Source organism: Ursus arctos, unplaced genomic scaffold (genome assembly GCF_023065955.2).
Source record: "Ursus arctos isolate Adak ecotype North America unplaced genomic scaffold, UrsArc2.0 scaffold_21, whole genome shotgun sequence".
NCBI classification, from domain to species: Eukaryota; Metazoa; Chordata; class Mammalia; order Carnivora; family Ursidae; genus Ursus; species Ursus arctos.
Window position 1 is genome coordinate 3,146,244 of NW_026622886.1, and position 67,769 is coordinate 3,214,012.

Consider the following 67,769-nt stretch of genomic DNA (forward strand, 5'->3'; position numbering starts at 1 on the left):
GAGCAGCCGTGCCCGCCGCCCGGGCCCCGCGCCAAGGCGCACACGCTCCGGCTCCCCCCACCCGGCCCGGGCGGGAGTTTGCACCTCTCCCTGCCCGGGTACTCGGGCCGCCGCTGCAAAGCCAACTTTGGAAAAAGTTTTTTGGGGGAGACTTTGGCCCTGAGGTGCCCAGCTCTGCACTTTCCGACTTCGGGGGCCTTTCCAGAAAATGTTGCAAAAAAGCTAAGCCTGCGGGCAGAGGAAAACGCCTATAGTCGGCGAGTGAAGACGAGCCATCGACCGCCGTGTTCTTTTTCCTCTTGGAGGTTGGAGTCCCCTGGGCGCCCCCACACGGCTAGACGCCTCGGCTGGTTCGCGACGCAGACCCCTGGCCGTGGATGCTCACTCGGGCTCGGGATCCGCCCAGGTAGCGGCCTCGGACCCTGGTTCAGCGCCCAGGCCCTCCCCAGCCCCTCAACGACGGAGCCGGGGCCGGGGGCGGCGGCGCCCGGGGGCCATGCGGGTGAACCGCGGCGGCGGCTGCAGCTGCCTGAGCGCCTGATCGCCGCAGACCCGAGCCGAGCCCACCTCTCTCCCCAGCCCCCGCCCCCCACCCTGGCCGCGGGGGCGGCGCGCTCGGTCCACGCGTCCGGGGCCCCGCGGGGCCGGGCCCGGAGTCGGCATGAATCGCTGCTGGGCGCTCTTCCTGTCTCTCTGCTGCTACCTGCGTCTGGTCAGCGCCGAGGTGAGTTGCGACGGCTGCCAGGGCTGCTTCGCTTCATTCATTACCCCCACCCTCACCCCTTAGTCGCCCCCTCCCCTCCCTGCAGTGAACTTTGGACCCTTGCAGCCCACGGGCCTAGCGCCGGGCGCTAGGTGACCTCCGAGGGCTGGGACGCGAGGTCCGGGACGTGCCAGGCTCTAAGGGGACGTGCCAGGCTCTAAAGCAGGGGTAGCTTTCTTTCCCAGGCGCGACCCCAGATCTCCGGCCCTTTCAGTGTCGGGGGAGGGTGTGTGTGGCCCTGTCCCCCACCCCTCGGGAACCCGAAGGGAGAGAGGGTGGGGTGGTGCTGAGGGTGCAGAAGGCAGCGCGTTCTCCCAAGCCCACTTTGGTTCCAGCTTAGGTTCTGTCCAGGACCCGGCTTGCACGGGAGGTGCGAGCTCGCGCACCGGTGGCAGTCACGCCAGCCTTCCTCGGGGATCTGCCTCCCCTCCCTGGCTCTGGCTCCCGGTCGGGACGGGCGCCCTCGGGCCAGCGCAGGGCATGCCCGGCCCTAGAGCTCAGTCCAGCAGCAGCTTGTGTCTTGGGGGCGGGGGGCGCCGAGAGAAAGAGAGAGAGAGAGAGAATGAGAGAGAGAGACGGAGGTTTTGGGCACTCGGGAATTGGGGAGGAGTAGAGGCTTTTAAGGAATCCAGCCCTCGGGGCGGTGTGTGCCCCAGGCCCCGCCATACCTGCGCCCGCGCCCTGCGAGAGGAAGCGCCTCTCTTCCCCGGTTGCAGGGTGCGGAGCGCGCCAGTAAAAGCGTAGCTGCAAGGCAGGTGGGGTGTAAAAACGTCTGCGGGAGCTATCAGGTCGGATCAGTACCCCCCCACCCCTCCCAGCCTCACGTAGCAGTGAGTTGGCAAGTCCACCCGGAATCCAGGTGGGAAAGGGGGCGGGGCAGGGAGGAAGCGCGAGGTGGAGGGGAGGAGAGGGCAGCGGGGAGCGCGGCGCGCCTGGGTCCCGTCCCGCCTCCGCTCGGTGGCGGCCGAGAGCCCGCACCTCGCCGGCTCCCGAGGAGGGCCGGCCCCTCCTGGCGTCCAACGAGGCGCAGGAAGGAGGCGGCGGCGGCGGCGGCGAAGGGGTTAAGGTGAAGGGCTCCGAGGCCGCGGCCAGACGTTGGGCCGCCGCCAGCGCAGGTTGTTTTGACCACATAGGAGCCGTCGCCGTCTCCTTTTGTTCTCGGGGCTCCTCGAGGGCCGCCGGCCGCCCGCCCTGGGGCCCCGCCCTTCCGCGGCCAACCCCCCGCGGTCCGCACCCGGGAGGGAGGCCGCAGGGCTCGGCCCGGCAGCCTGCAGGCCCCTCCCGACGCCCCCTCCTCTCTTCTCTGCAGCTCCCCGGGCCGCGGCCAGCTGTTGGGGAGGGGGGTGCCGGCCGGCCCCAGCTGCCGCCTCGCCTTGCCGCGGGGCCTGGGGCTGGGGCCGGTGCCAGGGCGCCCTGGGAACGGCGGCGCCCCCGCCGCTGCTCTCCGCAGCCCACCCCGCCCGGCCCCCGGACTCGCTCACTCACCCCACGCATGCACACTCTTGGCCAGAGGCGATGCTGCGCTCCAGCGGGCGGGCGGGCGCGCAGAGCGACGGGCACGCACTACCGCGGCCGGGTCGCGCGCCCGCCGCCGCCACGCCCGTGCACACGCGGGGCACACGCGCGCGCACCGCACACACACGTACGCCTGGCCCCAGAACACGCGGCCTGAACACACGTGCGCGCACACCCACGCACGCACACAGGCACGCACGGTCCCTATACACCCAGCACCAGGTGCCCACCCCCGCGCAACAGGTGGGCCCACCGTGGGCCCACCGCGGGCCCTGGAACCTCGTCATCTCTGTAGTGACAGCATTTCCTTGCAGGGCCCTAGGAGGAAGGGGAAACAGGGACCCTCCCATCGCGTCCTGGCTCCACAGCACCCACTGATTTTTGCCTGCTCAGGTCAGCTTGCCGCCCCTCAAGCATCACCCCTCGGTGATTGCATTTTTTCAACTACCCCAGGAGACGGAAAATAGTGTTGATGAGACTGGGGGGGGGGGCGCTGTGATGTCCAGATCATTTTCCCTTCCAGTGAGCCCTTCTTTGATCCTCCAAGACTGCAGGCCCCTCGCTGCTGAGGGGGCTCCCACCTGGCTGTTCTGTCTTCTTCACTGATCCCAGCGTGCTCTGGAGAGGAGGGGTGATAGCGGGATGAGGCTTTTCCCCTCCCTGGGGCCTGCCCCCCTCATTTCCAGCTTCCTCCAGCACCTCCTCCTTCCCCGCCACTCCATGGATATGCGCGTTTGGGGGAACGCTATGGCACAGAAGCCGGTGCCGTCGCCCCCCTGTAAGCCCAGCGTCCAGGAACACAAGGCCCTCGGGAAGTCACAATTGTGTGGTGCTTTGCAGTTTCCCACTTTCGCGCTGAGCCGGTGTCAGCCTCAGCCGGCCCTGGGGGAGGAGACATAAAGGGGAAACCCTTCAACATGGGGGCCAGGCGGGGAAGGGAGACTCCAGGAGAGCTCACTGCTGGAGGTAACCTTGGGGCTGGCCTGTTCCCTGGCCCAAGCCTCAGGTAGAGGCCTCAGCAGCTGGGACGGAAGGGGGGGGGGTGGGAGCTCTGATGCGGGGCCTGGCAGAGGGTCCGCTGAGGCCTGGGAGGTCCTATCTCCATCAGCTGAGCTGGCTTCCGCAGAGGGTAACTCCCACTGTCATGTGATGTCTCCCGCCTCAGCACCCTTCTGCCCCCAGCGATCGAGGGAAGGGGACTGGCAGCCCTTTACCCCCCAGCTTCTTTCTGGTTTGCTATTGGCCTTGGGTGGTGGGGGACCGACTTGCTGGATTCTCCCAGCTCTAGAAGTGTCTGCAAGTTTAGGACCGAACAGAACTTCGAGGCTCTGGGGCAAGACCTAGAACAGTGTGCTTATCTGTGTGGGGTGGGGGGAGGGGGAGGTTAATTCAGCGAGAGTGGTAAAGAGGTGTTTGCCATGCGCTTCCTGGGTCCCTCTCAGTCTCCCCCTCCCCCCATGCCTCTTCCAGGACAGCTATTCCATTTTCTGGTTTATTTGTTGTCTGTTTTCCCTCACTAGTCTAAACTCCTCTAGAGAGTTTGTCTTGGTCACCACGGTCTCCCATTCTTGGAACAGTGCCTGGTCCAAGGTGGATAATCTCTAAATATTTGGGGAAAGGACAATGGATGTGGGGGGACATGGGGGATAGTGGTGAGGACCAGACAGCTGTCTAGCGCTTGCTAAGTGCTTTATAAACATGGCCTCACCCCCAGGGCGGTGCAGCCCGGCTACTCTGCCCTGGGGCAGGCATTCTCCTTTGAGCCCTTCCCCCCATCTTGAGAGACAAGCTTGTCTTTCTGTTCCACGTCTTGGGAGTTGGCCTGCCAAGACTGGACAGGACAGAGGAAGAAACAGAAGGAAAATCAGACTGCAAAGATTCCATGTATCTTGAGCTGGGCCTCAGTTTCCCCCACCCCCCAAAATGTGAAGGTTGGATCAGCTCAGAGTTCCCTGAGGGCAGCAGAATTCCGGGGCCTCTGGAAAATGCGGATTCCTGCTCGGCCCGCCCCAGTGCTGGGAGTTGGGCCGGCCTGGGGTCGAGGGTAGGACTCCCCGGCGGGAGGGGGGCAGGCAGTGACTGTGATGGGCCGCCCCGGTCCCTCTTCCGGTCCCTCTTCCAGCCCTAACAGCGTTTCTGCTCCAGGGAGAGGTGGACAATCCCGTGTGGGGCTGGGCCAACACCATTCAGGAGGGGCGGGAGGGTCCCAGGAGCAACAGGGAAGGGAAATGCTAGGTGGGAAAGTCTGGTTCTAAGTGGCTTCTGTGGTCTGCCCAGAGAAGGCTTCTTCAAAGGGCTTGGCTTTGGCATCGAATCTAAATCAGGCCTGAGACTGTCAGGCAGGCGGGCGCTTGGAGGCCTTGCCGGCTCCTCTCTCCGCCAGCCACAGACAACGCCCCTGGTTGCTTGGGCTGAGCCTGTCGTCTCCCTCCGCGGAACTGCGGGCTGGGGAGGGCTGCGGAGTGCGTATCTGTGTGTGCAGCTGGGGCCCTTGGGGGAGGGTGGGGTCCAAGCCCCTTTGATCTGCCAGCCTGGTTGGGAGCAGGTAATTCACCTGGCCTCACGCTAGCTCGCTAGCTCGTGCCCTTCCTACCTTCTGCAGCTGGTGTTGGGGGTGGGGCGGGCTGGGGAGGAGGCTGTTTGCCTTGGCTCCCGGGGCTGGCTGTGCCCCAGCTGCCTTCTCACCACGCCCTTGCCCTGTCAGGAACCCCAGGCCTGAGCTCTAGGGCAGCTTCATCTGGATGCCATGCCGCTTTTCCCTGCCCACCGTAGGAGGGTTCTAGAACCTGTGCCCAGGAAGCCTGGGCTCTGGGCTGCTCACCCTCCCACGCCAAGAGGAGCCTCTGACCCCCAGCAGGTGCCCATGCCAGTCTCCCCCAGGGCACTGCATCCTGGAGCGGACCACAGGCTGCATTTCCCCATCCCTCACCCACCCCCAGCCCGGAAGGGACCTGCTGGCCCACGCGGCCCCAGGCAGTGCCAGTGGGGGCTAGGGTGCCGTTTCCTGGGGCCCGGCACAGGGGCCAGTGCAAAGCCACACACTCGCCCAGGGCAGGTCTCCTTGGCAGCTGAAGCCCCTGCTTTTCTGTGTCCTTGAGTTTCTCAGCCTCTGCCCTGTTGACATCTTGGGCCAGGTAATTCTGTATTGTGGAAGGCTGTCCTGTGTGGGGCGGGCACCGGCCACCACCCACTAGATGCCAGGAGCACTGCTCTAGCTGTGACCCCCTCAGCCATGGCCAGTGTCCCCTGAGGACCGTCTGGCCCCTGCTCTGTGACACCTGATGCCAGAAGGCTCCATGGTGAGCTGGAAGAGGGAGGCGCACGGCCCTGCTCTTGTGGTGTAGACCTGTAGTCCTTCACTTATTTCTCTAAGCCTTGGGCTTCCTCATCTGGAAGACGGGGATTCAAATACAGAGCCAGCTGCTTTGGACTGGTAGTTAGTACATCACCAGCTCAGTACCTGGCTCAGAGCCGGCACTCGATAAAAGTTAGCTGGGGTATTATTATCAAATCCAGGGGGCTCTTGGTGAGTTCTGGGCATCCAGTGGCCAAGTGACTAGAAACATGTGCAGGAATGGCCTCTCTGCTTAGAATGAAGTGGATGCTTTAGGAGGGAATTTGCTAAGGGAGTGGAGGGGGGAAATAACCCAGGTGGTCCTCCTGGTGGAGGAGGTAGGAGGATCATACAGGAGAGAACCCCAGGGAGAAGGGGAGAGACCTTCGTGCATTTTATGAGTACTTCTTGAGCACCTACTGTGTACTTCCTCCCACCACTCCAGTCTGTCCTGGGCTCTTGACCACTCAGCCCGGGAGGGTGTGGGTCCATTTTCATAAAATATCGTCTCTGTGCATCGCAGGCTGGGTTTGGGGCATCCACTAGTCCTGTTTGGGGTCTGCCTACTCCGCCCCGGCTGACAGATGCAGCCAGCTCTCCAACGGTCAAGGAGGTCTTGGCATGAGTGCTACATGCCTTTTGGTACTGGGGCTTTGGGCCCTCTCCTGGGGGGTTAATTGAATGATTACTGCACAGATAGCCTGGGAGCCCTAACTGGGCACCCTCCCCCTTGGCTTTCCTCTGCTGCCTCTCGTGCCACCATGGGCAGAATTAGAACGGAATCAAATGTCTGCGACCCCCTGATGCACACAGATGAGGGCCAGGACCAGAGAGGGGCAGTGACGCGCCTGAGGTCATGGGGTGGTTGGTAGCAGAACAGGGGTAGAATTTAGCTCCCTAGACTACCAGTTCTGGGCTTGGCAAAGCCCTCAGGGGAAGTAGCCTGCCTTGGCCTTAACTGGGTACCAGCCGCCTGCCTTCTGGTCTGTGGGTAGGGCTCTGTGTCCACATTTGGAGACACCAAAGGCAGGGGCTCTCTCTTGGAGTAGGAGGAGTGGAGCGTGGCAGAGGTAGGGGAGGAAAGTGAGGGGCGGCTGAGCTGATGCCCCTCTCCCGTCTCACGCATGCAGCCCCAGGCTCCCCAGCTTTGTAGCCATGGACCCTGAAGGAAAGACCCCAGCTGCCAGCCAGGCTTACTGCTCGGGCCCCAAGCTTCCCTGTCTTGAACCTCCCGGCAGCCCTAGACACCAAGCAGGATTATAAGCGCCACGTTCAAATGAAAAAACTGAGCTCAGGGTTTCAAGGAATTTGTTTTAAAAGCGGGCATACTCACACTCTACCCTGGCTCGAAGGCCAACCTGGGTGGCCAGAGCTGGATGGATGTGATGGAACCCCGGGGGGAGGTGTTCCCAGAAGCCACGATGACCATTGAAGAAACGGAGCTTTGGGGGAGTCAGACACTGATCCATCCCCAAGCTCCTAACAGAGTTTTGGGGAGAGCCCCCTGGGGCCGGCCACGGGGCAGATGACCTCCTTCCCCCGTCAGGCAGGGACTCAGCCTGTGCAAAGCCAATGAGAACTCGGGTCCTTGGAGTGTTCCGTGAACTGACTAGAGGGGGAGCTCCTGCTTCCTAATCCAGAGAAACTGAGGCACAGAGTTGTTTAAGTGAGTCAGGTCTGCCGGCGCCCACTCCAGGGCTCCTTCCACACGACCGCATCTTCCTGCGTCTGTGTGCGCACGTGTGTGTGTGTTTGCGCGGCTGTGAGTTCGGACGTGGGGCAGGGTCTCCCGCATTTCCTTTGCCCCAAGGCACTGGGTGTCCAGATTGGGCACGCCTCCTCAAGACCTCTGGCATCAGCCCCTCAGGTCTCCCTAGACCACGAGGGACGTGGCCATGACCTTCCTATCGGGCTGCTCTCCTGTCATTGTGAGGCCTGCGGTTTCCCTGGAGGAAGCCCGGCTCCGAGTGGGGCCTGTTAAAGCACTTATTAAGTTTCAAGTGTTTTTGGTAACAGGCCAGAGGGGCTCTAAAAATAGGGTTTGGTTGGGCATGGGGCATGGGTAAGCTTTCAGGTTTCGTGTCTGTATCTAAGGATTCCCTCTCTCCTCTTTTGAGCAAGAGACTAAATAGATCTGTTAGTGCCAGGGGTCCCCTGAGCCCACCCAGCTCTGCAAGCATTTAGGAACCAGCTCATGTACCCAGAAAGCTGGGGGCACGGGCTCTGCCATCAGAGCGCCTGGGCTTTGCGTGCGGGTGCCGCTGACCATTCTGTCTTCTCATCCGTGAAATGGGGGCAATTAGATCTCCTCTGACAAACGCTGGCTGTCATTGGCTGTCAGGTGGGGATGAAAAGCAGAAAGACGGTTGGAGTCTCCTGGACCCTGTGATGCGATGTGGGAGACGGGCGGACATCCTATCTAACGCAGAGCAAGCTGGCGCTCTCGTGTGGGGTGGGGATGGGCATCTGATCTGGGTCTTAGAGGCTTGAGTAGGTTCTGGTCCCCAGAACTTTGTGCTTCTGATTGTCAGGCCTGGAATTTGCCCCCACTGTGCCCCCGGCTCGGCTGTCCATTTGCCCATAGCCGAGAGGCCCTGTGGGAGTTTTCCATGGGAGGGTGCATGTGTGTGCGGCAGGGAAGAGGGCCATGGCTGGAAAGCCCTCCACTCCAGCTCACTTGACCCCACGGTGTCTACCTGGCAGGGGGACCCCATTCCCGAGGAGCTCTACGAGATGCTGAGTGACCACTCGATCCGCTCCTTTGATGACCTCCAGCGTCTGCTGCACGGAGCCTCCGTAGGTAAATTGAACCCTCATTCAGTGCTCTGGGCCGCCACTGAGTCCTCGGGGGGCTGGGAGGGGCAGGGCAAGGGGCATCCTCCCTTCCTTGACTTCCAGAGAACGAGAGGCCTGTGGCAGCCCCAGGAGGGCTCGGCCACACCTGTCCAGGGCAGGGCTGGGTGGGTGGACGGGTTGGTACCTGGGATGTGGGGCGTGGCAGAAGCAGCCACATGTGGCTCTGGCTTGGTGCACGGGGTGGGGTGCCAGGAGGAGGGGGGCAGGGAGAAGGTGCCCGGGGCATATGCTGAATGTGTATCCAGGTGTGGACTCAGCCAGGGAGGGTGGTGCCGAAGGAGCCATCTCCCTGCCCCTCTGGCCGAGGGCCCAGTCTGTGAGGTCTCCCGGGGACACCTGGCCCAGACCAGCGGGCAGCCCTGCCCCAGCCAGAGAGTGCACTCAGCGAATGGGCACGTGCTTGGTGGCACACACGTGGCAGGGCTGGCGGGCTGGGTCGGGAATGTATTTATAAACGCTGTCTTCAGAGCAAATTCCATTCTATTCTAACCTCTGGCCTGTTCCCTGGAGCCCTGGTCAGCACCCCCCCTGCACCCCCAGCTCCCCTTCCCTCTAGGGTTTTGTCTCTTTGTCACTTTGTAATCCTTGCCCAGACTCCTATCTACGGGGGACAGCATTTCCTGTCTTTGTTTCCTCTCCCCGTTGGGCCCCTGGCTCCCTCTCAAAAGCATTCCCGGGCCCTTTCAAACCCGCCTATGCCGGGGGCTGGTGAGGCAGGCAGGAGGGGGCCCCAGCTGGGCCCACCTATTGTTCACTAGGCCCCCCACCCGACGTCTCCCACATCCCCCACCCCATGCCCGACTGGCCAGCCCTGGCCAACACAATGGGGCAACTTCCAAATTTAGCCTTTCTGCAGTTTCTTTCCAAGGCCCTTGGCCCCCACCCTCGGACAGCCCCTACACACCCCGGCTGGGGGTCGGGATTGGAGACAGAGGTTTTCAATAGCCGGCCTGTTTCGAGGCAACCATGTGGCTATTTTTTCCTAATCAACTTAACCTTTCCACAAAGCACATCTTTTCCCCCATCTCCTCTCCACCAGGGACATTCCAGAGATGGCAGGGAGAAAGGAAGGGAGCGAGAGGGACAGACAGACGCGCTGACGCGGGAGCAGTAGGCTGGATGGAAACGCACCAGTTGTAGGACCGTCTCCTCCAGACAGGACCCCCTGGGAGCCCACAGAACAGCAGGAGCTTTGTCATTGGCAGGGTCAGCGGGAAGGGGAGACAGCCAGAGCAGCGAGGGGCTGCATGGAGGGGGCGGGAGCTTGTCTCCAACACCCCTGGTCTGTTTGCTCGCTCTTCAGACATCAGAGAGCTGGAAGGGTCTGCCCAGGATTCAGTATCAAGCTCAAAGTCCTCCTGTCCGGCCCTCACCTCCCACAGAGGTGTCGGCTGCCTCTTAGAGAGAGGGATGGCTCCAAGGAGCACTAATGATGCCAAGATGAGGGCCTCCCAGGCTGGAGAAGGGAGCTGTAGTTTATGACCCGAGAGAGCAAAGGAGAGTTTAGGGCAGACACCAGGTCGAAGGTTAGAGGGGAGAGGCAAACACAATGAGACTCTGGGAGCTGGAGCAAGACCCAGGCCTGGAAGGGCTCAGGGTACGGGCGCCCCTATCCCAGCTGGCCGGCTCCCCACCCCTCCCTGCCTTCAGCCCCCACCCCCACTCATCTCCCTCCTCCCTCTCCAGCTCAGCTGGGCCATTGTCCGGGGCTCCAGAGGGGCTGTGTCCAGGGCATGCTGGTCCCCCCGGGGATTCTGGGAATTTCTCCATTCAGCACTTCCTATGGGAACGCTGGGCGGAGGGGCACTGGAAACTGGCCTTCCGAGCTCTGGGTCCTTGCCCTGCCCTGGAGGCCGAGGAGGGTTCGCTTACAGTAGCAAAGGGAAGGGTTATTTTTAACTCCTTTGACATGGGTTCTGTCCAAAAATGTGGCTGAAGGACCCAGAGGGGGGCTGAAGGCCCCCCCAGGGATGCAGTCCGGGCCCCACCACCCCCTGAGCCCCATGGCCACCCTGGGGTTGCCTGGAGGGCCCCTTGTCAGAGCGAGGACCCTCAGGTTTACAGGGACCTGGAAAGGGAGTCTGTTCTTTGGAGTGGGGTGCCAGTGAGGGGTGAGAGGCCACCTTCCTGCCTGCTCCAGATCCCCCATTGGAGCCCCCAGCCCACGATCGGACCAGCCAGAGGCTATCAGGGTGCATCTGACTGTGCCTTCTCTTGCAGACGAAGACGGGGCCGAGCTGGACCTGAATTTGACCCGATCCCATTCTGGAGGCGAGCTGGAGAGCTTATCCCGAGGGAGAAGGAGCCTAGGTGAGGCTGCAGATGAGAATGGTGACCCCTCCATGGTGGGAGCCAGACAAGGAGAACTGGGGTGTGTAGCCAGTCCACAGCTTTGGGCCACCCCATTCGTCCCACTCTGAGGACTGAGTTGAGCTCTAGGAGAGTAGAACGGTGCTTCGATACACTATATTGAGTTGAGTCATCACGCCCAATCCCCCAACACACAGTTTCCTAAATATAGTGCTTTTAAACTCATTTTTCATTACTCTAACCCTAGAGATAGCTCTTACTGACCCCATGTTACACAGTTGGAAACAGGGGCCCAGAGAGTGTAAAGCCATGACCGAAGTCACACAGCTAGCAAGGGATAGGGCTGGGATCCCAGCAGCTCTTCTCACTTGAACCCAGTGCCGTCCTGTGGGCCGTGTGTCTCTTCTGTGGCTTAGGGCTGCAGCCTGGGACAGCAGGCAAAGCTTGGCACCTGCCTAGGTCCCACGGAAGCCTTCCCAGGGGAGGCCAGTATCTGCTCTAAGCCCTTCCTCCTCTCTGCCCACCTGTAGACCCCAAAACACTGGAGACAGTGGCTAGGGGGACCTTCAGATAGGAGGTGGTGGCCTGAGTTCCACTCCTCACTTTGAATTTGGGCAGCTAGTCGAGCCTCAGTGTCTCTCCATGAGAACGACGGCAGAGCCCCAGCATGGATGGAAGACTTGCTGTGGGCCACTCACGCTAGTCAGATCGGCAAGGGCAGCGTATAGGCTCTGTGATCCCCGTGCCATAGATGAGGAAGCGGGCTTTGAAAGAAGCAAGGATGTAAGGATAGAAAATAGTGAAAAGCGGCAACATGAAAGTGGTCATAGAATAACAAGCGAGTAGGAGCCAGGGGTCAGGCCTGAGATCACAGAAGGAACTTGAGGGTGGGCGGAAGGAAACTGACATTTATGACAGACCAGCGCTCTCAGTGACCTTGCTGGATCCTTGCAGCGGTTCTTGGGTGCAGATCTCATGGGGAAACTGAGGCTGAGGGCACCTCAGCAACCTGTCCAAGGGCCACAGCTGAGAACATCCAGGACGCGCAAACGGGTGGCGGGGGGGAATGGAAGGAAGTGGGACTCGGCGGGCCACTGGGGAGGGCACCCAGGGCCAGAGCTGCCCCGCTGGGCTGGGCCGCCGGGCGGGGGCTCTGGGCCGGCCCACCCTCCTGACGGGGGTCCCCTCTCCCTTCAGGTTCCCCGACGGTCGCCGAGCCGGCCGTGATCGCCGAGTGCAAGACGCGCACTGAGGTGTTCGAGATCTCGCGGCGCCTCATAGACCACACCAACGCTAACTTCCTGGTGTGGCCGCCGTGCGTGGAGGTGCAGCGCTGCTCCGGCTGCTGCAACAACCGCAACGTGCAGTGCCGCCCCACCCAGGTGCAGCTGCGGCCCGTCCAGGTGCGCGGGCGCGCTGCCGCCGCCCCCCCCCAGCTGGGGGGGGGGTCTGGGGGCCGCGGGGGGGTGGGCTCCGGACCGGGCAGAGGCACTCCTGGCAGGCTCCTGGGCTCTGTCCAGTTAGGGCCGCCGGCAGGAGGCTCTCTGGGCAGGTGTGCTGAGTCCTCAAGGCCACCCCAGCCGCTGTACCCAAAAGCCGCAGGCAGACCCCCAGGCAGGGCTTGGTGTGGAATGTTAAGGGAAGGCTGCTGCCTCCTCCTTTACAGGGATTAAAATCCCCAAATGTCCCTTGAAGAGACCCGTCTACGGGCACTTATTGGACGCTCAGAAAGTTCTGGGCTGCTCAGTTTTCCTCCGAACCTGTTTAGATTCCTTGCTGTGTCTTTAACAAAGACAGGCACAGAGTCCCTCCAGGCAACAGATACAGCAGTGCTGGGGGCAGCCCCTAGCAAATGGTCAGAATGCTGAATCTTGCCTCCTTTCTGGAGAGATCGGCTATGCACGCTGACTCCAGGCAAATTCTAGAATAGAGGCTACTCTGGGAAGCTCCGGGTCTCATGCTGGGCAGGGCAGAGCCAGAGAAGCCTCAGCTGTCTTCTGATTCACGTGGGAAGGTTTTTGTGCCCCTTGGGTCAGCCTCGCCTACACACCAACTCAGGCGGGGCGGAGCTGCCGGGCAGGGGGCACACCTAGGGCTCAGTGCTGGCTCTTGCCAAATGCTCCACCTGCTTTGCCCCACTCCCCTCCCTGAGGTCAGCTGTGGCGTTTCCCCGTGCCTGCCATCCATCCCAGGCCTGGGCCCCATGCCCGAGATCACAAGTGTCACTCTCTACCACACCACCCACTGTCATGGTATCTCCTGTCCCCAGTCTTCCAGCCCTATGGATGGACACCTGACAGCTGACCTCCCCCTTCCCGCCTCCCTCCTGGATAAAGCCTCCCCCCACTTCCTTCCAGACAACCATCTCCCGCCTCTGCCATAGTCCCTGACCTTGGCTGGCGCTCCGGGAATGAGGACACCACAGGCCCTACGTTCAACCCGGAAATGCCTTTCTCCCTCTCTGGGAGCTCCAAGGGGGCTGGGGCCAAGCTGGAGGCCAGGTCGGGAGCGCTTGTTTTGATGGAAAAGCTACGAGAAGGGCAGAGGGCAAGGTCCTGCTATTGTTTGGGCCAGGGCCTCTCCACTCCCGGCTTTCGAGGAAAGATCCCTGCGGGGGACACTGGGGTAGGAAGAGTAGGCAGGCGGGCTCCCTCAGCCCCTGCCTGTGTGGTCTTACAGAGGCACTTGGATGGTTCTGTCCTCCAGGTGAGAAAAATCGAGATTGTACGGAAGAAGCCAACCTTTAAGAAGGCCACGGTGACCCTGGAGGACCACCTGGCGTGCAAGTGTGAGACAGTGGTGGCTGCTCGACCTGTGACCCGAAGCCTGGGGAGTACCCAGGAGCAACGAGGTAACCGCTGGTGCAGGGTCTGCCTCTGAATGACTCGGCTGGGCAGCCCCCTTCTCTTGTGGCAGCTGCCAGTGGGGGGAAATTGGATCAGGCACGCCCCTCGTTAAATTCATCTGAAGCTTTCCATCTCACTGAGAACAATCCAGATTCCTCCCCTGCCTGTGAGGCTTTACACGAAGATGTTAACCCCTGATTGGCCTTCCAGGCTTGTGGCCCACCATCCCGCCTCACCTATGCCACCCCCACCAGCCTGACCTCCTTGAGTGGCCAAATATGTTTCTGCCACAGGGCCTTTGCACATGCCACTTTCCATCTGAAATTCACTTCTCTCAACTCTTCACAAGCCTACTCATCTTCATTTGGGTCTCAACTCAGAAGTCACCTCCTCCTAGAGGTCTGCCCTGACTACCTTGTCCAGAGCAGCTCCCATCCCCGTCTTGCTACCATAGCCCCCTACCTTGTTGAATGAGTACATGAAATAGCGGGACAAGAGAAGACTCCATGGACATCATCTTCAGATATTTGACAACCTGTCCTGGGGATGAAAAATCAAACTAATTCCCTGTGGCCTTCAGGAGGGATTAGGGCCAGTGGGGAAAAGCCATTAGAGAGAGATTTTAACTCCATATACCCAAAGCTGTTGATCAGTCAGGGGGGCAAGATGGAATTATATGCCTCGTACGGTAGTGAGTTTCCTGTCATTGACGATGTGTAGGTAGACACTGGGCAACCGTGCGACAGTGATGTGACAGAGTTCAAGCATCAGAAGGACAATTGGAACTGGACTTCTGTTCCACTCTTTAGCGTTCGTGAATTCACAATTTCAGGGGCATAGTTTGATTTGAGTTGAAAGGGACCAACAAAATGATCTGATCCAATTGCCTGGTCCACATTCTACAGAAGAGGTGCCTGAGGCTCAGCGAGGCTGGGATCTTGCCCAAGGTCACACAGCCAGGCCCAGGCAGGGGTACAGTTAGAGTCTAGGTATCCTGAAGTTTTATTCTGGGCCCTTCCCTCACCCTGACAGCAGTCACTGGCTCTTACCTGCCTTGTCAAAGACTTTAGCATTGTTAGAGCTAGAATGGTCTGGAGAGATGACCTTATAAGTCAGTTGTTCAGTGTTCTTGATGGGGCTGCCGGAACTCCGAGAGGTTAAGGGACTTTTAATGAAGGTTGCATAGCGACAGAGTCTAGCCCAGAACCCAGGTCTTGTACTGTCTAGTTCTGCGTTCTTTAGGCTGTCCTGCTGCCTTTTCTCCCTCAAATGTTTGCAGTAAGGATCAAGAATTATTATTATTATTATTATTTTAAGATTTTATTTCTAAGTAATCTCTACACCCAACATGGGGTTTGAACTCACAACCCTGAGATCAAGAGTCGCATGTTCTACCACCTGGGGTGCCAGCCAGGCACCCCAAGGATCCAGACTTATTAAATTAATATGATTAGATGAGCATTAAAAAAAAATCACCTCTTGACTTTCAGTAACTTTCTATCGGTAGAGGACAGACCATCTTAGAAGCCTTCCGAAGGCAGGCCTGTCTCTTAGCCTCTGTCCCGGTCCGAGAGCTGAGCTGAGGCACGGATTCCCTGGGAAGGTTGATCATTTGACAGCTTCAAACTGACCTGTTGTAAATTATTAGTCCAGTTAACACAGAACAACATGGAATATCAAATAACACGGAATAATAATAGGAATTAACATGGATTGACTTAGTCAGGAAAAATCTTACTCTTTATGTTTAGGTTGGGGTTCTTTCATGTGCCCTTGCTTCACGTGATTTTCCAACCCTGGTTTTGGAAGGCTTGTTCAACTGATTCGTATGTACATTACATAAAGTCATGCCGTGTAAGTTGCCGCAGTGCGGCCCTGGCCTGGCTAAGGCTTGGTGGTGTGGCCCGTGTGATGCCAGTGTCAGACCTCGGGGCTCAAGACTTCTCTGTCACACGTGAGCTGTAGGACGACCTTGAGCCCGCTCAGGCTTTGCCCAGCCCAGGGTCCTGCTGATGACCCCATCTCTGGAGCCCAAATTCCGGGCCCTTCCATGGCCCTTCTAGGTGTCCTCCCCCAATGGGGATCTGAGACACCCCCCCCCCCCCCGCATCCTTCCACTGCCCGATCGCAGAGATGGGCTAACCGCCTTATGGGAGCTTGTGTCTGTGAGGTGGGAGGTCGGCGCTGGCCCCGACGAGCTGGGGGTGCTGGGGAAGGCTCCTAGGAAGAGATGGGCCTTGAGCTTGGCCGAGAAAGCCTTCACTGCCACGGTGTTGACCTGGGGGCTCGGGAGGAAGAGACATAAGTGCTAACCTTGCCTGAGGCTCACGAGCACTGTGATTTACAGGCCAGTGGTTGAAAGTATGGACTCCTGAGGCCTCTCCCAGGTTCAAATCCCAGTGTCTCTGCCTCAGTGTCCTTATCTGTTAAATGGAGATGCTTGTACCTGCTGTGAGGATAAATGAGCTCGGGAAGGGCTAGCCAAGGGTTTCTGGCTATTTCCATGGGTTATCACCTAACCCGAGGGCCGGGGCTGCTGCCAGGTCAGTTTTAAAGATACAGAAATTGACGCACAGAGCGTTTATATGACTTGCCCCAAAGCACGCCACTAATACCTGGGAGAGCCCAGATTCGAACCCCGGCAGTCTGGCCCACAGCCTGAGCTCTGGCCACCCCCCTGAGCCGCTTCTTGGAGTGGCAAGGGCCAGGCGATGGCAGGCGCAGGGATGGGGAGGTCAGCTCCATGGCGGGAGCGGGTGGTTCTGGCCCGATGCTCAGCGGCTCCCCCATCCCAGGACTGGAAGGGGCTGAGAGGCTGGTGGGAGGAAACCTCAACAGGAGGTCAGGGGAGGGAATAAGAAAAGAGTGAGGAAGAGCCGCTCGTGGTTGCTGATCACTTCTTAGTCTGATCTTAGTGGCTTAAGACAACAACCATGTTACCGTCTCTCCCTGATCCATGGGCTGACTGGGCTCCACCCGCTGTCTCCTGCCGTTGTAATGTGTCATCTGGAGGCGTGGGGCAGCTGGGCCCGTGTCCCTCTCTCTAGTCCAGGGCGTCTCCTCCCCACGAGCCTTCCCCAGCCGAGGAGCCAGACTTCTTAGGCAGTGGTAGAGGGCTCCCCAAATCAAAATGGGGGGAGCTGCCAAGGCTTTTTTTTAAAATAAGATTTATTTATTTAGTTGAGAGAGAGAGAGAGACTGCGAACGTCAGCAGGGGGAGGGGCAGAGGGAGAAGGAGAGAGCATCTCCAGCAGACTCCCCTCTGAGCACAGAGCCTCACTCGGCGCTCGATCCCAGGACCCCAAGATCATGACCTGAGCCAAAATCAAGAGTCAGATGCTCAACCGACTGACCCCCCAGGCGCTCTGGGAGCTGCCAGGCCCTCTTAAGGGTTGTGCCTGGAACTGGCACAGCACCACTCTACCATCTTCTACTGGTTAACAGATCCGAGTCCATGCGAGGCTCAAGGGGCCTGGAAATCAGGAGGGTCCGTGGGGAAAGGAAAAGAACTTGAAGCCAATTCCCCTCTGTGTTCTGTGTTTGGCAGTATACTGCCATTGACTCATTTTGCCAGTCCTGTGAGGTGAGCAGTCTTCTTACCCCCGTATCACAGGTGGGGAAACTGAGGCCCAGAGTGGTTCAATAGTTGTCCCCAAGGCATATGCAGCTGATAAGCTGTGGGGCTGGGATTTGAACCCAAGGAGGGCCGGCCTCAAACTCCTACCCCTTGTTTCAGCCCGGAAGATCTGGAGAGGTCTGTGGCAGGTGTTGGTTGAGAGCGATAGACCCTCTCCAGAGGCTATCCACCTGCTGACAAGACGTTTCTTTCTCTCAAGCAGCCAAGACACCCCAAACTCGGGTGACCATTCGGACGGTGCGAGTCCGCCGGCCCCCCAAGGGGAAGCACCGGAAGTTCAAGCACACGCATGACAAGAAGGCGCTGAAGGAGACCCTCGGAGCCTAGGGGCATCTGCGAGAGTGTGGGCAGGTGAGGCCTGGTGGGGAACCTGAGGCCTAGACCCCTGGCCTGTGGCTTGGGCTGTGGAAGGGGAGAGGTACTTCCCCATACAAAATCCTGGCTCTTGAGCCTGGATTCCCCTCTGCCCAGTTTCAACTGAATTTTCCCATAGGGTAGGTGGGGGAGGGGGCTTTGGGGACCCCAGCCCAGCTGTGTCTCAGCATGCCCTACGAGAATGGGAAGTCTAACCCTCAACTCCCCCAGTCCTGAGCGATGTGGGAAATCAGCTCCCCATCCCCCGGCAAGGGAGGCACGTGAGCTGTCTCTGACTCCCTGTGTCCCTCTGCTTGGCCCACAGGGTTATTTAATATGGTATTTGCTGTATCGCCCCCATGGGGTCCTTGGAGTGATAATATTGTTCCCCTCGTCCGTCTGTCTCGATGCCTGATTCGGACGGCCAATGGTGCTTCCCCCCTTCCGCGCGTCCGTCCACCCACCAGCGGGTCCCCTCATTGGCCTCCAGCGCCTTGCCCGGAAGCTCGAGAAGGAAACGGAGGACCTGAACTCCATTGCTGTCTTCCTCCGCCGACCCCGAGAATCTGGGATAGAAGCACAAGAGACACCGGTGGGCCCGCTGTTCCCCGGCTTCTGCCCGGGTCACACCTGAGTGCTGTGGACTGGCGAAGCCCTGTACGAGGCCCCGAGGCCCTCTAGGCATGGGTGGCCTGCCTGGTCCCAGGACCCCTGGCCAGCTTTGAAGGGAACACCCCCAGGCAGACCAGGGTACCTCGTACTCCTGTGGCTGAGACCACGCGGGGGAGCACAGACTGGAGAAAAGCCCTCCCACGGCGCCCAGGCCCAGTCCCTTCTCCCTGGTCACCTCTGCTTACAGTGGCTTCCTTTCGTTTTATACATATGAGATCTTTGAAGGTGCGGACTCCTCTGGGTGGGCGTGGCCCAAGCACCAGGCAGCCAAGTGCCCCCTCAGATGGGTTAGAGATGAGGTTTGCTCTGGAGTCGACATGGATGGTGACCTGGGCATTCACTGCCTCCTTCCACTCTCCCCCACCTTCACTTCCTCTGTTTTATCTCGCTACCTCCACCCTGTATCTTCCTCTTGTCCTGGCCCTCAGTCTGCTCCACCAAGGGGCTCTTGGACCCCATACTTCTGCTCCATTAGGCAGAAGACCAGGGGTCAGGGCAGCAGGGGGCCTGCCTGTCATATTCCAGCCCAGCCAAGACTGCCATGTAGGTTTGCGCAGGGTGTGCACTGCACAAAGGCACTGCCTGCAGGGATCATTGTTCACACCATAAAACGTGGCCAATTTGTGTATTTATTAGGACAGTTTTCTGGCAGACGGAGAGAAAAATGTCTAGAGAAAGGGATCCTTTTCCTAACTGACACAAAGGCTCCATGTGGACTGGCTGTGCCCCAACCTGGCTGATGGCTCAGAGTGGTTGGACAGGAGAGCCCATGTTGGGTGGGGAGGCAACACTGTTGTCCATCTGGCCTCCGTTTTCCTGAGTCCTCAGCTCAAGCAGTTCCCCTTCCAGGCAGGTGTGAAAAACCCAAGAGAAAGTCTCCAAGGGAGGGGGTAGCTCTTGCTCTCCCCCTGCACACTCCCCCCATATTAGATTCTTTTGAATTCCACTTCTGGTGGCCCCTCCCAGGAAACCAGCTCATGGGCTGGGAGTGGGGGAGAAAAGGGAAAAGACCCCCAGGGCTCCCCGGGGTGGGGTCTGAGCTCCCACCTCCCTCCCCACCTTCGACTGCACTTTCCTCCCCACCGCCTCCCCTCCAAAATCTGCTTCCTTCAGTTTGTAAAGTTGGTGATTATATTTTTGGGGGCTTTCCTTTTATTTTTTAATTGTAAATTTATTTATATTCCGTATTTAAAGTTGTAAAAAAAAAAAATAACCACAAAACAAAACCAAGTGAATCCACCGGAGTTCTATCTGTTGGCATCGTGCGTGACGATTACCCTTCCCGAATTGGCAGGATTTACTGACAGCTTGTTACGTGTTCCTCTGGCTTTGGGAAGTGCAGACACACGCTCGTGCACACGCTCACACGTGGGTGTGTACACTCGTGGGCCTGCTGTTCTGTGAGGCCCCTGTCTGGGGGTGGGTAAGACCCATGCAGCCTGTCCTATAGTCCTGGTCCTGCAGCGGCTCCTGACCCCCCCCCCCCCCCGACCACAGGTCTCAGCCGTGTGCCTGTCACTGGCAGTGACAAGAGATGGTTTTCTCCAGCATGAGGATCTCCATCAGGGCACCAGGACCTCGGCATCGTAGGGTGGGGCTGGCGGTGGGGAGGGGGTACCCCATGTGGGGAAGGCTGGGGGAGGTCCTGGAGGGGCTGTGGAATTTAGAAGGAACACAGCTGAAAGATGGATCTGGGGTCAGCCCTTACCCAGCTGTGTGGCTTTGGGGGAGCCCTAGCCCCCCCTCTGGTCAGGGCTTCCTCTGAAACACAGGAAGATGACCGAGAGACTTGTGGTCTCTAAGGTCCAGCTGTGGGATTCTGTGCTTTCTCTTGCCTGCAGAGACTTGGGTCCCATCCCATAAAAAAGATTCTGAATGTGTTTTGGGTCCCACCTGTAGGCAGACTGGGGCTGATGGGGAAACTAAAACTGAAACCATTTTGCCTCTGGAAGTAGTGATCTTCCTGTCACTGGAAGTATGTAAATGGAAGCTGGGTGACAACTTGGCTGAACTTAGACTGAATAACAGCATGATTGAGTGATCAGTTAATTAATTGACTCATTCATTCATTCACTCACTCATTCGCTCACCTTCTTGAGCCCCGACCTTATGTCTGTCTCTAGCAAGGGCTTTTATAGCAATCTGGTTTAAATTCTTCTGGGACTGCTTGTCCTACACTTGGGGAATTGGAGTCTGTCTGTGGTTGTGGCGGGAAGCACAGGTCAGAGGGGTTTAGCTGGAAATGTAGCCTGCCTGCCCAACTCTGTAGGACCCTCCCTTTCCCCCAAGCCCTGAATGTTCTGGGTTCCCAGGGCACCAGAGAAAGCTCTGGCTGGGAGGATGGGAGACACCTCCAGTAGGAGGTGGGAGTTAGGGGGGCGCTGGAGGGCCCGGCGCAAGTGGCATCTTGGAAGCGGCCAACCGCTATGCTGTTCCATGGAAGGCAGCAGGGACTTCCCTGGGGGAGACAGGCAGAGCTGCCTATATCTCCCTCCCCAGACACCATCTCAAACAGCAGCAGTGCTATGGGCTTTCCAGGGGCCTGGTGGGCCCTCTCTGGGTCTTAGAACTGCTAACCTAAAGTGGCATTCTTCTAGAAACCATTCTGCTGGGGAGAAGGCATTCCCTTCTTTATCCTTTCCTCTATCCTGTTGGCTGTGATACAGACGTGATGTCTGGTACTCAAGCAGCCATCTTGAGCCATGAGGTTAAAGCTAAATACTGAGATTGGTGGAGCAAGATGGAAGAGGCCGGGTCCCTGCCACCTGACTACCTAGCTTAGGAGTTTTTATTCTTTTTTTTTTCAAGTAAGTTTTAGTTCAAGTTTGTGCCTTGAACTCATGACCTTGAGATCAAGAGTCACATGCTGTACCAACTGAGCCAGCCAGACACCCCAAGAGTTTTTACATAAGAAAGGAAGAAATTTTTCTGTTTGAGCTACTCCTATCTTGGGTTTTCTAACCTAATCCTGATAAATAGCCCCCTTCTTTCTGGGAAAGAGAGGATGTGGCCACGAGGCTGGTCTGGGCTTTGGCATCACCTTACAAACGCCTCTCCTCTCTTTGAGCCCAGCTCAGACCTCATTTCTCCTGAGGAGCTTCTGTGTCCCAGCCAGCAGCTCTTGTCCCTCCACTAGAGCAGAGCTGGGGCCCTCTTTAGAGGCCTAGCACTGACCGCCTCCAGAAAACAACAAAAGAGTGAACATTGACAGCGTAAAAGTAAAATATCCGAACATACAGGGTTGTTGAAGGAGCGGAGGGAGAAAGGAACGGTGACGTGATGGCAGAGGGGTTTAGGGCATTGAGATCACACAGCTCCCGCCCGCCTGGATCCCCAGCAGCAGCCCCTCTGCTGGCACCGTATCTGGTGTGTTTCCACCATCTGCAGCATCAGGTCGGGAAGCCCAGAACCCCAGCACCTGTGCACTGCTTGGGTTCTAGTCTGATTCGTCCGCGTAAGTCCCTGTGATCCTGGCAAAGTCGCTGCTCCTTCCAGATCTGGGCCTCGCTCCCTTCCTTCGGGCCTCCATGGAAGAGTCAGCCTCTCCAGCAGAATTGCCCCTGGCCTCCGGAGCCCCCCTTTCTTGCCCTGCTTTGTTTATCTTCATCTGGCTCACTTACACGTGCATCCTCCTTGTCCGCACCCTCCCCCACCCCATACTGGAATGGCCACGTGGAGGTACGTCGCGCACGACTCTTTACCCAGAGCCCAGGATACCGCCTGGGACGACATGCTCAATGAACGCCTGTTGAACAGATGAACAAAAAGATCTGTTACTGGGGCGATCGAGTGTGTCTGCCCCAGGTCACTGCCTGCCCGGCTGATCTGCGTCGCACACTAGGTTGTGGCTGGAAAATTGCAGACTCTGACGGTGGCCCTAACTGCAGATATTTCAGTGTCCCAGCTAGGGCCATGCTTAGCACTGCATCTTCCTTGACTGGAAGTTCCTTGAGGGCTAGAGGTCATGCCAAATCCATCTTCTAAGTCTATCTAGTCATTATCTCTCTGTGTCTATATCTCTTTATCCATCCATCCATCCATCCATCCATTCATCCATCCATCATCCACTCACCCACCTGTCCATTCGTTCATCTGTCCATCCACTCATCCATTCATTCATTCATTCATCTACCCATTCATCCACTCACCCACCCATCGATTCATCTACCTACCCACCATCCATGCATTGCCCACCTATCCATTCACTCACCCATCTATTCATGTCCAGCCACCCTTCCATTCATTCATCCACCTCTCCATCTATCCACTTACCCACCTGTCCATCCATTCATCTGTCCTTCCACTCATCCATTCATTCATCCATCTACCCATCCATCAACTCATCCATCCATCCATCCATCCATCCATCCATCCATCCATCCATCTATCCATCCATCCATCCATCCATCTATCCATCCACCACTCTTTGAGCCATACCCCTCCTTCTCTCTCTATCACTTTCACCATGTCCCAAGCTCTGTATTTGCCACCTCATTTTATTAACTTCCGAGAAGCTTGATGCCACAGTGGAGAGAACACAACTAGGTCCCCATCCCAGCATTGCTACCTCCTGCTGCATGACCTTGCAGACCTATTGCCTAGGTTAGAGACGTGGAGGCTGAGCACTGCTCCCGGCACGTACTTTACCCTCAGTCGTTGGTAGGGATTGTTAGTTTGGAGCTCTCAGTGCCCAGCACAGGGCCGACGATACTGCAGTGGAATGAAGATGGAAACAAATGGAAGAATGAACACAAAATCACAGAGGGATTACAATTCAGCTGTAGGCAATGGGAGTTTATACTCCAGCCACTGTCCTGTTAATTCCGCTCAATTAACCCCACAATCCTGTCAGGCAGATGTTATTGTCCTCCTGTTACAGATGAGGAAACAAGGACTCAGCGAGGCTCAGACCCCCTCCCCCTGCTTCTCGGAGCCGTGTTCTCCTGTAAATGGCCATAGCGCCCTCGGGGCAGTGTGAGGGAGATTAGTGGACAGACTCAGTCTGGGGGTGGAGGCGGGATCGCATGTCTCCATCTGAGGTGGGAGAGGTGTTGGGGGGAAGGGCTCAGGCCAGGCTTCTTTTTTTTTTTTTTAAGATTTTATTTATTTATTTGACAGAGAGAGAAACAGCCAGCGAGAGAGGTAACACAAGCAGGGGGAGTGGGAGAGGAAGAAGCAGGCTCCCAGCAGAGGAGCCTGATGTGGGGCTCAATCCCAGAACGCCAGGATCACGCCCTGAGCCGAAGGCAGACGCTTAACAACTGAGCCACCCAGGCATCCCTCAAGCCAGGCTTCTATTTACCAGATCCGGGTCTCTCTGGTTATAAAAGCCACATGTCCTTGTGGGTCGCTGATCCATTCTCGCCCTGGGGAACTTGTGATCCATTAGCTCCATGAGTCCCTGCTGGTCAGACCACTGGGATGGCCACTTGGTCCGGCTACTGTTATAGTGATGTTCTCACCCCTCCCCTGGCAGTCACCGTTGCCACGGAGCCTGTGCCTCCCAGGGTCTTGATTTTTACCCTAGAAATCAGGAGTCAGGCCACTGGCGGGATCCCAACCGGGACACTGAGGCCTTCTGAAAGCTCTTAGGGGGCATCCGCAAGGCGGTTCACGCCATCTTGGTGAAGGGGTTGTGGTTACGTGTGTGGGGGTCACCCATCGTTAATTCACAGCTCTGTCTCTCCATTGTACCTGGGCATTTCTGTCACCTCCATCTCAGTGGGCATGGGCCACCGCTGAGTCAGGCTTTAGCAGCATACCTGCCAACCCCACCACCAGCCCTGGAAACAATCAGAGCCACCCCAGCTGAGACCCACACCCTGAATCCAGAATGGCCGGCGGGTATAAATTCAGCTCAATGGATCCATTCGCAAACTGTCTCCAGATTTTTGATCCTATGAAACAGCAAAGTTTTGCCCAGACTTTGGTCTGGGGTTGATATTTAGTCCTGTCCAGTCTGGGGACCCGACTGTGGTCTGAAAACATGGGGGCATTGGGGTCGTGGGGGAGGGTCATTAAAGGGGCCCCGTTAAGGCAGGACCAGCCTTATGGGACAGCGAGGAGAGGCTGCTTCAGCCTGCAAGGGGCTTGGGGGGATCAGGGGTTCCGGGGGTTCAGCATCGCCCCAAACCTTCCCACACGGCTCTATGCAAACGCCAAGTTCACTCTTTCCCAGCCAAGGGCCTGACTTCCACAGAGCAGAGCCGGTGAGCCGCTGAGGGAGCTCACCATTCCGCAGGCTCAAACGTTAGCTTTCATTTCTTGCGATCTCAGCCTGGCGGCTGCAAGAACCCAAAAAACTCTTAGCACGGAAGTCCTCAGTTCGTGATCCGGGTCTCAAGCCAAGCGCCTAGGGTTTGGGAGCTTGTCCTCTGGTTCTTCAATGATCCAGCCCTGTGAGATCCAGCAGCCTCTACCCAACGTCTCACCCTTGCCTCTTCCCAGGTGATGCAGCCTCAGTCTGAGTCTTGCTTTCGACAAGCTTTTCATTCCAGGTGATTCTTGGTGGTGACCCTGAACTCCTCTTTCCCTCTGCATGCTGGAGGATTTCAGAGCTGGTCTCTTCTTCCGTGCTGAATTTTTACGGTCTTTGGTCCCAAGCAGTCCAGCTACCCAATCCCATCTACTCTGAATTTCCTTCAACACCCATTGCCTGCAACCGCTCCGGGCACCAATTTCTATATGAGGCGCGGGTCTTCATTGTGGGCCACAGAAACCAGCTCCGGTTAAGGTAAGTAGAAAAGGATGTTCAAAGAACAGATACTCAAGGGATATTCAAAGGCTGTTGGGTGACTCCTAAGTCATAAGTGAGCTGAGGACCTGGGCTTGTGGTCTGCAAACAGGTCCAATCCTCTCAGGCAGCCCGTGAGGTCACCACTCAGAACACCCCTGCGAGGTGTGCCCAGCACTGGGCACTGCTGTCCTAGGGGCTCAGCGGGGAGGTGCTCTGCTCCTTCCCAGCCTGAGTTTTGTTTTCAATTCTTGGGTTGCTGAGCTCTGAAAGCCCCATCTGCAAGGGAGTTGGAGAACACGGGTGGCTGATACTTCTGGTGTAGACAGGAGGGTGATCGATGGGTCCAAGAGGTGGGTGGTGAGCGGGGCCTGACAGCGGTCCCTTTGGACAATTTCCTGCTTTCGGGGGTCTGAGTCTTTCACGACCTGGCATGTGGTAGGTGAAGAACACAGACCAGCTCTGTGCTCCCTAGCTTTGTCTCCTCATTTGCAAAATTAACATCAAACAGTCCTGACCTTTATAAGGTTGCATGAGGCCCAAGTGAGATGATGTATGACACTGATTAGCATGGTATCTGGGGGAGCACAGCTTGCCTGTTGCCTTACCTGCCCAGTGGCCGGCCTCCCTTTTCCCGAGAAACAAAACCCTGATCTGCTTATGGGGCCAGCAGAAATGCTGTGATCTCAGCATCAGAGGATGGACCGTGGGTGGCCTAACCCATTCATGAACATCTGATTCCCTTGGACCCGTGGTTGGTCTCAGTGTGGCCATGTGACCCTACCTGACTAATGGGGTGCAAGAGGAGATCTGTGGGGTCTGGAAGGAGGGTGACAGTGGAGGCCCTTTCTCAATAAAAAGCTAGATACTTACAGGGACATAGCCCTTCCCTATTCTCCCTTCTTCCTGCTTTGAATGCAGACAGGATGCTCGGAAGATCAGCTGCCTTTTTGCAGTAATGACGTGAGAAGGGTGCTAAAGAAACCCCAGCCCTGACGTTGTCAAGCCACCTGATAATGCCGGGGTTACCATCCTAATTTCCTGGGGATGGAAAAAAATGAACCCCCTGTCTTTCTTCCCTAAGCCAATATCCGTTGGATTTTTGTTTCTTGTACTTGCAACTGAACGCATTCTCACAGAATACGCTGTCACACAGCCCAATAGACATTCCCTTTTATCTGACCTCCTATTCTTTTCCGCCCGCGGGCAAGACGTGCGACTCTCTGATGTCCCATCATGTATAAGATGGAAGGAGAGACAGCTGTCTCCCCAGGCTCTTGGGAAGATTAAAGGAGACACAGCCTGTGAAATTGCTCTGTGGGCCATGAGGGCTTCGGCTGGGAAGGAGGGCTGTTGTGGGCCTCTCTCCTGGAGACCAGGGCTCCCCGGGTGAGGACCAAGTTAACTGCGGCCAGAGAGAAGAAAGCGAGAAGACATACCTGGGAGCAGAGCCCCGGCGCCACCCCCCGTTTCTGGGGAAGGAGGTCTGGGGAAGGGTTCGTGTTCAAGCTCCGGAGCCCTGCAGCCTCTGCCTCTCCCTCAGGCGTGGGGTCGCCTCGCTGTGCCTCGGTTTCCTCTTTTGCGAAAGGGGGGTACTGATAATAGGGTATCAAGTAAACAAGTGCACGTGCAAGCCTAGCAAACGGTAGGGCTGCTCCACCAGCGTTGTGGTGCAAACTGCACCCCCGGAAGCATGGAAGAGCGAGCGTGTATTTCTCCCTTACAGGTCTGAGCACAGGCTGGAGGAGGGCGAGCTCAGGAGCTCGGGGAGCAGGAGTTCTGCATGGCTGGAGGAGAAGAGGTGGGAGGCGCGGTGATGCCCACTGACAGGCACGCCAGGGCCTCCGTCCACACGAAAGGCCAAAGGTAACTGAAGGGAGCCGTCTCTGCTGGGCGTCACCTCCTTGGGTCCCCCCAGCCGCCTGCACGCCCCCAATCGCGGTACTAATCTGCCCCCTGTGTTGTCATTGCCTATTTACCCTGGGCCCCCGAGACAGGGACTGAGGGTGTCCTGTTCCTCGCACAGGTCGGGAGAGACTGGCACGGCCCAGGATGATTCTGGAGGACAGCTTGAAGGGAGGGAGGTGTGAACCTGACCTTGAGCGAGGCTAGCCTGTGGCAGGTGGATCGGCCAGGGGCTGGAGGTGGGGTGGGCAGGACCATGTCCTAGGACAGGGGTCAGGAGCTGGCAGGGGAGATGAGGCGAGAGGGTCATAGGGTCAGAGGGTGGCACCCCTGAGCTAGGCAAGGGAGAAGGGCCTGGGATGCCCTGGGTCCCAGGAAGGTGGTGAGATCACAGCTGCTCTCTCGGCAAGTGGGCAGTTATTGGGGGAGCCTGGCTCTGGGGATGAGGGTGGTGACTGCAGGTCAGTGGGTGGCGCTGTGTCGGAGTGGGGCTGCCCAGCCATTCACAAACGTTCACCGAGTACCCACTATGTACCAAGCCCCGTGCTGGGTGTCGGGGTGCATCTGTGAACGGGAGAAAAATCCTGTCCAGGCAGAGCTCATATCCTAGGAGGGAGAGAGGACAATGGAAGAAATAGGTGTGACACAGGGAAGGTCCAAAGGTGACCTGTGCTGTGTGCCAGTCACTGCAGACCTACTGTGTGCCAGATATGGGAGAGCCGAGATCTCTGCCCTCTCGCTGCTCAGCCCAGGAGGGGCCAAAGCTGTGTGTGCATTCGCCCCCTTCTCTGTGGTTCGTGCTTAGTGGTCTGTGTCTGTGCGTGTGTGCACAGCTGTCTGTGGGAGTGGCTGAGTGTATCCGTGTTTTGCTGGCAACTCTGTTTTCCTGAGCGTGTGTGTGTGTGTGTGTGTGTGTGTAAGGAGGGAGGCGAGGTAGTGAGGGCTGTGATTCAGACCTTCCTCTGCTGTGGCAGAAGCTGAGGTCTGGTGGGGCGGGAGGTGGGGGGGGCTTCTCCCTCACACCTGTCCCCTTGGCTCTGGAGTGGGGGTGGGGAGCCCTGAGGGTGCCCATGACTTTGTGGGAAGAAGGTCAGGGCGCAGCCGGAATGTGTTTGTGTTTCCTGGGTGATTGACGATGGGAGCAGGCTGTCTTCCCGAGACAGATGTAGGAATGTTTCTGCTAATCAAAGCGGAAAGCAGGGGCGTGGGGGCCGCCTGAGGCCTCCCCCAGCCCTGCTCCACGGCCACCTGTTGGGGGCCTGGGAAGCTGCTGGGCAATGCTAGGGAGAAGCTCCCAGACCCAGGCGATCCCACTGCCCACCTCTGCCTCCCCGGGAGTCTCCGGTCAGGCATGGCTCACCTGCTCCCCAAATATGCCCGGCTGGGTGGGAGAATGGGGTCCAGGGTTCAGCCCAGAGCATGATCCTGGGGGGAGGAGAGGGGTTTGAGTGGGTGAGTGGGACTTCAGGCAACTGTCCCAGCAGCTGGGGGGCAGGAAGAGGAAGTGTCCATTTTTCCAAGGTTCCTCCTCCTGACCCCTGTCTCCAGCTAGCCCTGCCAAGGGCAGTCCCAGGGCACCCCCCTTTTCTTTCCTAAGCCACGGTTTAACAGCCCCAGAAGAGTCAGCAATGGCAGGAAATTACCCAAATAGGAAAACTGAGGTGGGCCCCAGTCTCAAGGGGGTGAGTGACATGGCTGTCCCAACCCCAGGGGCCCCACCCCCAGGCCCCACATTCCCTCAGCCCACCGCTCACCTGCTCTAGTCCCATAGGAGGCCCACATCCTGGGAGGGGTGGGGCAGTGGGGAGCGGCAGATAACAGGACACCCAAACCAGTGTGGACTGGCCAGGCCTAGGCTTCATCCACTCATCTTAGGAGATCCAGTGACTCCTTGCCCTGTGTACAAACACCCCCCTGGGTGGATATAGGCCCTCATGTGAGGTCAGGGTTGGGGTGGGGGTATCCAGGGGTTTACTGGAGGTGGTTGGCTGCCAGTCGGAATGGCTCCCACCCCAAGAACTCCCTGCGAAGCTGGGGGCGGTGCCTGTCCCGATGTTATCCCCCTCCACCCCCCACCACCCCCCACCTTGTCCCGCAGTGACTTCCTCAACACAGTCCTGTGGGGCTCCTGAGCCAGGAAGGACTTGCTGACTTGGTGATTTGCCCTGTTTCCCAGGCGAGCACAGGCGGGACGCCCAGACCCCCCAACCCTGGCCTGGCAGTTTCTCAGTCCAGCAGGGTCCAAAGTCACTTTCCACAGGTTTGGCTCTGAGACACGTCTTTTCCCCTCCCAATTTCCCAGTCTCCCCCTTGAAGATCAGGGGAGAAGGGGCGTGCCTGTGAGTCACCCTGTGACTCAGGAGGCTTAGCCAGGGCCTAGCGTGTGCGTGCGCGCGTGTGTGTGTTCCTGTGTTAGGCGCAGAGGCTGAGCTGAGGTGGGGAGAAATGCCTTGGCTTTCTGGCCCTTAAAAGTTTCTGGCCTTTCGAAGAGCTTGGGGCGCCTGGGTGGCTCAGTCGGTGAAGCATCTCCCTTCGGCTCAGGTCATGATCCCCGGGGCCTGGGATCGAGCCCCACATGGGGCGCTCTGCTCACCAGGAGTCTGCTTCTCCCTCTCCCTCTGTGCTCTCTCTCTCTCCAATAAATAAATAAATAAAATCTTGAAAAATAAAATAAAAGAAAGTTTGAGCTCATTGCAGCCGGACCCCAATTGATGGGACCACTTGGTCACAGCCTGGTGGGGTCAGTTCCTTGGAGCAGATGGGTAGGGCCTGGGTTCTGGGTCTGTGCTGACCACACGGGGGCTGACCCTGTGAACACAGGAGCCCAGTGGCTACCTAGATGCTCACCTGGAAAGTGCTAGACTCCTCCCCGACACGAGACCCCGGCAGTGAAAGGTGCTGGAATTCATTAGCAGACATATCACTGATGGATTAATTGACTCAACAAGTATGTTGGCCTGGGTAGCGGGATTTAGGATTCTTGGCTCTGAGACGCCGCTTCCTGAAGCTTAATGTACAGAGGAATCCCTAGGGATCTCGTTAGAACGCAGAGTCTGACTCGGCCAGGGCATCGCCGCCGAGGTAACCGGAGCCCGAGGCTCACGGCAGGCAAATGTTTCACAGGCTGACAAGGGAAATGCGGATCCCAGAAAATATAAACTGGACAGCTGGACAGAATCCCTGGCAGACCTCCAGGGTGGACAAAGACACCGATGGTGTGTAAAGACGAAGGAGGCTTACTTCAACTGCAGGAGCCAACGCGGCTTCTCTGTGCTCTGACAAGCTCCAGGCGAGGCCAGTGCTGCGGGTCCAGGAGCCATGCTTGGAGAGGCAGGAATGGAAGAGTGTTTAGAAGGGAAAGCTCGGGGTCAGCTCAGCAAAGCTCCTGGTCCCGCGTCCTGTGTCTGTTTCCCGAAGACCTACCGTGTCCACGCGAGGAACTTGAGCTGCGGAGAGACACGGACGTGGGGGAGCTGAAGTCCAGTGAGGGAGATCATACAGTCGGCGTGGAAAGGGACCCTGAGGGTCATCACCCTGTTCCCATTTCACAGATGGGGAAACTGAAGCCACAAAGGAAGAGGGAACTGACTCAAAGTCTTATGAGTAACCGGTGGGGTCAGGACTCGAACCCTAGCCCTCTTGCTCGCGGGGCAGGATTCTTTTCCTCCCCATTCCAGAAAGGAGCCTACGGGAGGAACAGGGGCCTGTGGCAGGGGAGGCTGTGGGACCCATCAGGAGGGGGCTGGTGTTCCTGAACCTCATGCAGGTACAGGGAGGCCTGGAAACTTCCATTTTGTTGAGGCTTTTGGTTATATGAAAAGCATGAAGAAATACCTAAGTAGGGGTTAGCAAATTTGTGCTATTTTAGTTATCTTACATCGATCAAATTAACATAACACAACAAGCCATTCAGTGACTGCATGCAGATCTATTTGGAAATAACCTCAAAAGTCAATATAGGTCTTACACAAATAGGAGACCCAGGCCCACAGGCCCAGAGCTGCCAGGGCCCCTGTGTGCCTCCAGGAGTCTCAGATGGCCGCAGAGGAAGAGCGGAGGGTGGGTGGAGCGACCAGAGGAGCAGGTGTGACTGAGAGCCCCAGGGGGCGAGGAGGTCTGTGTCTGTTTCTGCACGGCTGCTTTCTCAGAGTCTGTAGCCGTGCCTGGCATACGGCAGGCTCTCACCGTGCACTGCTGGCTGAATGTGACTGAGCCACGGCATGGCTGCGGGGATGGAGAGAGGCGCTGGGGCAGGGGACTCTGGCCATCATTTCCCCAGGTGCAGTGGGGGCTTTCCTTTTCCCCCACCCTGACCAAGTGAAGCTGGGCAGAGAGCCGGATACCTGAGTTCTGATCCTGGCTTCCTGCGTGATAGGGCAACCAGGTCCCGTCTCTAAGCGACAGCACCCTGGACTGTAGGACAGGGGTACGCCAGGTCACCTTCGGGGTCTCAAGGCAGCACCAGACAGTCCTTTGAGGTCCTTTCTAGCTCTAGGAAAAGATTGGGAAAGGAGAATTCTGGAAGTAGTTGGGGGGGGTTGGGCGGGGGCACAGAGACAGAAGAGACAGAGAGAGACTGCTAAAAAAAAACAACTCGCAGACGTGGGCGTTTTCTAGCAACGATCAATAACAGAAGCATGTGTGGTCCCGCGTGGACCAACGCCCACTGCGCATCGGGGGCGGCTACGAACCCACTCACTTACCCCACCAGCGGCCACAACCCCAGCCTGGCCCCACGTCTCCAGCTTAGCGCGAGGATGTCTGAGAGGGACACTCACAGAGTGCTTTTTCCACATGTAGGGACCCTGGCTTTTCCTCGGAGTCCCCAGCCAGTGGGCCTGGACAAACGCAGACACCTGGCCAGCCACCAGGACTATTCCTCGAAGCCGCGTTGGCTCCGGCGACGTAGGTATTCCTCCTTTGTCTTCGCGCACCATCTCCGTCCTTGTCCACCCTGGGGGTCGGCCAGGGTTAATGTCTAGCTGAGCAGTCTATATTTTCTGGGATCCACCATTCCCTTCTTGTCACCTAATGTAGAACAACGGTCGCCTGCTGTGAGCATCTGGCTCTGGTCAGAACTCTCTGGGTTCCCTCGGAGGTGAGGGCTGTGGGGCTGCCACCCTGGTTCCCCCGCCACAGCTGGACTTTTGATGGCAGCTCGGTCCCCCGAAACTGGGCATCAGCCTCAGCTCTCATGCAGTGGGGGCTCGGCGAGAGGAAGAGGGAGGTGATTCTGGCTAATGCCTTTTGAAAATTCAACTTAAAAAAATGTTTTTAAAGATTTTATTTATTTATTTGACAGAGAGAGAGCTCAAGAAGGGGGAGCGGCAGGCAGAGGGAGAAGCAAGCTCCCTGGGCTCGATCCCAGGACCCTGAGATCATGACCTGAGCCAAACGCAGGCGCTTCACCGACTAAGCCACCCAGGCGCCCCTGAAAATTTAACTTTTTTATTTTGAGATAACCTCAGAGTCACATGCAACTTGAAGAAATAATGCAGAGAGTCCCTTGTAACCCTTGCCTGTATTCCCCCAATGGGAACACCTTGCAAAGCTGTACATACAACATCACAACCAGGACGTCCGCACGGATGCAGTTAAGATACCAAATGCTTTCACGAACACAAGGACCCTCCTGTTGCCCTTTTAATGGCCATGCCCACTTCCCTTCGATCCCTGCCCCCTCTCGAACCCCCAGCGAGCACTAATCCGTTTCCCATTTTTGCAATTTTGTCATTGCAAGAACATTATATACATGGAATCCTACAGTATGTAACCTTTTGGGATTGGCTTTTGTGGCTCCGCATAACCTCTGGAGAGCCATCCAGGCTGCTGTGTGGATCACTGGTTCATTCCTTTTTGTTACTGAGTCGTTTCCCATGATACGGATAGATGGAGTTTGCTCAGGCATTCATTTGTCGAAGGACATCTGGGTTGTTTCCAGATTTGGGCTATTATGACTAAAGTTGCTATGAGCATCCCTGTACAGGTTTTGGTGTGAACATAAGTCTTCGTTTCTCCGGGACAAATGCCCAGGCGTGCGATGGCTGGGTTGAATGGCAATTCCATGTTTAACTTTTAAAGAAACTGCCAGATCGTTTTCCGGAGTGGCTGTACCTTTCCATGTTGCCACCAGCAATGTGTGAGTGGTCCGGTTTCTCCGCATCCTTGCCAACATTTGGTCTTTTCACCATTTTTTCATTTGAGCCAATTCCGATCCGTGTACAGTGATAGCTCATGGGGGGTTAATTTGCATTTCACTCCTGGTTAATGATGTTGAACATATTTGCATGCGTTTGTCTGCCATCTGCATATCCTCTTTGGTGAAATGTCTCTTCGTGTGTTTTGCCCATTTTCTAACTGGATTTTTTCTTTTTTCTTTGTTTTTTCTTTGTTTTTTTCTTTTTGCTGTTGCATTTTGAGCATTCTTCGTAGGTTCTAGACGCTGGTCCTTGGTCAGAGAAGTGGTTTGTAAATATTTCCTCCCAGTCTAGTTTCTCTTCGGCTTTTTTTTTTTTTTAAGATTTATTTATTTATTTTAGAGAAGAGAGAAAGAGAGAGAGAGAGTGAGCAAGCGCAGGGGAGGGACAGAGGAACAGAATCCCGAGCAGACCAAGTGAAGTGTGCTCACTCCCCCTCTGAGTGTGCAGCCATCGCAGGACTCGATCTCATGACCCTGAGATCACAGCCCAGGCCAAAATCAAGAGCTTTCGGCTCTTCTGCTTTTTAAGAGACTTTCATGGGAACGCCTGGGTGGCTCCATCAGTGAAGCATCCCACTCTTGATTTCCACTCCAGATTATGCTCTCAGGGTTGTGAGATCAGCCTGGGGTTGGGCTCTGCGCTCAGCGGGGGTCTGCTTGAGATTCTCCCTCCCTCTGGCCCCACCCCAAATAAATAAATAAATAATTCTTTAAAAAAAAAAAAAAAAGAGGGACTCTTCCACGAAGGAAACGTTTTACATTTTGAAGAAGTCTGATTCATCGATCTTTCCTTTGACAGCTCATGCTTTTGCTGTGCAGTTTGAGCCCCAGTTGCTTAGCCCTGGATCCCCAAGTTTCTCTCCTGTGCTTTTTTTCTAAAAGTTTTCTAGTGTTACATTCCAATAGAAGCCTGTGGTCCATTTTGAATTAATTTTTGTGTAAGGTGTGACTTAGGTCGAGGTGTCTTTGTTTCTGTTTTGTTTTTGTTTTTTTAACCTATGGATGTTTAATTGCTCCCATACCATTTGCTTAAAAGTCTGTCTTTCCTCCCTCGAATCGCTCTTGCATTATCGTAATGCAAATATTTGTGTGGTCTGTTTCCGGGTGCTCTAATGCGGTCCATTGATCTGTGCCACTTGCTCTGCCAATATTACCCAGTCTTGCTTACTGTAGGTATGTAAGAAGTCTTACCTGCTTCGTATATCAGGTTTTTGATAAATCACGTGGACTGGTTCCTCTTATTCTTTTTCAAAATTGTTTCAGTGATTCCGGTTCCTTTGCTTTTCCAGATCAGTTTTATTTTATTTTATTTTATTATTTTTTATACCAAACATACTTTATTAGCACAAAAAAGCAGCCGTACGAAGGCACAGCAAGCAGAGACGTACATTAGCAGTCAAACGGTTAGTGTTACATACAAATACAGCTTTTCTTTTTTGTAGCCTTGGCAGTAGCCATCAGGATGGGAAAGAACTTTCTGTAGCAGCAGGTGAGGAAACAAAGGAGTGCTCATCTGCGGTCCAGAGCACATTAACAAAAAGACACAAGAATGGATTGGACGAGTGCGAAATGTCCAGAACAGAACTGGAAGTTCAGTTCAATACTCAGAAGCAAACACTAGAACTTGGCATTACCTCCAAAACAGCTCAGTCAAGTAGTAGTGTCTGCTATTCTAAGTAGAGCAAAGGGTGCTGAGGACAGTTACGTATGGGTACAATGGCTGTACAGTATCTTTTTTTTTTTAAAGATTTTATTTATTTATTTGACAGACAGAGAGACAGCCAGCGAGAGGGAACACAGGCAGGGGGAGTGGGAGAGGAAGAAGCAGGCTCCCAGCAGAGGAGCCTGATGCGGGGCTCGATCCCAGGACTCCGGGATCACGTCCTGAGCCGAAGGCAGACGCTTCACAACTGAGCCACCCAGGCGCCCCTGTACAGTATCTTTCAAGTCTGCAATTAGGGGTTCAGATGTTCCATTAGAAATAGAGCTAAATACTGCCATCCAAACTGTTCATCGCAGTTTAACAACAATCTCAACATCGGCAACCACTGTTATCACCGGACCTGTTCGGGCATCTTCTAGTCTCACTTCCTTCGTGGTTCGCAAACGCATCACCGGCACAGGAACAGATCCGACTTTAACTAACCAACGAGTAAGGCCGCACGTATTAACTTAAAAAACTCACACGTAAGACTGCATTGTAGCTCTTCCCAATGTGTTTGAAGTTAAAGCACTCATTCAAAAAAAACAAAAAAACAATACCTAAGGCCTTGGAATAAAATTCTACTACCAACTTTATAAGCCTAAATTTTTAAGAGCCGCTGTTTAGAAAACCTGGTGTACTTAACAGCACCTTTTGCAGAAGAGACAGGAGACTGACTATAAGTTCTCTCAACACTGCGGTGAACTGCACTATGCCCTTGGGGCCAGGAAATTGTATTTTTCTTTTTTTCTCAAAGGAAGGCAGTCTTTATCTTTCTGGACTTCCAAAGCTCGATTTATAGTAACTACAAACAGCACTACTTTTGGAAGGTTATAGAAGAATTCTTCGAAAAAATAACAATTTCAAACATCAGTCACACTGTCGAAATACTCATCCAGTATTAATAATGTATTTTTCAGTAAGAAATAAAATTCTTCGAGACACTTGGGCGGCTCCGTTGGTTAAACGTCTGCCTTTGGCTCAGGTCATGATCCCAGGGTCCTGGAATCGAGCCCTGAGTCAGGCTCCCTGCTCAGCGGGGAGTCTGCTTCTCCCTCTCCTTCTGCCCCTCCCCCCTGCTCATGCTCTCTCTCTTCTAACTCTCTCTCATGTAAGTAAATAAGATCTTAAAAAAAATAAAAAAAAGAAATAGAATTCTTCATAGCAAATGCCTCAGAATTGCTTTACTCAATCACAACAGTCATTAAAAACCAAACCGTTCGCTCAATCGACAAAATGTTTTTGTAGCCTTACTGAACACCCGTGGGTCCGTCTTCTGTTGTCTCCACAGGCACCACATTTATCTGAGTAAGTAACAGCCAATCGAGTTAATGCCCTTTGAGGGCAGGAGAGTTTCCTTTGCCTTGACTGGTTCGACTTCTCAGCAGCGAACTCGAACTTTCTGCATATCGTGATACTCTCTGAAAAAATCCTGCAACATTGATGGTAAAGGGAACCCATCAATCCCATCGCATGTAAGGCTTGACTGCCGGCAGATAGATCGCAGGCTAAAAGGGAAAGTCCTGTTCAGTGATATAGTAAGCAATGGTTCAAAAAACATGCAAGAACTGGGATCTTTCTAACGTTCCCAAAGTCCTGTTATAGTGGAGGGTGAAATACACACGGGGCAGGGGCGTCACAACTGAGCTTGCGATGCCACTGTTCAATCCGGGCGTGCAGGGCTCACCGAGAAGAGGTCGTCCTCTTGTGCAGAGTCCCGTGCAGGAATGTGCCTTCAGGTCTCCCGAACTTCAAGGAGGGCTTCTGCTTTGTTAACGGTCCATCTCTCCCTAGTTCCAGGGATTCTGTGATCTGAAGCAAGTCCAAGTCGGCAGGAGGCAGTGCGTATAACCCATTGGCCTATGGACTTGCCAGGCTCCCTGTCTGCTAATGTGGACATGCTGTTTCCAGACACCTGACGTTGCTTCTGCCTACGTGACTGCGGACACAGGGTGGCTGTCCTCTTCTGAGTCACAGTTAGCTTGTGGAATTGCAGTACCGGCCCCACTGACTTCAGTCATTCCAGGAGCTGACTTTGTCCCAGTTTACATAACGGATTAACCTGTGAGGTGGCCTCAAGTGTATGCATTTGTGCCTTGGGAGGAGGGCCGATGCCCTCTTCAATACTAAGCCGCCTTCTCTCTCAAAGCCTATCTTCTTCATCTGTAGAAACCAAGGATGGATCAAATGTATCGAAAAAGGTTGAGTGTGGACTCACAGGGGCTGTATGCCGTTTAATCAAAAGCCATTTTGGGGCTAAATCTGAGCCAGCAGGAAACGGGCATTTCTCAAGCCTTAATTCAGAAAGGTGTATTTTTCTTTTATTAGAAAAGAGGGATTTTGACTGCTTGCTGTAAGTTCTCTTGGGAAAACACAAGCCCACAGTGTCGCACAGCCTCTGTCTCAGAGAGCGGCTTCCCACAGTTCTGCGGACACCTGTCCCTATCATGGACGGAGCTTACGCCATACCGCCTCTCTCTCCTTTGAAGTCCCCAGAGTCCTACCAAACTTCTTATCAGTATCCAATGAACTCTGTGTCTTTGTCGAACAGGAATGTTTTCCCTTCCCACCCCACGGAGCTTGCCCAGAGTAGGAATCTCTTCTGGCGATTCTTGCTCCTGGGACGAACCATTACCCTTGCGCTGAGGAATTTCAGTGGCACAGTTTTGGTTTCTCCTTGAAGAATTCTTGGAAGGGCTTAATCCCAGTTGCAAGGCAACGTTTTCTCTCAAGGGACTGCTTTGTTGCTGAGGTGCGAAGTCTCCTATACTGATGTTTCTCTCTTTCACAGACAAGCATCTGCTGGAGATCATGTCCACATCTTCCCTGTGGCTCCCTCCCTCATGACCGAAGAGATTCTGACACCTGTATTTGAAGTGATTTTGCATCTTCCCCACTTTACCATTGATTATAAGATCTATTTGGGCTCACGGAATGGTCTCATCCGGGGGCACCTGCGGCCAGGCAGACGGTCCCATCCTGTCCCCCCTGACTGCCCAGCTGAGCGCAGTCTCGCTTCCTCTGGACTGAGCCCCGGGGCCTGAGGACCCCGATTCTGATGGATGACTCCGCACCCCCTTCCCCAGCCACCTTCCCCCCTTCACTCTTGCCCCCCTCTCCCCAACCCCCATCGGAATGAAAAATACCTCCCCTCCATATCAGTTTTAGAATAATGTTGTCTGTCTGTAGCCACAAAACATTTTGCTGGAGTTTTTGCAGGAATTGCATTAAGTCTGTACGCCAGTTTGGGGAGAACTGACATCTTCGCTATGTAGAGTCGTCTTCATGAACATAGTATGTCTTTCCATTTCTTTGTTGATTTCTGTCATCAGCTTTCCGTGAGTTTTCAGCACACAAGTCCTGTGTCCGTATTTTGGTAGATTTACACCTAAGCATTTTATTTTACTTTATTGAGCAATTATAAATGGTATTTTAAATGTTTATACCTTTTGTTTCTTGGCTGAGACTTCTGTTTTCATTTGTTTCAGATGTGTTCGTAACACTTCTCTTATCTTGGTGTGGGCATCTTTGCACATTTGGCTTGAGATCTCCCTGGCTTTTGGCATGATGACTGATTTTCTACTGAGACCTGGATATTTGGGGCATCATGTGATGAGACTCTGTATCTTGTTCAGCCTTCTGCTTTAGCTAGTTGCCTGGGATGCTTCTAAAGAGGGGAAGTGGGGGAAATGCCTCATTGCTGTCAAATAGGGTTAGAAGCCCAAACTCCCCCCTCGACCTCGGTTGATGCCAGAGTTGGTGAGGCTCCCGATTTCTGTGTGGGTGGAGAGAAAAGTCCCAGCCCTCTGCTTGGCCTTCCCCGATAGCACCCTGGCAGGGAGATTGGAGCACCTTACACTCTGCTGAAAGGGGAAGTCTAGGTTTCCCATGTGGTCTTGCTGGCACGGACGGGGCCACAGATTTTTCTGAAGGGTTTGGCTGGAGTATACCAATTATTGTCTAAAATTTTTCTGTCTTACTGGCTGCCTCTTTTCTGGTTCTTTGGCTAGATAGAGTAGGCTTTTGTGTTTTTTTTTGGGGGGGGGGATATCCAACCCCCTTGGCATTTCCAGATTGCTGGCTTCTTCAGCTTTAAGTCTGAGATATATGAGGCAAAAAAAAAAAAAAATCCAACAACCAAGAAACTCATCACTGTGTTGTTTCTTGGGTCCTGTGATCCCTAGTTAATCTGCCTTCTTCTCCCCTCCCTTCAGAGCTTCCTTGGGCTTGTTTTATATACTATGATTAGGGTTTTAGATGCACTTAGTGGGAGGAATAAGAAAAAGTATATCTACTACTTCTTCTCAGAAGCAGTCCAATTTAAATATAAATTTTACTTTTTATTTCAAGTGGAGATTGTTCAGTTCACTAAAATCTTTTGTTCTTCATGTGCTTTCACTGTCCATGCAAGGCCCTGTCTTATTTTACATGAAGTATGTGTGTACGGCTCTCCCCTCATCCCAGAGCCAACCCCTCTTCCCCTCCCTCCAAAGATCCTCTTCTAATGTACTCACGATATGCTCTTCAGTAAATATATACCCTCCACAGGCATGCAGCTTTTTGGGGAGTGTGTGTATCCGTTTTAAGTGTACACGAATGGGATCACGTCTGACATCCCATTTTATTTATTTCCTTTTTTACTCAAAACCAGGTCTTTCGGTTTGACCCATGGGGCTACGTCTTCTCCCTTTCACATGCGTCCCCCACATTCCTTACCCCTTTCCCTCGGGAGGGACACCTGGTTGCCTCCTCTTCGCAGCTGTTGCTAACAGTGTCGCTGGAAACTTCTCAGGCACGCTCCCCGGCGACCTGGGTGTAACGTGCTCCGAGTTTACGCCGAGGCGAGGGGTGGCCGGGTCTCAGGCACACACTGTCATAATCGCTCCAGGCCTGGCTGATTGCTTCTGCGAGGCCAGTACCTTCTCCCGCTCCTGCCAGGGGTGTCTGGGAAATCCTGCTGGGAAGACGAAAATAGCATTGGGGATTCTCTGGTAAAGCGGACATTATTTTGGCAAGGTGAACAACCGCCCTCTCAATCATGTGTGGGCTTGTAAACAGCCAGGCAGTATAACCCAAGGTTCCCTGGGATTTCCCCCCGGTGATCACAGGACAGTCCTGCCTGGCCCAGTGGACAGGGACTGGGGTACGGGATGGGGAAGCATCCAGAAGCCGGGAGAGACTTAAACCGCCAGAGATCCCAGAAGTTGAAATAGCCACTGGGAATTGGAAATGAATGAGAGGCGAAGGGAACAGCCCCTACTGTAGAACCTGGCTTGCAGTTCGTACTCAATTAATATTTACCAACCGTGAGGACGAACCAAGGAAGGAATGATTGGCTTGTGCCTCACTGCTGGGGGGGGGGGGATGTGTCTGTGCTTCCGGGAACCCCCAATTTTATTTCCTGCATTGGCTCTGCCAGTCAGAGGTGTGCATTTGTGGTGGGGAACCCAGTGTGCCTCTGATTTCCCTGTCTCTGCCGGCCTCTCAACATTCAGTCAGTCACTCACTCATCCCTAAAATCCTTCCAGAGACCTAACACGCCGGACCTGTGCTATGCTCCTGGGGATTGAGATGAGACATCACGGATATAAATGTGCCCCCGCCACCCCCCACCCCCACCCCGCAGTCTCCTGGCCTGGCTCTTATTTGTTCTCTGGGTCTCTGCACTCAGCCCCTTGTAAGCCAGCCCCCCCCCCCCAGGGCATTATTCTCCACTGACTTCCTGGACTTCCCTTCGGGGCATTCATCGCAATCTTTCAGTGTCTATTTCCGCAATTATTTGATTTTTTTAAGTGTAACCTATTACTTATGACTGTTTACCCACAAGTGTATGTGCCTGGGACATAACAAGTGTGGCGTGACCGTCAGAGGAATAAGGGCTGAAATGAAGGTCCTTATGGCTCTTTGAGGACTGAGAAACCGCCTCTGTTTGGGGCCAGGAGGGAGGGCTTCCTGGGGGTGGTGTGACCCCAGAGCAGAATGTTTGCCAACTGGGTAAGGGGTTCCAGGCAGAGACAATGGCATGGCATGTCCTGGGGACGGACGATAAACTGCTGGGAACCGCCATGGAAGAATTTGGGCAGTGTACGTGGAGGATTTTTTTTTTTTTTTAATATGTAAAGAAAAATGCCTGTATCATTCAGTGTCCAGCTGGATGAATTTTCAGAAGCTAAACACACCAGTGTAACCAGTGCATAGATCAAGAGACTAGGACATTATCAGCATCCAAGAAATCCCCCTTGTGCCCCCCGCCCACCCCAGGCACTGTGCCTCCTTCCCCTGTCCTGATAACCACCGTCCTGATTTGTGCAATTTCGTCCGTTTCTGAAATTCACATAAATGGAACCCCACGGTGTCCACTCCTTTGTGTTCGACTTCTGTCCTCCAACACTGCGCGAGGTGAGTCCCTATGGCCGCAGTGCTTGTCCCTCACCGAGCCTTACTCCATTCCACTGTACGTGAGTATTCCAGTGATTTCTGGGCTTTGACCACTGTGAATAAAGCTGCAACAAATGACCTTGTCCATGTCTTTCAGTGGCAGTATGCACGCATTTCTGTCGGACATAAACCCACGGGTGGGATTGCTGGGTAGAGGGGAGACAATGCCAAACCGTTTTCCCAAGTGCTTGTACCAGATACGCTTCCTTTCACACCAGTGTTCTTGGACTCCCAGTTGTTTTGCATCCTCGCCAACAGCTGATATTTTCTATACTTTTCCTTTTAGCAGTTTTGGTGGGTACGTAGTGATAACTTGTTGTGGTTTTATTTTGCGTTGCCCTGATGATGGATAATGTCTTCATGGACTGAACAGGCCACTTGCACAACTTCTGTTGTGAAGGGTCTGCTCAAAGTCTCTTGCTCCTTTTTACTTGCTGCCTCTCTTTTTCTTATTGATCTGTAGGAGTTCTTTACATATTTTGGAACTGAGGTCTTAGTCTGGTATATGTTGTGCAGATGTGCACTGGACTTGACACCAGGGACTGATGTGGTTGAACAGCATTGCTGGAAGTTCCCCCTGGCTATGGGGGCAGGACAGACTGTGAGACCCCAGGAGGGAGGGGGGGCATGGAGGAGCCGTGCGGCTGGACGGCAGGGGCTGGGGTCTAGAGAGACTTCTGCAGCACAATTGACAAGCAACATCTGTCATATCATGTCATGACAAAAACAAGACGTGAGTGGTGATGGAGTGTGGGGGAGGGGGCAACAAGGCTGACTTCCAGGTCTCACTGGCTGGCCCGTGGGCTGACGCACTCTGCCCACCCAGCTGCCAGCAGCGAAAGGCGGCTTTGTCTTCCCAGGCCCCACCCAGGCCTGCTGGTCGGAGATGCTCTGGGGTCACCGTCGGGACACTGGACAGAGTGTCCAGTGGTAGGATCTGGGTCTCCAGTGGCAACTGGGGGACAAACACCAACCCCCCCGGCAAATACACACACATGGCTGGGCTGGTCCATGGAGACCCTGTGCCCCAGATGGGCTGGCAGCCGCGGGATCTGGCCCGGCTGGGATGGACAATGCCCCCCTGTCTGCAGCCTCCTCGCCCCTGCTGAGTCCAGGCTCAGGGGATGAAAGTCCTGCTCTGGTCCTCAGTCCCCAGGGAAAGGGTGGAAACAGATTTCTGCAGCATCTGGACTTCTGCCGAGCCGCGGGGGGACAACGCTGGAACTGGGCCTGACTCCCTCCCAGAAAGCGAGGAACCCCACTCGGGCACTGCGGGTTAATTTCTCACCGAAGTCCCACCCCCTTTGTGTTTCTCAGTGTTTACTTGGAAGAGTTCTGCGGGCTCCATCTTGCAGCATTGGGCTCAGCGGATCACAGCATTTCTGCCAGGATATTGTAATTAAACCTTACCAACTCCTTCCCTGACGCGAGGAGGAATAGGACACTCGCCCCGGGCTGCACTGTGCTAGCTGCTTTACATACGTGATGTCATTCATTCCTCCCCGCGACCTCGAAGGGACGTGTTCGTTTCTTCATTTCGTAAATGAGGATACTGCCTTGCCCACATTCACACAAGCCATTTGAACTTGGGCCAGTTGGACCCTGCAGCCCTCCTTTCTCTATCTTCCTGGCCTGCCAGACAGTAGGGACCATGGAGGGGGGAGCGGTGGGGATTGAATGCCCCCCCCACCCCCCAACCAGTGGCCTCACCCTCACATTACTGTGGGTGGGATGGGCCTGACTCTAAGCTGGGCTACCAGAAGGGGGCAGGGGGAGGAGGCTGGCCTGAGAGAGCTCAGGTTCATGTTCTCGCTTTGCCCTACCTCTCTGGATGACCTTGGGTGAGTTACATTTCTCAGAGCCTCGGCCCCCGCATCTGAGCAATGGGGTAATCCCCACCCAGCCTTGCTCCCTGGGTTCTTGGCTGAGCAAGGTATGGAAAGGCCCAGGCGAGCTGAGCCCAGACGGGGCTGTCTGCTTTTGTCAGGCTACATGTTTGGAACCCTCCTGGAGCCTAAGCTGACCTTTCCTGTTCCCTTTTTTGGAGTTAGGGAAGAGTCAGATGGCTCCTCCGCCCCAGCCCTCTCCAGCCTGCACTTTTCCCAGATTACTCAGTCCCCAGCTGCCCAAGCGGCCCAGGCAGGCCCTGGGTTCTGGCCAACGGAGGCTGCCCCCATCCCGGGGCTCCAGGCTGGCCAGATGGGGAGATGGTACCGGAAATAGCCTTGATGGGAGATTCCCCCCTTTCCGGTGCTCAACCACTTCCTCTCTGACAGAGCACGCCGTCTCCAGGAGGCTCTGCTGGGCGGACTGAGGGACATGCTTTGGGTCCTTGTCTGCTATTCTTGAGTGTGTCCTACGGTAGCAGACACTGAGCGCTCCCCTCCTTGGCATCCACTCCCTTCCCTCCCTCCTGACAGGACCGCACGTTTCCCAGCCCACTGCGGGTGGGGTAGACCCAGTCTCTGCTCCAGGTGGGCCCTGATTGGCTTAAACCAATTATTATAGCCCATCTCATGGCTACTGTGATTGGGTCAGGGATGGACACGTGACCCAAGTCGTCCAATCAGAGCAAAGACTTCTACTTAAGCTCTCCGGAAGTAGACCTTCTCTTTCTCCACGGGCTGCGAAGGGAAGGAGGTACCAGAAGACTGGGGACAATACTGAGATCCCCCAAGGGAGAGCCAGCCTGGGACAGGAGCAGCTGCCAGAACATGGAGCCAAGAGCTGGAGGCAGAGAAACTAGGTCTTGTTGGATCCAGCTTTGCTTGAAACCTCAAATACCCGTGTGCTTTTCTCTTACTCTACAGTCCACAGATTTTAGGGTGTTTTTTTTTTTAAGATTTTATTTATTTATTTGACAGAGACAGCCAGCGAGAGAGGGAACACAAGCAGGGGAAGTGGGAGAGGAAGAAGCAGGCTCCCAGTGGAGCCTGATGTGGGGCTTGATCCCAGATCGCCGGGATCACGCCCTGAGCCCAAGGCAGACGCCCAACGACTGCGCTACCCAGGCATCCCCCCCCCCACCAGATTTTAGTTTTTAAAGCCACCTTGAGTTGGGTTTTCTGTGACTTGGACCTGAAATTCCTGAATTTGGCCCATAGTGTAATGAGGGCCAGGCCTCCAGTCCTCTTCCTGCCTGTCCCACTTACAGGATGGAGGCCCCCGGGCAATGCGGGCAATGCTTGTGTGGAAACATGTCCCTGTGGCATCCTTAGTCTCAGAAGCAGAAGACCACTTAGAGGCCTCGAGTGGATTTTTCAGATGGGATCACTGAAGCTCCCCATTCTCCAGCCCTTCCCTGCTCCACTGGCTGTGTCCCTAAGGCCTCAGGCAGATGGGAAAGGCTGAGAACCCAGGCTGCCGAGTGCTCAGGCCTCTGGGAAGGCTCCTGTCTTCCCCCACCCTAGTTCATCTGAGGAGGGAGTCTGTGTTCTGTATTGCTAAAACCAGAGAGGACCCAGCAGGTGCACGGAAGGTAAATAGCTCTCATTGGGGTACTCTCAGTAGTCTACAGGGTCAAGTCAGGCACTTTAGCATGACATCCAGGACCCAAGGCCCTCGACATTTCCCCCTCATCCTCTGCTCCTCCAGGGAGGGAAGCTTATGGCCGCTGTGCCGCCTTCTGTCCCTGTGGAAGTGTGTTGAGTGTCCTTAGGCCAACGGGGTGTCACCTGAATTTCATGACCGTAAGTCTCATGTTGGCCCTTGGTATTTGTTCTGATGAGCTGTTTCTGAGTCAAAAAGTAAAGGCCTAAGACAGCTATCATTTTATCATCTCTCGTGGATTCTGTAGGTCATGGAGGTGGGAAGGGTTCAGCTGGGTTAGTCAGGGTTTCAGAGAGTGGCAGTCACGTGGTGGCTGGGGCTGAAGCATCTAGGCACTGGCGGGACATCTCTCCATCTCCATGACCTCAGAGCTTTTCCATGCAGTCTCTCTGCATGGGCTAGTTTGGGCTTCCTCACAGCATGGCGGCTCAGGGCTCCAGTAGGAATGTTCTAGAAGATAGAAGCATTTCCCATGTCACTTCAGGAGCGTGGCAGTGTCACTTCGACTGCATTTATTGCTGGGGAGTGAGTCACCAACCTGCCCAGGTTCCAGAGGAGGGGACTAAGATTCCACTCCTTAGTGGGGGAGTGGAAGGTTCTAGAAGGGCTTGTGGGATGGGAGATATTGTTGTGGCCATCTTGGGAGAATGCATCTGCCAACATGCTGTTGGGCAGTACAGCTACATTTCTCTGGTCCCCTTGCTCCCCTTCCATATACGAGGGCTCTTTCGCACCTTCTCCTCCCTCCGCAAACCTCCAGGGCCCTCTGTCCTTTTTTGTGGCCCGCGGTGGTGCTCCTTTTGCACTGACATAACAGAAGGAATCATGAGAGAACGTCCGCATGCTCCACCCCCCCCCCCCCCCCCCGCTGGGCCCTGCGCCTGCTCAGGCTGCCTTCCCTGCTGGTCCCGTGGGTGGAGCACCTGTGAGTCTCCCGCGGGGCAGCCCCTCACGCGTGCACGTGCACTGGACCCATCCCTCCTGCATCCGCACTCAGCCTCCTCCACCGGTTTCCCCTCCCTGGGTTCACTCTTTGGGAGACAATGCTAGTTCTTCTTTCATCTTAAAAGCCAAACAAAACCTGAACCAAACCAAAAAAACAACCCTGTCTTTACCCCATCACTCATGCTATCCGCTCCCAGGTCAACCCTAACATTGGCAGGGTCTGGGGCAACAGTCCAGATGGAAGTCTCCGTACTGGAAGTCTAAATATTGACTCGGCATAACCACGTGAAACACGTGTGAAGTCAAATACATGCTCTTCCTACTTGAGAAGTAGATCTTTTTTTTCCTTATTAATACAGTATTTCTTTGTCTTTCCTCTGTCAAACCCTAAGCCAACCGCTTTTCCCAGGCTGCCTGGGGAGGCATAGGAGAAGGAACATACAGGGCAGACGAGACCTATGGGACGTGGACATGGCTCCTTTCCGTGGCAAAGAGGAGGAGAAAGGCCACCAGCAGCCACAAGAGCACCATGGCGTCCGAGAGGGCAAAGCCCAGAATGGTGCAGGAGAAGAGCCGTAGCTTCAGTGCAGGGTTCCTGGCACCACCAGGGATGAGGCTCCCAAACACGGTAGCAATTCCAGCCCCAGAGCCAGCTGTCCCCATCGTGGCAGCCCCAGCCCCAGGGAACCTGGCTGCTGTGTCCATGTCCCTTGAAATGGCCCTGGTTGGGAAGCTGCAGCTAGGAGCGAGTGAGGTCAGGGGATGTGGGGCTGCCAAGCTTCAAGGCTCTCATCTGTCGGTGTCTCCGGCGGTTTTAGCACCGCTGCAGACGGTGACGGGCTCGACAGCTGAGACGGCTCCTGACCGAGAAGGGGGTGGAGACCAGCTTTGCCCAGGCTCCATTTTCAGCGGATGAGGCGCTGTGGCAGGAGAGCTGCTCCCAGTGCAGAGAAGACAGAGATGGAGAAGCCAATCTTCTCAATGAAGAGTTTGGATTCAGAATTCTCCCACTCCTGGACCACGGCGGCACGCTGGGAGCCAGCCTTGGCCATGACCCTGGCACGCGGCCCTGGCACTGGTGTCTGGGCCAGGCCCCTTTCTTTTCTTCCCCTTGGCTCCACCCATGCCTTGACTGGCCCTGAGCACCTGTGTGTGGACACCCAGCCCAGACCAAGCTCTGTCCACCATCCCCCACCCTGCAGTAAACAGCTGCCCTTGGCCACCACTGGGGAGGGTCGTGGGAGGATGAGTTGTGGGGGCCTCTGAGCCCCTTGCTTGGGTTTTGGGGTACCACTGCGGCTCCCCTGTACAGCCAGGCTCCTGGGAAGACTTGTCCTGACTTGCCCTTTTGAGTTTCTCTCCCCTGTGGCTAGCCTAAGCCTCTCCCACCAGGCTTGCGCCCATCTCTCTGCAGGAACTGTATTTGTCCCACTCCTCTCTTGAGCACCCCTTCCCTGGATCCTCTCTGGTCCCCTCTCATCTCGCCAAATAATAAATGGTTGGGGGAGCCCGGGGCTCAATCCTTGGACCTCCTCTTTGTCTACATTCCTTCCCAAGGTGATCTCATCCTACCTCATGGGTTCATTGCCATCTGCAAGCCAATGACACTCAAACGTGTGTCCCCAGCTGGGACCTGGACTTCAGACTCCCGGGTCTGGCTGCCTGCTCCACTGTGCCCTGTGGATGTCTCGGATTCATCCCTGGGCACCTCACCCTTAGCCCATCCAGCCTCAGTGCCTACTGCCCCTGTTCCCACCCACCCCCCCCCCCCAGGCTGCCACAGGGCAGGCTTACTACAGCACAAGGCTGTTCATGCACTTCTTTGTTCAACCCCCCCGCCCCACGGCTTCTGCGGTCACTCAGAGGAGAAGCCCAGGTCCTCACCACGGCCCCACAAGGACCTACGGGGCCCCTGCTGACCTCGTGTTCCCTGCGTTCCCCTGGGGCGCTGCATGTGCTGTCCCCCCTCCCTCCACCCGAAGCCCCCCTCGCCTGGACTCCACACTTCACTTCTTTTTGTCTCTGATCAAATGCTACCCTGGGGGAGCCTTCCCAGACCACCCGACATAGAATGAACCTCCACCTGCCACGGCCTCGTCTTTCCTCGTAGCACTTCCCACCATCGGGCACGTCATATATTTTATTCCTTAATTGTTCCGTTGCCTGTTTCCCCCCGTTGAGCTGGAAGCTGCATGGCAGGATTCCCCAGACGGTGCACGGCACACAGTAGGTCCTCAAGAACTATTTCTTGAATGAATGAATGAATGAATGAATGAATTGCTGATCAATCCCTGCATTCTTTCCTCATGAGTGCCCACTTAGCTTCAGAATCTCTCTCAACCCAGCACTGCAGTGTTGAGGTGAACTGAAGCCTGTGTGCCACGCCTGCTCCAGACAAAGGGTGGTCCCCTAGCCACCCACCGTGCTTCCCTCCACCACTGCACGCCCCCCCCCCGAAACCCTCCGGTGGGGCGCCTGGGGGGGCTCAGTCAGTTAAGTTGCTGACTCTTGATTTCTGCTCAGGTCATGATCTCAGGGTCCTGGGATCAAGCCCTGAGTCTGGCTCTGTGCTCAGTGGGACGTCTGCTAGAGGATTCTCTCTCCCTCTACCCCTCCCCCACTCAAATAAATCAATAAATCTTAAAAAAAAACTCACAAAACCCTCCTATGAGGAGTCATCTCCTCCCTGAAGCCCTCCTGATTCATCTGTCACTTTCTTTCTCTGGTGCCCTCTCAGAGGGGAACCAGTCTATCTGTGTCTGTTACTGGTGACTGGTGACCGTCCCACCCTCCCAACGGACAGTGTCCTCACCAGGGAGGGCTACATCTCAAGCATTTCTGTAACTCCACACTCAACAAGAGTTGTAGTACACAGTAGGTGCTCACTCAGTGCTCGCTATCTTGAGTTGAACATTTGGCTTAGTTTTATGCTTAACATTATCTGTCAGGCCTTCGTCTCTTTTTATCTTAAATCATGTTTATTTGTTTTGTGCTTTGTCTTTAATTTGTTTTTTTATTACCTCTTTTTCCTTTTTCTGATTATAAAACAAGTGCACATTGCAGAAAACGTTGAAAATGTCCAAGAGTATAAAGGAAAGACAAGATTACTCATAGTCTCGCAATCCAGAAATAACGATTATTAGCATTTGGTGTATTCGTTTCGGCTTTTTTTGGGGGAGGGTGTACATTTTTTTTTACTAAATCTTTTATGGTGACAATTTTTTATGTCATCATGATTCTTCCAAGACATCGTATTAAATGGCTGCGTAGTACTCCACCCATTGCATTCAGTTTATCATAATTCATTTCACCAAGTATCCCACACACGCAAAATCCTGACACACACCCAGTGCCACTGTCCACACACACACACACACACACACACACCCGCGCCACGCCCGCAGACACTCTGGCGCGCGCTCCGGGGCTCCCAATCTCCACAATGGAGGTGATTTCCCAGCAGGGGGTGAGGAGTGCACTGGTCACATGGCCCCAGCAGGGTGTGTTCCAGCCTTTTCCTTTTGTAGTCCCTCAGACAGACAGATGTCAGGACAGACACACACGGGACAAGCAGGCAGGGCGAGCAGACAGGAAGCAGACAGGGGCCTGGGCCACGTGGAGACAATGGCTTCTGGGGTGTCTGGGCTGTCAGGAGGATTGGGTGATGGGGAAGGTGGGGTTGTTGGGAACAGGACCTTGGCTGCCCTCAGAGGGGCAAGTCCCGGCCAAGGGCAGGTGACAGAACAGGGCTTCCTCGGCTTAATGCTGTCAAGGGTGTGCAGATGGGGGTGGGTGTTCACAGAACCAGAAATCGGAACCTCAGAATCCCGGGACCACAGCGGGACTGAGTGGGACTGGCCCGGAGGGGCCATCTGGTCCGACGCTCCAAGGGTCATGCAGGTGCCGAGGTCCAAGCATCGGGACATCTCACGATGCCTGACTTGGGCAAAGAGCTTTTTCTGCTTCCCCATGTGGCCTGGACCATGTTCTCGGTGTCCGTCCCCAGAGCCGGAGTGAGCTCTTGAACTCTGCAATGGGCATCGAGAGCACTGGAGGGACTCCAGGACTGGGCCCGAGGGGCTTGGGGTGGTCCTTGAGCAGCGGGAGAGGAGAGAGGGAGGGAGATGGGCACTCAGACATGCCCACCCCAGTTTAGCCACTCTGCCTTCCCTGCTGGGCCCCGTGTGACTCTGCTGACCTCCCCAACCTCAGAGAGCAGTGCAGGGAGAGGAGGGGGTGCTTGTGTCTGGGGCCACCTGCTCACAGGCTCAGTGTCCCGAGGAGAGGAGGTTTCTGACGTGGACCCCTGGGGAGCTGCCCTGTCGGGCTCCTTCCCAGACAGCTCTGGCTCTCACGGTCTGAAACCAGAGGCTGTTCGCAGGGAAACATGGAAATGAATGAACTCAGCCCTGGGTGGCTTTAGGGAGGAGCAGCAAATGCGGGAGGTCCAGAGTCAGCTCAACCCGGCTAACTGTGGGATCTTGGACAAGTTATTTCCCTCCCAGGACCCCCAGGACATACCCAGGGAGGAGGGTCTGGAGCAAGACCACCCTGGGACTGTGTTGTTTCCAGGTCTCTGAGTCTCAGAAGCCTGCAGACCATTGCTGCGAGTGGAGGGGCAGGTGGTCCCAGGTCAACAGTGAGCATTACGCAGCCTGCACTAGGCCAGGCTTAGCGCAGGGACGCGCTGGATTTCTGCCCTTGGTCCCCGGGGAAGAGGCTCTGAGAGGAAGTGATTACTAGATCACACGACAGTGTAGCAGGGCTGAGGTTGCTTAAAGGAGAGAGATGGAGAAACTGAGTCTCAGAGAAGGAAAACAAGTGTCCCAGTCACTAGAGGCTAGAACCCAGGAGCCCTCTGCCTCTTCCTTCTTTACCCACCCCTGCTCTGCCCTCTGGCCACTCTCCAGAGCTTCCCTGGGTGGAGGGGAGCAGGCTGGGGAACCCTAGAAGGTGGAACCAAAAGCTGAAGCCCCTTCCCTGTTGACGGACTGTCCCCAGACCTCCCAAACGGCTCCTTTCAGGCTGGGGGTTTGTCTGCTTCTGGGACAGCACAGGGTGAGTGGGACTGGGACCAGAGGGGTCCCCCAGCACCCCAAGTCCAAGGGGCACCCCAAATGGGATGCTGTCCTGCTATGCCGAGACAGCCTGGAACGGGGCCAGTGCCCCGCAGTGGCAGCTCAAGGCAGCTGGACGGGGCTGCGGCCAAGAATGCCAGGAATGCGGAGCGGCTGCGTCCTTCCCGCTCCTCTTCCTCCCCCCACTCCTAGAACAGGATATTCCCTGTCCAGGGAAGCCCAAGTCCAGCCCCCTTATGGGAAAACCTCAGGGCATGTGCTGGGCACCGCTCCTGCCCTGGGATGGGACCCGGTCGGGGGGAACCTAGGGCTCTAGCACTGCAGGGCAAGGACACAGGGGGTCTGCGTGGGTTCAGCAGGGTGCTGAGGACCTACTGCGTGCTAAGTGTTGCACGTGTATTAACTCACGGAATCTCACAGCAACCCTGGGAGAGGCTGTTTTCCAGATCAGGAAGTTGAGGGGCTCAGAGCTTGCCTGAGGGGCTCAGGAGCTTGCCCGAGCTCTCCAGCTGGCAAGTGGCAAAGCCAGACTTTATCCGGGCCAGCCTGGCACTGTCGTCCTTGCTCTCAGCCATGAGGCTAGGTGGCCTCAGTGCTGCTGGGGGCCGTCTCCTGGTGCCCCCTCCTTGGCACTGCCAAGGCTGGGGGGTGTGCTGCAGAAAGCAGCACCTTCCTGTTGGCAGCCGGTCTGTTTTGCGGTTGGCAGAGGGTCAGTGTGGAGGTTTGTCTGGAACGTCAGCTCTAGGCCTCTCCCTGGCTGTTCTCGCAGGATCCCAGCACCGGTGAATCCCAGAGTTTGACCGGGGTACATCGCATTGGCTCAGGAGGGGCTCCTGCACACCAGTTGTGATGGGCAGGGGAGGCTGTCGCTCGGGGGGCTCAGGGACAGGAAGTGGGGCTCTGGGAAGTCTGGAGGTTCATGCAGTGGTTGGGGGGAGGGCATGAGCTGTGCTGACTCCAGCCCCGTGACTCCACAGGTGTCCCCTCCTCTGCCGCGGTGCACCCATCTCCTGCTTCCCGAGCCCAGCGTGTCCCTGGCCCTTCAGCTGGGCCGTACCCCAGGGCATCATCCAGAGGGCGTAGCCCTCCTGCCCCAGCCCAAGAGTCCGGAGCGCCTAGCCCTGGACTGAGCTCTGTTGGCAGGTGGGGACAGAGAGGCCTGAAGAACATTCGGCTGTGCCCAGCCCCAGGCCCACCCCAAAGCAGCCATCTGCACAGGCCAATTAGCCCACGAGAAATAGGGGAAACTGAGGCTCAGGGGGGCCAGGTGACCTGCTCAAAGCTGCAGAACTGTCACTTAGCAGAGCTGTAATTTGAATCCCAGTCTTGTCTTGGCACCCAGCAGCCCTCTCTTAGGGTGTCTGGGCTAGAGCCGCTGGCCCCTCACCTTCTCCTGGCCTTCCCTCCTGGTCCCTTAGCCCCTGAGGTCTGGCTGGTTCTGTTCCAGTGTGCTGTCCTGCACTGGTTCCTGGTCCCCCGGGGGGCCAGGGTCAGGTAAACAGGATCCCAGCCGCACTCCCTGACCTTGTTTACCTCCCAAAAGAATGTGAGGGCATTCTTCCCCTTCCCAGGCTGTGAGTCACCCCTCAGCAATGCACCAGGCTCCCGCCACTGCCTGCCCGGCCCCCATTCAACCCCCTCCGGACGGGACCCTTGCCTCCTCACCCGGTGATGTCAACCATGTTAGCCCCCCAGGCCCCCCCCAAGTCCATGGAGCCCACCAGGCCTTGAGTCGTCATGGCGACAGTGCACAACAGGAAGCAAGGCCCCATGGAGGCCTGTGCTGGGGCCGAAACACAGGAAGCAGCGCTGAGCACTGCGCAGCATTGTCAGCCTCATAAAAAACAAAACAGGACAAAAAGATTTAATGAGAACAATTAGCCCGAAGAAAAAGGAAAAAAAAAAGGCCAAAAAAACAAACAAAGCCAAACAGCCTGAAGGCAGGAGGCTGGCTGAGCTCCAAGGACCCCGTGTTTCCCCTCCCAACACAATGTCAGTTAAATAATACTTCCTTCTCCGAAGAAAGCTCCTGGGGAAGAAGAGGGTCCTTCCCAATGGCTCCATTGCTGAGTCCCCCAACTTCTGAGACCCCCCAAGGTTATCCTGGCTCCCCTCTGGGTCCCCTCAATAGCCTTGACCAAGGCCCAGCTCTGTGACCTCCACTGAAGGCTTTGGGGGACCCGATGGGCTAGTGTCATCCCCATGTCTCCCCACAGCATTGTTACTCCCCAGATCCTGCAAGGGGACGCACCGAGCTCAGTGGGAGACAGAGCACAGGCCCTCCGACCCTCAGATGGAGACTCTTGGCATGTTGAATGAACAAGTGAAAGGACCCTTGAGCCAGGCGGAAGTTCTATGGCGGCAGTTTTCAGCCCAGTATGAACAGTCAGAGAGGGACAAGATGCCCCGTAAGGGACAGAGCTCCCTGTCAGTAGAGGTGGGTGAATACAGGCTGGGAAGACTTGTAGAAGGGACCCCGCCCTGGGTGGGGGAGGGTACAGCGGAAGAGCCTCAGAGCTCCCTCCCTCCCACCAGCTGAGGGCCTGGCCCAGGGATTCCGTCTGGATCATTCCATCTCATCAGGTATCTGGCTGGTACTGTGGCTGTGGAGGAAAGCCCGCATCTCTGGAGGGCAGCTGGAGGCGGTGGCACCCAGCTCTCTCTCCATGAGCTGGAAGGGGACCAGGACCTCGGACCAAGCGAAGAAGGCTCTGAAGCAGCAGCGGCTACCGTTCAAGGGCTTGGGAGCACGACGGATCTGGACGACACGGGCAGGACAGTGGCAGAGTGCGGGCCATCCTGCAATGTCAACCTGGCAGTTCCTGCTGAAATTACCAATAGAAGAGGCAGCGCAGGGCCCGGGCTGGGGCAGGAGGGGCAGGACGCTTAGCGGAGACTGATGGAGGCTCAGGGCTGTGCCCTGGCCATCAGGGAGGTCACACGGAAAAAAGGAAAAAGCTAATAGTTTACCTGGCAGGGATGAAGTGGGTGGCAGGGGGCACAGCTCACACAAAGGTATGCTGATGAGGAAGCCCAGCGTGTTCTGGGCAGGGGAACCGGACCCATGTGACTGCAGTGGAATCTGGTGTCACAAAATAGGAGGAGACCTGATGGGAAAGCGTTGTTGGAGCCAGATCACAGAGGGCACAGAATGCCAGCCCTGGGGGCCAGGGCCTGATGCTCCAGGCACCCGTGCCCACCGGTCGCCCCTGAGCAGGGCAGGGATAATGCAACTGGATAATTTAGGGGGGCACCTCTGGACAGAGTAGAAATGTGGTGGGGGGACATACCAGGAAGGAGCACAGAATGGGTGATCGGGGAATCTGGGGTCTGCTGACTTGGTTTCTTTCCCTTTGAACTTGGTATCAGGGACACATCACAGGTGTGCCATCAGTATTTAGTGAATAAATGAGTGATAACCACTTTATATACTGAGATATTTAGTTCGCATACGTTGTCTTACCACAACCCTATGAAGTAGGCCTCGTTCTTCCCAGTTTTTACAAATGAGAAACGGAAGGCTCAGAGAGGTTGAGGGACTAGCCCTAGGCTGCACAGCACGTAATGGTAGAGCTGGATTCCCGCCCGGCTGATTCCACCCGCCATCTCAGGCAGTCCACACCGCAGTAGTTGTCCTGTGCTGGCTTCATGCCAGGCCTTGGGGACACATAGATGGACAACCTCCAGCCATGCCTCTGAGGAGCCCGTGGGTTAGTGATCTCGGTTTGCCCAGCCATAGACTGAGGGGTGGTGGAGGAGGCCCTGAGTCCCTCCGAGCTCCTGCACAATCAGCCTCACTGGGGAGCCAGGGAGGCACCGCGGAGAGCAGCTGTCCCGGGCCAGCTGGGGGAATGGAAGGCTGCGACGGAAGAGGGAAGGAGGGGCACCTGAGATCAGATAACCATGAGGGTCCCTTAGGAAAAGGAGCAGAGACCTGGCCTTGGCGAGGGGCAGGGGCAGGTGTGGTCAGGGGCCGGGAGGAAATGAATATCCGTCCCAGGCCCTGGCCGTTGCTTGGGCCCTGGGCCTTCTCAGCTGAAAGCTGGGCTCCAAGCACTGTGGTTGGGGTTCTGGGTACACCTGAGGGCCTCAGGTGCGCCCCGGAAAGGACATCCCTGCCCACACCGTCCTCCTGCTTCCTCATCCGATGCCTCTCACCCACCTGCCACGGGGGTGGGGCAGGGCCAGGATCTCTTCCAATCCCCAGTGGAAATCCTTGTGGGGGCTGTTGAAATGGGATGCAGGAAAGGGACGGAGTCCCGTGGGCTGTGCGTGTCTGGAGCAGGTGAGGGAGCGGGAGCTGGGCCGGGAGGGGCCTCGGAGGCCAGATGGGAAGCGGGCTGGCCTTCTAGGACGGGAAGGGACAAAGGGGCATCATGAGTGGCTGAGGAAGGGGCAGTGGCCTTGGCACCACCAGGCCAGAGCCCTGGTTTGGTTCTGCCGCACACCAGGGGTGGGGCTCTGTTGAGTTCGTACCCCCGAAACTCAGTGTCCTCGTCTGTGAACGCAGGGTTCTGTCAGAAGAGGCAGCAAGCAGGCCTCGTGCCTGAGTCTGGACCGTCAGGGCTCAGGCTCTGCAGCCCCTTCAGACGGCCCGATGGCGAGGTGTTTCCGTAACACAGGATGTAACGTGCTGTGCTGGTCTGTTCTGACCACAGCAGGTGCCAGCTGTGTGCCCTGGGTGAGATGCGCAGTCTGCGGGCCTGTTTCCCTGCTTCTATGAAGAGGACTGTAAGAGCACCCACCTTCTGGGGTACCGGAGGACCCCGAGAGTTCACACACCCACAAGGGCAGAACGGCGCTGGGCAAGGTCGTAAGTGCCCAGGGAGCCACCCTAAGATGCCTTCTAACTGGGGACCCCCGGGACAGCTCTGCTTCTGGCCCCTGGGCCCACCCTGGCCCTCAAGGCAGAGGTGGGAATGGCCAGGGGAGGAGGGAGAGAAAGTAGGGAGCTCACAGCCCCAGAGGTTGGGACCGCCTCCCTTGGCCTCTGTCTCCCGGCCAGCCAGGGATCTTGGTCCTGGGGCTCAGCCATTGGGTCCTGCGTTGTTGTCTCCCTCCCTGGACTGGGCGGGGCTCGGCACACAGCGGGAGCTCGAGGGCAGCCTAGGTCCCGGGATAGTAAGCATGACCTGGGTTCTCCACGAGTCACTGGCCCTCTCCAGGCTTCAGTATGCGCCTCTGTGGAATGAGAGTGGACGCCTGAGGACCCGAGGACATCACACGGTGGGGTCTCCCGGTGTTCCTCTCTCCTGCCTTCTCCTTCCAGAATCATCAGCTGCCGTTCCACCAGCCCCCACGTTTCAGTTGGTTCTCCCTCAGCAGTCCGTCCTCAGTGTCCGCCCTAAAACAAACGAACAAGCCCCTTGACCCAGCTCCACCATCCTTCTCCCCCTTCCCTCTTGTCCATACTGCCTCTCCACCTGCCCCCGAGGCTGTGGCCAGCACTCCGGAAACGGCCACATCTCCCATGGGCCTTCAGCGCCTTCCGTGTCTCCCTCCTGCTTGGCTCTGAGAGCCCCTCTCTACTGGCTTTTCCTCAGTCTGCTTGGCTTCCCCTGCCAGCCTGGACCCTCTGGGTCCTTCCTGGGGCCTCGGTCCCACCCTCTTCTCCCCGCCCAGCCGGGCCATCCATGTCTAACCCCTCCCCAGCAGAGGCTTGGTGGGCCAGGACCCACAAGTTAGCTGTGTAACCTTTAGTTAGCTACTTATCTTCTCTGTGCCTCAGTTCCCTCACCTGTAGAATGGGGCTAATAGTGGTTTCTACATCCTAGGGTGGTGGAGGGATTAACTGAGTGATGAATATGAAGCACTCAGAACATTCCTGCACATTGCGAGTGGGAGCCTCTGAGTTCCCAAGTCACACAGCCAGTAAGCGTCAGACTGGGGACTTGAGCTCGGGTCTCTTGGGTCCAAGGCCCGTTCTCTTCCATTTTCTTTGTGACACACCCATCACTCCCACCCTCCCTGAGGGGTTTTGCAGCCAAGGGCAGGCATACCGTCTCCACAGGCAGAATCTCAGGGACAGAAAAGCAAAAAGGGTAAGACCCCCTGAGTATCTGAAGTGACACCAAGGACCTGCCTCGGGGGACCCTCTTTCGTTGCTGCTGTGGGTCCGGCAGGTTCTGGCTCTGCCCTCTTTGGGGTTCCATCCTTTGAGGGAAGTTGGGGAACAAGGACTGCGCCGCCGGACGCCTGGGAGCCTGGCGCCACCTGGTGGTCACAGTGAGTCCCACTGTCCTGAGCTCACGATGAGAAGAGGCACCTGCCATCTGTAGCCATCCCTCTGCAATGTTTTTCAGCTGGAGCTGGCCCTTTAACAGCCCTCCCACCCCCTCTTGTGTAGCCCATCGTCTTCTGCCCTCTTCCCCATGCATTGCTTAAGCCAGCTTCTCATTGAGCATTTATTTGTTCATTCAACAAGCACGAACCCCCTATCGTGTGCCTGGCTCTAGGCAGAGCCTGGGATGGTGAGATGGAGCAGCCTGATGGTGAGATATGCACAGACAGACAGCAGGATCAGGGCTGTGACTGGAGGAAGCCTGGAGGTTTTGCTGGGGGTCAGGCAGAAGGGTTAGCCTGGATGATTCATGGAGGAGGGGATGGTTGAACTTCCTTTCGAAGGATGGACACACAGGGACTGATAGAGGTCCACGGTAATCACAGGAGGGGTGAGGGGAAAGCCAGTGAAGGAAACTTCCAAAGTATGGAGGTCCTGAGCTGAGAGCCACGGAAGGGTGGTCCAGTGTGTTTTCCAACACTACCAAGCTATTAACTCAATTGTGATTCTGTCTACCTAGAGATAGTGTTGGATCCCACGGGTTAAGGGCTCCTCAGTCCCACAAGTCTCCCCCTCCCCCACTATACCCCACTTCAGATGCCAATCACAAGTCCAGGTCTCTCACCTGTGCTTCTGACCAACTTATCTGCTATGAATCAGAGGCTCCCATGACATCTTCCTCGGGTTCAATTCATTTGCTAGAGCAGCTCTCAGAACCAAGGAAAAACAGTTTACTTACCAGATGACTGGTTTATTATAAAAGGATATAGCTTGGCAACAGCCCACTGGAAGAGAGGCACAGGGCAAGGTTTGGGGAAAGGGGTGTGGAGATTTTAGCCTCTCCTATCGCACCACTCTCCTGAGACCTCCGGTGTAAACCGATCTGGAAGCTCTCTGAACCCCATCCTTCTGGGTTTTTATGGAGGCTTTATTACATAGGCATAACTGATTAAGTCACTGGCCATTGGCTACTGATTCAACCTCCAGCCCCACTCCCCTCCCTGAAAGTCTTGGGGGGGGTGCTGAAAGCTGGAACCCTGTAATCACCTGGTTAGTTCCCCTGGCAACCAGCCCCCATCCTTAGTTGCTTTCCAAAACTCACTTCATTAACATAAACTCAGATGTAGTTGAAAGGGGCTTGTTATAAATATCAAGACAACTTTATGGCTCTTATCATTTAGGGAATTCCAAGGATTTTAGAGGTGCTATGCCAGAAATGGGAAGAAGACCAGATACTTATCGTTTATTTGGAATCACGATATCATAAGTGGTTAGTAGGCAATGGTGCAGTTCTTCTGGCTGTTAGCACTGGATGGAAGAGGTAGCAGAGACCAAGGTGAGGGGTGCTGGTGGTTTGATCTGGGAGGGAAGGTGATGGCATGGTAGTGACTATAGTGGTTGGGAGAAGAGGAAGGAATTAAGAGGTGGGTGGGAGCTGAGCCAGACAGAGGGTCTGAGACACCCTTCAGGGCCTGAGAATCTGCATTTTTATATTTAAAATGTGAACTGTTGGGGCGCCTGGGTGGCTCAGTCGTTAAGCGTCTGCCTTCAGCTCAGGGCGTGATCCCGGCGTTATGGGATCAAGCCCCACATCAGGCTCCTCCGCTGGGAGCCTGCTTCTCCCTCTCCCACTCCCCCTGCTTGTGTTCCCTCTCTCACTGGCTCTCTCTCCCTGTCAAATAAATAAATAAAATCTTTAAAAAAAAATAAAATGTGAACTGTAGACAATATTTTTAACTTTATTATTGATTTTAAAAATCAAATGTTAATTCATCATAGTAGTTGACTTAGACAAGAAAAAACCATATGATCATCTCAATAGATGCAAAAAAAAGCATCTGATAAAATTCAACACTGTTACAATGAAAACTCTCAGCAAACTAGGAATAGAAGGAAACTCTCTCAATCTAATAAAATGTGCCTACAAAAAAAAAAAAAAAACCCATAGCTGATATCATCAATACTGGTAAAACTGAGTGCTTTCTCCCCAAGATCAGGAAAAAGCAAAGACGTCTGCTCTTAATACCTCCAGTCAACATCATACTAGAGGTCTTAGCCAATGCAATAAGGGAAGAAAAACAAAGGCATACAGACTGGAAATGAAGGAAAACTTCCTTTAATATCAGATCATCCATGTAGAAAACGGAGTGAAATTTACAAAGAAGCTAATAAAACTAATAAGTGAGTATGGCAATTCTGTAGGATACAAGGTCAAAATAAAAAATCAAACTTCATTCTGTATACTGGTCATGAACAACTGGAAATTGACTTTTAAAAATGCCACATAACACAGCAATGAAACACTTAGGGATAACTCTGACAAGAACGTGTAGCAGTAATACCCCCAAAACTATAGAACATTGCTGAAAATGTCAACATTGTTGAAAGAAATTAAACAAGAACTAAATATTAACTATTGTTAAATGGAGAGTTATAATATTTTCATGGATTGGAAAATTCAATATTGTTAAGATGTCAGTCATTTCAAAATCGAGCTATGGATTCAACATAATCTCAATAAAAATTCTATCAGTCTTTTGGGTGGGGAAACTGACAAGTTGGAGAATCATTTGGAAAAAAAATGAAGCTTGATCCTCACCTTACATCGTATACAAAAATTAACTCATAATGGATCATATACCTAAATGTAAGAGCTTTCATTCTTTGAAAGACATCATTAAGAAAATTAAAAGACAAGCCACAGTCTAGGAGAAAATATTTGCAAAACATTTATCTGGTAAAGGACTTGAAATGTATAAATAAATGTATAAATTCTTATAACTCAGAAATAAGACAAACAACCAGACTTTTTAAATGGGCAGAAGATTTAAAAACACACTTTACCAAGGAGGATATAGAATGACAAATAAACCAGTGAAAAGATGCTCAATATCATTAGTCATTAGAGAAATGCAAGTTCTCTACACTCTATCAGTACACATACAATAAATAGTTAAAATGGAAAAAACTTAAGATATTAAGTGTTGGCAAGGGTGTAGAGCAACCAGAACTCTCCAACAGTGTTAATGGAATATAAAATCATCCAGCTTGTGTAGAAAACAGTTTGACAGTTTCTCTGAACGTTGCCATTTACAATCCAGTGATTCTGCTCCTTGGTTGCCACCCCAGAGACAGGAAAATTGCTTCCTAGGCATGCTGCCACAGGTTTCCAGGTTTCCACTGGACTCCTGGATAAATCCCTTTGTTTCTTATTTCCTACACTTTTCTCTTATTTGGTTTCCACCTCTTGTACTTACCAGTGCTCACCAAAATCCCTGAGTTCCTCCGGTCCCTTGGTGCTGTGACAGATGACTCAATCCCTCGCATCCATTCTTGGCACTATGACTAGTTCTTGCCAACGGAATGTGCCTGGAAGGTGTGTTATTTCCATGGAAGTGACGTGCTTTCTCTCTCCCCTTGTTCACCAGCGGATCTTCCCATGGAGGACTCTGAGGCTCCAGGGGATGGTGAACAACTAGACAGAAGACGTCTGAGTCCTGAATAACTGTGTGGAGCAGCCTCCCCTACCCCCACCCCTGCCCCGACTAATCTACACTGGATTCTAAGGTGGTCAAGAAATGAACTCTTAGTACATTTAACTACTGAGACTGTGTGTGTGTGTGTGTGTGTGTGTGTGTGTGTGTGTGTGTGTATTTGGTCTAATAGCTAGCATTATTTATCCTAATCCATAGCCATTCTTGCGGAAGTAGATTCTGAAATAACTTCCTAATGAAGGGTGTTCAGGAGGTAAGTTTCCAGAGCTCTTGCATGTCTGAAAAATGTCTTTATTGAGCCCTCATAGTTGAGTTTGGCTAATGAGGCTAATCTGCTAGTTGCCTACCTAATATCCATTCCCCAACTTATTTCTTGCTCACAGAACCCCTTTTCCAAGTATGGGACAACAATATAATTTGGCTAACTACTTGCTTTCTCAGGCTCTTTGGCAGCCAGGAGGAGCTCTGTGACACATTTCTGGCAACTGGACCATAAACAGAACCTTTCTTGGGTTTCCTGGGTAAGCTTTGTTTTCCCGATAAAATCAGGGTAAAAGGGACCATAAGCATGTGGCACCAACCTTTCTCCTCCTTCTTGAAAGGAACATGGATGTGATGTCTGGAGCTGTAGCAGTTATCTTGTGACCATGTGCAATAAATATAAGGTAGAGGCCTGTGGCATCACAGAGATGCTTGCCCTAATGTCTCTGATCTATGGAACGAACAGGCAATACTTCCTACATATGTCTTGTTAGATGAGAAAATGGTCTCCTATTCTTTTGAGGTGCTGTCAGTCATATTTTCTACTACAGAGACCATTGTTAACTGGCCCAGAAGGTATATAATTTTTGGTTCAAAGTAATTTTCCCTTAGAATTTGAATTTCATTCTCTGCTGTCTTCTGGCCTCTGTTATTGGTGATGTCAGACTGATTCATATTCCTTTCTTTGTGATTTTGTTTTATTTTATTTTATTTTTTTAGAGAGACAGGGAGAGCAGGGTGGGGGAGGTGGGACAGAGGAAGAGAGAGAGGGAGAATCCCAAGCAGGCTCCACACCCAGCTTGGAGCCTGACATGGGGCTCGATCTCACAACCCTGAGATCATGACCTGAGCTGAAATCAAGAGTTGTCCTGTGGAAATCACAGGCAACCCTGTGATTTTGTTTCAAACAGAAAGCTTTTAATTTTTTAAATCCTTCATGTTCAGACATTTCTTTTCTTTCTTTTTTTTTTTTTTAAGGTTCGATGATTCATTAGTTGTGTATAACACCCAGTGCACCATGCAATACGTGCCCTCCTTACTACCCATCACCAGCCTATCCCATTCCCCCACCCCCTCCCCTCTGAGGCCCTCAGTTTGTTTCTCATAGTCCATAGTCTCTCATGCTTCATTCCCCCTTCTGATTACCCCCCTTTCTTTATCCCTTTCCTCCCCTACCGATCATCCTAGTTCTTATGTTCCATAGATGAGAGAAATCATATGATAATTGTCTTTCTCTGCTTGACTTATTTCACTTAGCATTATCTCCTCCAGTGCCGTCCATGTTGTAGCAAATGTTGAGAACTCGTTCTTTCTGATAGCTTGTTCAGACATTTCTTAGTATATATATGTGTTAGCCTTTTAAAAATTGTGGGGCACCTGGGTGGCTCAATCAGTTAAGTGTCTGACTCTCGATCTCAGCTCAAGTCTTGATCTCAGTGTCATGAGTTCAAGCTCTGCCTTGGGTTCCATGCTGGTCATGGAACCAACTTTAAAAAAAAGAAAAAAATCCATCCCGCTCATCAGTTGACAAGCTTTTCAATTTGGTGGTGCTATGTCTGTTTGACACTGGAAAATTCTTTTCTATTTGGCCATTTCCGCCCCGTTAGCCTCCTACTTTCTCTTTCTGAAACTTCTGATAGCAAATGTCAGACCTGGATAGATCTTTCATAGCTCTTGGCTTTTTTTTTTTTTCCTTCATATTTTACACCTTTGTGCTATGTTAACCAGCATACTTTTTGTTAATCAGCAATGTTTTTAACGTCCAAGAATTTGTTCTTACATTCTGATTGCTCCTTTCTCAAAGCACTTCGTTCTTGTTATGCTCATGGGGGGGGGGTCTCCTAAAATCTCTCTGAGGAGCTTTCATCCCAAACATCCCGACTTACTCTTATTATCTTTGAGTGAATTTTTTTCTGTTACTCTTAATATTTGTATTTCCTTTTTTTAACTTTTAATTATTATTTTTTAAGATTTTATTTATTTATTTGACAGAGAGAGAGAGGGCATAAGCAGGGGGAGCAGCAAGCAGAGGGAGAAGCAGGCTCCTGGCTGAGCAGGGAGCCCAGTGCGGGACTTGATCCCAGGACTCTGGGATCATGACCTGAGCTGAAGGCAGACACTTAACTGACTGAGGCACCCAGGAGCTCCCCCCACCCTTTTTTCATTTTAGAAAGAGTGGGAGAGCGCTGGAGGGAGGGGAGGGGTAAGACTCTTAAGCAGTTTCCACACTCAGCGCGGAGCTCTATCTCATGATCGTGGGGCTCGATCTCATGATCTCACGACCCTGAGATCCTGACCTGAACTGGAGTCAAAAGTCAGACTCTCAACCGACTGAGCCACCCAGGGGCCCCTCTATTACTCTTAGTATTTCTCTTTCAGCCGTAATTTCCCCTTGAGCTACCTGGTCCTTTTTTGGATAAAGACAGAAATCCTCAACATAACCTAAAACGCCCTGTAGAGTGTAGCCCCCTAACTATAGTTTCAGAAACATTTCTTTTAAATTTAATTGAATTTTGGGATTGGGACACATAATACATATACAAGAGTCTATAAAACATAAGGACATTCGAAGAATAATGACAAAGCAGACACTCCCATTCCAAATCAAGTAAGGGCATGTCATCAGGACAACGTGTTTCTCTGCATTCATACTGGCCTTGCTCCCCAAGGGGGAATGATTATTTTGATCTCTGCAATAATCATTTCCTTGTTTCTCACTGGTTTTATCATCAGCGCACGCATCCGTACACAAAATAGCGTTTTGCTTTGCCTGGTTTTGAACTGTATATAGGCGGGACCATATGGTTTGTATTCTTATTTCTTTTGCTAAACATTGTTTTGAAAGATCCATCCAAGTTGATGTGTATCACGGCTGTTCCTTCCGCCCCGATGCTGAATAATAATCCAGCGTGTGACTATTCCAGACTTCACTCGCTCAGCCTCCTGAATTTGGAGGCGGGTTCCAGTGTCAGGTTTCCACAAACACCGTTGCTATGAACATTTAAAAACAGATTTTTGGGGTGCACGTGTCCAAGCACGGCTCTGACATGTGTCCTTAGGAGACACATTGCCTGGCTCACAGATTCCATGAGGGTTTGAATGGACCCAGTGGTGCCAAGCTGATTTCCCAAGAGGGGAGAATCCGTGGGCATTCTCATCAATGGTGTGTGAGAGTCCGTGGGGGTCCATGCTCCCCTCAGGACTGGCCATTATCAGACTTTTCAACGTCTGCTTATCAGGTGGGGGTGAAGTTGTACATCTCATCGGGGGGTTGTGTTTGCACGGCTCATGGGACCGATCATTTGTGGTCCCTCTTAATAGAGTTAGGGTTCAACTCTTTTGCCATCCTTCTCCACTCCTGTATTTCTGTTCCAATCAGTTGTCTATCCTCCTTCTCGATTCAGAGGAAGTCCTCACATACATTCCTTTGTCAATTAATGAGTATTTTAAATACTTTCATCCTCTTTTAACTGTCTAGACAGTCTTTGGTAGAGTTTATAATGTTAATGTAGTTGGAGTTATCAATTGTTCCAGTGTGACTTATGTTCTTTGTTTCTCGTGTAAGAAATTATTCTCTACCTCTAGTGAACAAAGACATGGTAAAATATCATCTCCTGAAAGTTTCAGTGTTTTGCTTTTCTCATTAAGCTTGACAGTCCTATGGCATACATTTTTGTGATGTAGGAGACCTAATTGCATTTTTTCCCCTCGTATGATTAACTGATAATCTCATTTATTGAAAAGTTTGTACCCACTGACCAGCGGTCTCAGTCTCCGTCCCTCCCTCCACATATATGTTTGTTGAGTGTTTGGGTTATGTCTTTCTACCTGCTAGGGACAATTTCTTCATCACCATCTCTCCCTTCTCCTCCTTCAAGGGTGCCTTGGCTAGTCTCAGCCCTCTGCACGTCCATGTAAATGTTACCTACAGCCTATCCAGTTCCAAAAAATTGGATGGTTTTGATTAGGATTGCCCTGACTCTATAGATGAGTTTGGAGAGAACTGACGTGGTTCCAGTGCTGAGTCTTCCAATCTATGAACATGGCTTAACTCTCCATTTTAATAAAGTTTTAATTTCAGCGTAGTTAACGTACGGTGTTAGATTAGTTTTGGGTGTATGATATAGTGATTCAACAATTCTATACCTTACTCAGTGCTCACCGGGGTAAGTGTCCTCTTCGTCCCCCACCTCCCCTCTGGTAACCGCCTGTTTATTTGTTCATTTATTAAAGATTTTAGTTTTAAGTAATCTCTACACCCAAAATGGGGCTTGAACTCACAACTCTGAGTTCAAGAGTCACGTGCTCCACCAACTGAGCCAGCCAGGCGCCCCTACCTGTTTGTTTTCTATGTTAATCCTCCATTTTTATCTAGTCTTTAATGTCTTTCTGTATAAAGTTTTATTCCGTAAGGACCTTGTGTATTTTCGCTCAATTTATTCCTAGGTACTTTATATATTTTTTAAAAGATTTTATTTATTTATCTATTTATTTGAGAAAGAGAGAGTGGGTGGGAAGGGGAGTAGAGAGAGACAGAGAGAATCTTAAGAGGACACTTGCACTGAGTGTGGAGCCAGACATGGGACTCGATCTCACAACCCTGAGATCATGACCTGAGCTGAGATCAAGAGTCAGATGCTTAACCAGCTGAGCCACTCAGACGCTCTATTTTTATTATGCTACAAATGAAATCTTACTGTACTTCATCTTTGTTTTTTAAAGATTTTATTTACTAATTTGACACAGAGAGAGAGCACAAGCAGGTGGAGTGGCAGGCAGAGGGAGAGGGAGAAGAAGGTCCCGCTGAGCAGAGAGCCCAACATGGGGCTTGATCCCAGGACCCCGGGATCATGACTTGAGCCACAAGCAGACGCTCAAACAACTGAGCCACCCAGGAGCCCCTGTACTTCATCTTCTAATCATTTATTACTGGCATAGAGAAGTATAAAACAACAGATTTTTGTATGTTGTTTTTTTGTTTCATTTTGTTTTGTTTTTTAAGTAGGCTCCATGAGGGGGGTGAACTCACAACCCTGAGATCATAACCCAAGCTGAGATCAAGAATTGGACGCTTGGGACGCCTGGGTGGCTCAGTCGTTAAACGTCTGCCTTCGGCTCAGGGCGTGATCCTGGCGTTCTGGGATCGAGCCCACATCAGGCTCCTCCGCTGGGAGCCTGCTTCTTCCTCTCCCACTTCCCCTGCTTGTGTTCCCTCTCTCTCTGGCTGTCTCTCTCTGTCAAATAAATAAATAAAATCTTTAAAAAACAAAAAAAGAATTGGACACTTAACCATCTGAGCCACCCAGGCGCCCCTATATGCTGGTTTTAAAAAATACAACAATTTTGCTACATTCTTTTATCAATTTGAAAAAATAATCTGAGGAATTTTTTTGATTTTCTACGAAGAATCCGAAAATAATGACAGTTTTGTTTATTTCTAATCCTTTTACCTTTGTTTTCTTTTTGTTGTCTTGCTGTCTAGGATAGCACTCTCCAAAACCTAACGTGAGTCAGATACGCAGACCACGTGCATACTGTGAAATCTTCTAGTAGTCACATTAAAAAAATCAAAAGCAGCAGGTGAAATTAATTTTTATAATATATTTCATATAACCTTAATTTGTAAGAATATTGTTTTAATATGTAATCAATGTAAAACTATTAATGAAACATTTTACGGTGTCAAGTTTTAGGTTTTTTTGTACTAAGTCTTTAAATCCCATGTGTATTGAATTTTACTCTTACATCCCAATTGGGACTAGTCCCATTTCAAGTTCTCATTAGTCACAGGTGGCTAGTGGTTACCATGTTGGAAAACACAGGTCTAGGATAGCTGGTACAGTGTTTAATGGAAATGGAGATTGTGACCATCCTTGCTTTGTTACCAATTTCAAGGGGAATGCTTTCAATGTTTCCCCATTAATTAGGATATTTGCCATAGGTTTTTTGTAGATACCTTTACCAGGATTAAGACATTCCCTTGTATTCCTAGCTTGCGACACATTTTAAAACAAACAGATATTGAACTTTTCCCGCATCTATGGAGATGACCATATGTTTTTCTCCTTTAACTTTTAATGCGGTGAATTACATCGACTGATTTTCAAATGTTAAGCCAACCTTGCATTTCTGGACAAGACCCAATTTTGTCACGAGGTAATATCATTTTGCTATACCGCCAGATTTGGTTTGCTGACGTTTTGTTAAAGATTTGTGTATCTATATTCATGAGAGACGTTAATTTATAATTTTATTTTTGCACTGTACTTGTCACAAAAAAGAACTGGGAAGTACTCCCTCTTTTTCTGGTATGCGGGAAGGTTGGGTAAGACTGGAATTATTTCTTCTTTAAACAACTCATAGGTGAAGTTTTCTTTGTGGGAACATTACTGATGATTGATTCCATTCTTTTCATGGTTATGGGGAGGTGTGATGCTCAGTTGGGGCTACGGGACATCAGGGGGACATCAAGTTGCTACAGTATCGAGATAGTTTCCTACCAGCTTAAACAGAGCCACCCCTCCCAACCCCCCAAGTGCCACAACCACTCCATGGCTGCCCCAGATTTCCCAGACCTTCTGAGGACATATAAATCAAAGAGTTAATGCCTGGCGTAGCCAGGGGTCTCCTGGACTCTGCTCAGGGCTAAGGCTGGCACCTGCTATGAATGCTCAATGGTCCGTTGCTAGATACTTTGGTACTATGACAAGGGATGCTCATTCAGGTTTCCTCTCGTGTTGGTTTTGGTAAATTATGTTTTTTCTAGGAATGTTCCTAGTTCATCAAGATTTTTAAGCTATTGTCATAAAGTTATGCATAATTATCTTTCATGTTTTCTTTCTCTCGATATCCACAGACTCTCTGGCTTTTCATTCCTGATACTGGTTAATTGTGCCTT

General features: G+C 53.8%; 1 protein-coding gene and 2 pseudogenes across 4 annotated transcripts; 1 reads left to right on the forward strand and 2 right to left on the reverse strand.

Annotated features, from left to right (window-relative positions):
- Window positions 1–567: 567 nt before the first annotated feature.
- PDGFB (platelet derived growth factor subunit B) lies at window positions 568–19,522 on the forward strand. Of its 4 annotated transcripts, none has more exons than XM_026479603.4 (7): window positions 568–724; window positions 8,316–8,412; window positions 10,689–10,778; window positions 11,976–12,181; window positions 13,485–13,629; window positions 17,461–17,612; window positions 17,941–19,522. In XM_026479603.4, exons 1-6 carry the CDS (start codon window positions 662–664, stop codon window positions 17,586–17,588), a joined length of 729 nt encoding a protein of 242 aa, XP_026335388.1. In that variant the 5' UTR covers window positions 568–661; the 3' UTR covers window positions 17,589–17,612; window positions 17,941–19,522. The 4 variants fall into 4 exon arrangements, with proteins under 4 accessions (XP_026335388.1, XP_057172419.1, XP_026335390.1 ...); XM_057316436.1 differs by having other exon boundaries at window positions 18,083–19,522; XM_026479605.4 differs by having other exon boundaries at window positions 17,464–17,612.
- Window positions 19,523–36,126: 16,604 nt separating this feature from the next.
- On the reverse strand, window positions 36,127–42,612 carry LOC113241575 (suppressor of cytokine signaling 5-like; annotated as a pseudogene).
- A 3,602-nt stretch (window positions 42,613–46,214) lies between these two features.
- Window positions 46,215–51,411, reverse strand: LOC113241576 (ATP synthase F(0) complex subunit C2, mitochondrial-like; annotated as a pseudogene).
- Window positions 51,412–67,769: the final 16,358 nt, after the last annotated feature.

Coding starts and splice junctions, on each gene's coding strand:
- PDGFB (XM_026479603.4), top strand. CDS start 662: ATGAATCGCTGCTGGGCGCTCTTCCTGTCTCTCTGCTGCTACCTGCGT. Junction 725..8,315: donor TGCGTCTGGTCAGCGCCGAG/GTGAGTTGCGAC, acceptor TCTACCTGGCAG/GGGGACCCCATTCCCGAGGA. Junction 13,630..17,460: donor GAGTACCCAGGAGCAACGAG/GTAACCGCTGGT, acceptor CTTTCTCTCAAG/CAGCCAAGACACCCCAAACT.